Below are 72,089 nucleotides of genomic sequence, written 5' to 3' on the forward strand. Positions count from 1 at the left end.
ATCTGAACAGAAGACATTAAACGGTCATGCTGGTTCCACAAACATGTGATCGTAACATCCATTTTAAAAGTGACATTTTTTTAAGATACAGATGAATACTTCCTCAAAGATGGCTGTTTTAATAGCTCACAAACAAAATACAAGGAATTTCTAAATTAATCTCTTTATTAAAATGAGCAGCAAAGAAAAGCAGCAAAAGTAGATTTGTTAGAAAAGATCACGAGGCAAACGTTAGCTCTAAAACACCTCTCATCCATATATATAAAGCAAGAAAAAGAACGTCAAGTTATAATAAACTTCAGGTTCAGGCATATGGGTTCTGTAAAGTGTCTTAAGACAATTTGAATTGAAATTGGCGCTATATAAATACAATTGAATTGAACTGAATTGAATAACATTCAAAAGTTTGAGGTCATAAAGGCAATTTCATGTTTTCCATGAAAGTTCACACTTTCATTCATGTGCTAACATAATTGCACAAGGGTTTTCTAATCAGCAATTAGCTTTTCAACACCATTAGCTAACACAATGCAGCATTAGAACACAGGAGTGATGGTTGCTGGAAATGTTTCTCTGTACCTCTATGTAGATATTCCATTAAAAATCAGCTGTTTCTAGCTAGAATAAACATTTCACACATTAACAATGTCGAGACTGGATTTCTGATTAATTTAATGTTATCTTCATTCAACAAACATTTCTTTTTTTCAAAAATGAGAACGTTTCTTTTGCATTTACTTTGAACGGTAGTGTATGTTACAGGTGCATGTAAACCAGGACAAATTACATTTCTGCTGCAACGTATTTGAGAATGTGGAGACAGGGTTGACTTTTCACAAACACTCTTTATGGATGCTCTCATTCGTACTGTCTTGCTCTCAGAGTTTGTGGGTTGCTCCTTTTCATCACAAAGTAATAGTTTGCACAGAATGTTTCATAGACTTTTTATTGAGTGTTTATCTGCTTCGTGTTACCCTAAATATTTCGCAATTTTCTGCCAGTAAAGCACAGTGAACTAAACTGTGAAGATGACAGCAGAGAATGAAGTGTGGAGTGATCAATGGAGTCCCCCCCCTCCACCGCCCCCCCAACACACACACACACCTCTAACTATCCACCCCCTCCCCTCCACTCCAGCTCCCTATTCTCCCTTACTCTCTCTCTCTCTCTCTCTGGCAGCCTCTCAGCCCTCCCACTTGTTCTCCCTCCTTCCCTCTCTCCTCCCTCCTCCTCAGCGGACCAGCTCTGTCTCCCTCTACACTTGTCTCTTCAGTCAAGGAGAAACTAATTGGAGAAAAGAATAGAAGAAAAGAACTGTTGGAAAACTAAACGAACCAAAACTTTACATCTTTACAGCATGCCACAGAAAGGTAAGCTTGCTCTCTCTCTTTCTCTCTCTCTCTTCCTCTCTCTCTCTCCCTCACACACACACTCTCTCTCACTCTCCCTTTCTCTCTTTCTCTCTCCATTAGCATGGAGTTGAAAAGTTACCATTTGCTTAACAGATAAGGTCAAGATGAACAAGATGAAGAACACTTGATAATGTGAAACCTGGTTTAGAAAAGCTGAGACTAAACATGAAGGGGGGGGAGGGGGGAGAAGCTGAGAATAGGAATTGCTCTCTGACTGAAAATTAGACACAGTAAGTGATTAAACTTCTCAGGTGCCAAAAGTTGAGGAGGAAAGAATGAACAGATGACATGTTTGAAGAGCAGCCGCGAACAGAAGAAAGTAAATTTATGTGGCCTGTCTTTTGCTTCAGAAATCTTTTATTGAGGCAAGAAAGGGGAAAGAAAGTTTGGGCTTGTTTTGAATGACATCACTGTCCTTAACAACTGGAACACATCGTGTTAGGTGTAGGTTTTATTGAGCAACTCAGCCAGAATCTAAATATTCTATCAAAAGATCAAATCAATAGACGGCTAAAGGTAGGTTCAATGGCAGGGTCCGCTCTCGTTAATGTTAAAAACTCCGACTTTCATGTTACTCTGCGCATGTTTTTAAAAGCAGCTGCACTTCAGAAATATATAGCTTTGTTTTAATTGCAATTTAAGTGTAGCAAAGCCTTGCTTTCTGTGCTGGTACGGTTCTGGGTTAAGTCCCGTTAAATCTGTGGCTGGAACCTCCGAGCAAACCGTGAAGCAGCGCTTTAAAGATCCCGAACTAAACTCTGCTTAGAAAGCAGAGCCGCGGAGAGAAGCACCGAGATCTCCACTGTCAGGGAGAACGACCACCATGAGCTTGAACCCTGCTCAGTGAAGGGATCGTTGCTGAACCTCCAGCTTAGAAACAGCTGCTTTTATCTCATCAGTCACAGGAACAAAGCACAGGAAGAATAACTGTAACCAAAGAAATACGTGCAGCTTATAGAGCAATTAGTCCTGAAATACTCCGGCTGCATGTGCTCCATGTGACAGATACCTTTGCTTTATTATACAAAAACTAAACTTGACTTGCAGATGGGATTACTATGTGAAATAAATCTCTTTTTGCAGTTATCCCGTGGACTATAAAGTTTACATTATAGCTGAAAGTAAAGTCTTTAAATACCATTTCAGTTACAGTGTACTGACTGAACCCCTTTTTTGCATTTAAATAACTGTATTATTCTGTATGAGTTGCACTGATCCTTAAAAAAAACTGTGCTGGTTGTTATGTTGGAGGTAAAGCAAGAAAAATAATGCAGAGACTTATGGATAAATGCGCGACAGGAATTTTCTTATTGACGGTTTGACCAAAATAAAAGCATTTTGCTTATTTTATTTACCTTCTGTAAAACAGGTGTTGCGGATTTAAAAAAATTTTTTTTCAGCAGATGATTACTGCTTCTTGGTTGAGTCCAAAAATTGCGGAATTTTTGAACAATCTGTCAGCAAAATTATTGAACTGGAAGAGATTTAATTTCACCTCGTGTTTGCGATATGTGCTATTTATTAATATATTTCACTAATAATCTGTGCCATCTACCAGAAGATTGTTTCACGTCCTTATTAGTGCTTATTTATTACACATCTCCTTTGATAACAATTTCCCATTTTACGCTCATTCATTTGCTGAGCCTAGCAAATGATGTGAAACTAACAGTGAGCAGCATGTCATAAAAAGCTGGACTGAAAATATTCACACTCTTTCATTTTATTTATGATGCAAAAATGGGGCTGAAACGGCTGGATTTGACCCGAACATTAAATGATCAAACCACGGTTCACCAACTTACAGACATCATCAGTGTCAGTTAATACTATGTGCAGATATTGTTGCTTTAATCGCAAATAATCGAAAACAGTGAACGCATGTGGCTATAAATAAGGCCTTCCATCATAAACTGTCATTTAGACATAATAAATGAGTGCTTGAAGGGCTTGTAGGAGGGAGAAAAAAAGCCATTTAATCCTGTGTTTGTGTTGGAGTCGCATGTGAAAATCCTTCATCATATATAAATATATTACATATATTACATATACAAGGGGATAAAGTTGGTCCCAACTGATGATCTAATTAAGAGGCTGTTAATTGTTAATGGATGTCTTCATTAAATCGAAGCCAATTAAAGGCACAATTCATCAGGCCAGAACAAATGAATGCAACATGTGAATCTGGAACATTTCCGTGTTTAAATGTGAGAGGGATGTGAGCTGCGTCTAATGAAGACACGAGCAAAAGGCCGCTCAATTTACCGTCAGCTCGTTTGAGTGTGCACCTGATGATTTCAGCACATCAGTCTAAACCTACCGAAGACTGTATTATTTTTATTATTGTTTTTATTATTCAATCTGAATGATAGCTCTTCTTAGTGTGTATTTATTTCTAAGTGCCTTTAAAAGCTGACTGATCAATCGGCTTTAGTCTATTAAACGGACCGAACACCAGCTGCTTTGAGCCCGACGGATTTCGAAATGTTTTACTTCAGTAAAAATCATTTCTCCCGTGTTTTGCAGCTCTCTGTTTTTAAGCATGTCGCCGTTTCAGCTAAAGTTGGAAGGAGCTTTGGTGAGCACAGACAGCTCAGCATAAAAAAGACATCCAAACAAATGACTTCTAAAAATGCATAAAACTCATTTGATAGCCTTTATATATATACACCTACCGTTCGAAAGTTTGGAGTCATTTAGAAATGTCCTCATTTTGAAAGAAATGCAGTTTTTTCACCCCAATGAATATATCATTAAATGAATCAGAAATACAGTCTAGACATTGTAAATGTGCTAAATGACTATTGCAGCTGTGAATCTTTAATAGAATATCTCTATAGGGTACAGAGGAACGTTTCCAGCAACCATCACTCCTGTGTTCTAATGCTACATTGTGTTAGCTAATTGTGTTGAAAGGCTAATTGATGATTAGAAAACCCTTGTTTAATTATGTTAGCACATGAATAAAAGTGTGAGCTTTCATGGAAAACATGAAATTGTGTCCGCAAACTTTTGAACCATCGTGTACATTTGAATCACATCACAGTCAGCAACAGTATCTTTAATTATTAGTACTGCTTATTATAATTATTTTTGAATGTTGTTGTTGTTGTTGTTATGAGGTGGTTGTTAGAGTTGTGTGTGTTCGCCAGCAGCTCTGTCTCTCCCTCTCTCGGCTTTTTTTTTTTCTCATATCACCGCCCTGAATGCGGCTGAATGAAACTTTTATATTGTCATCAGTATGTTCAACAGAACTCTTTTATGTCACTTGTACTGGTCAAACTGGGCTCCCCGCCGCGGTTTTGTGTCGCGGGCTTTTTAACGAGCCACAGCTAACGAGGCGACGACACCAAAATCCCGCGGACACACAAAGGCCGAGCCGCGGCTCCGCTCCTCCGGCTCTTTGTCTGCTTTCACAGGGGCACCAGCGGCGGGCTGTGTGGGGAACAAGGTGCCATGGCCGGCCTGTGTCTGTGGAGCTGCTTCGTGCTTCTTTTTCTTCTTTTTTTTTTAAAATGCAGAGCCTCACAGAAAGAGCTGCTTTGAAGCCTTTCTTGGTTAGTTTTCTCCTAAGTTGTCGGAAAGGGGCTTTGGTTTTGAGAAGCGGCGTGAATGAATGCCATGTGCTTTCTACCCACCACATTATTAATCACAACAGATTGTTTAAGTGCTCATTTTCCCCCACAACAGTGGACTTGTTTGGTAAAGTGGTGCCGATAGAGACACTGAGCACGTTCCTCATTGAGCCAGGTAATTGGGAGTGCATTTAAGTTATGAAGAAGGTGCACGAAATAGAGCAATTCAAATCACTGGGACCACATATTACAAACTACATTTTGCAAACAATCTTATTATTTTTAATCAGGCGTTTCTAGGCCGAGCACTGTCGCCTTGCAGGTAGAAGATCCCCGGTTAGTTTCCAGGCCTTCCCCGGATCTTTTTGCATGGAGTTTGTATGTTTTCTGCTTCCTCCCACTGTCCAAAAGCATGCTCAGATTAATAAGTGATTCTAAATTATCTGTATGTGTGAATATGAGTGTGATTGTCTCTATATGTAGCCCTGTGATAGACTGGTGACCTGGGTGTCTCCTGTCTTCACCTAAATCAGCTGGGACAGACTCCAGCCCCCTGCCACCCTAGTGAGAATTAAGAAGTGTATAGATAATGGATGGATGAATTTTTGGGTAGTTCTTCCTTGTCTGACGTGTTAATTTTGTTTGGAAAACCAAACTCCACAAATCAAATTTCTGACTCTGCATTTGTTCAATTTAGTTTTACACTTTTATGGTATTTATTCATTGTTTCTTTTTAACTTATGTATGGAAGTTATTTGAGGAAATGTGTGGTGTTATGTCTGTCCTGAAACGGCCGTGGCACTGTAATTTCCTGTAAAGAATTATTAAAGTATCTATCTATCTATCTATCTATCTATCTATCTATCTATCTATCTATCTATCTATCTATCTATCTATCTATAATAATAACGTGAACAAATACTGGCAAAATATGTAAGATCACCATTTAACACTATACAAAAACATTTATTGCTCATTGTCATAAAGCAGTTCTTTCATCTTTATCCATTTACTTTATTTTATTGATCATTTTTACCTGGTTCCTGAAGTTTTTTTTTTATTTTGTTTTATTTCATTTAAAAGTGTCCATCGTTCACTTTTTCCATTGAGGGTACTGAGAAGCTGGGTACATTGTGGCCAAGTCGCACACCCACACTAATGATCAACTTAGAATCACTAATTGACCTGCCATCCTATAAAATGTGGATTTATCAATAAAGAACAACAGAGGAAATTTTGATTCTGTTCTGTGGTCACAAAGAATAGCTTCATAAATTTCGTTATTGTGAAAAGAGGCAGGATAAAACATCATTTCATAACAATCGACCATTTAGGTTTTATTATGTTAGCTATTTTCTTTCCATAGGGTATTTATGTTTAAATTTTTTCATCTTTTAAGACTTTTGGGCCTTCATAATTTTGGCCCTTTAAATTTACAGCATTGTCTCAGATTTTTTCCTCTTTGCAGCAATAAAGATAATTGTCAAAACACATTATTGGCTGCGTCTATCGTGATCTTTATCCATGGCTCCATTTATATCTGGGACAGAATCTGCCTGCAGCTGGATATGAAGGATTTAACAATGTCAGTCCAGTTTTGCTATGTTCTTCATTTTTAATGTGACAGCAGATAATATACGCTTGTTAATCTATGTCTCACTCATTACTTTTACCCTAACAACTTTTATAATGTAGCACATATTCCTTGGAATAAAACAGAAGCTTCCTGTATTTTATATAAACATAAAGGTAATGCATATATTTCTTCTAAATAACCCGACAGTGTCAGTTTTGACTGGACTTTCACTCACTGTCCAAGAGAAAGTAGAATAAATGGTATATAGTATTAAGATGAGAAAGGGAAATGTGATTCAACGCAGTGTAGAATTGCATTCTACTAACATTTGTGTTAGGAATGGATTCCAAGTTTGTTCTCATAACTTTATATGAACATACATAAGCATATGAACCATTCAAATAAAGGTCTGGCATTCAGCCACTCTGTCCACTGTCCAGACTGTGTCTTGGATTTTTTTTTCCAACTCAGCTCTTATAACTGTCACAGTTTCCTCCCTATAGACTAATTCATAAAGAAAGGGGCAAAAACAAACCTGTACAGATCAGGAAAGATATGTTTTCTTCCTTTACTCACCTTCTGTGTCCAGGAATGTCTGCGATGTATTGCTTCTCCATTTGATTTCTCTGAATTGATCTGATTTCTCTGTTTGTGCAGATTATAGAAGTCAAACAAGCTGGGAGACTGGTGTGGCCTCCATGATGCAAAACAGTGAGTTACACTGCACACGTGTGTGCTTTTCATTTTTAATGTTTCTGTATGTCTAGCTCTGTGACTTTCAAGCCTTTTCTGGCATGTTCCCCTTCAGAAAAATATTCACACCCATCCCATATTTTTTAATGACGAACTGGGAGGCCACTAATAAAAACAGGAATAACGGTCAACACAGTAGCATGGAAAAAAAAATCTTCACTTTCTACACCTAAATCCTATTTATATAATTAGTTTTATCTGGCATTTTTTTCCTGGTCTGGTAACATAAAGGAGACTTGTCTTGATTTTTGACACTTACATTATTGTCTAACAGTTTATCAGACAATAATGTAAAAGCAATGTGACAGTCTTAAGGGGTTTGCACAGCTCCTTGTGCCTATATTAGCCCATGTAATGATCTTCAGCTCATTGTTTATCTCCTCTGCTGCAGCAGGCAGCTGTTTTCAGCAACACAACTCTGAAAACCCGCTGTACAATACCTGCTCAGCGTCAAACGGCAGATGGACACAGAGCTATTACGCTAACCAAGTGTCCAGTAACATTTCCAAATGAATATTAATGTCACACCATATCAGTTGGATATGTACGAGGGTATTTCAAAAAGTTCTCGACCTCACCAGAAAACATCACAGGAGAAAGATTGTTCTTGCATTAGTTTTCAACATCACCTCCTTTAACTTCAAAGCATGAAGTCTACTAATGTTCAAGCTTTTATCCCTTCACAAAATAAGATCACATTTTCAGTTTGGGAAACAAATAGCAGATAGAAGTCAGAGGGTGAGTAAGGAGCATGAGGCCACATTAGGTTGATTCTGCCACTTCTGCTGCGTGGACGGACGCACTGTCCGAGAGCAGACAGCTCAAAGCTTTCCTCTCCTTTGCTCTGTGATTGCTTTAAACATTTGAGTTTTTGTGGACAGTAATAAGAGGATTTATAGTATACAGTTATGTTCCAAAATAGCAGTTATGTCCCTTGTTTCTGAGAGGAGAAGGAGGGAGAGAACTTTTTGAAGAGCCCTCATGAATACACTACTGTTCGAAAGTTTGGGGTCACTTAGAAATGTCCTGATTTTTGAAAGAAATGCATTTTTTCAATGAAGATGAACGTTACATGAATGAGAAATCCAGTCTAGACATTAATGTGGTGGAAAAAAGTTTTCAGCCACCTTTACAATTTTACACAATATCAAAAGTTGTCATGAAATGTTTGTGGAAAAATCATTTTTTTGTTTCAAAAAGGAAAACTAACAAAAGTAGATTCTTCGGAGTTTCAAAATGTCAGTTTTCGACACTGTGGGTATCCAAGTCAACAAATAACAGAAAATGTGTTCCAAACTGAACAAAAAATAAATAAACCATCACATCATCAAATTAATATGTAGTAATCCTGCCATTAGCATGCAATAGAGCTCTAATCCTGGCTGGCATGCTCCCCATGAGCCTTTGACACTGTTGAGGGATAATCTTGTCCCGTCTTCTTAACTTACTGCTTTTAATTCTTCTTAATTCTTTGGTTTATGCTTTGAAACACACCTTCTGATTATCCATCACATATTTTCAATGGAACTTATGTCTGGCGATTGAGCTGGCCACTCTCAGACCTGGACACTGTGCTCCTGCAGCCAGATTCTACTGGCCCTGGATGTGTAGCGAGGGGCATTATCTTGTTGAAACATCCAGTTTTGACCTTGACAGAACAGTGCACGTGCAGAAGGGAACATGTGAATTTGGACAATGGCACAATACTTGACAGAGTTCAATGTTCATCACAGACAGTGAGAAGATCAACACCAGCAGCACTCATGCATCCCCAAACCATGATACTGCCTCCGCCATGCTTGACAGTAGGTACTCTCCATTCTGGAGATAATGCTTCACCTGGTCTTCTGCGTACCCTCACATTAGCAGGAGGAAGATAAAGCCTGAAACTGGATTCATCTGACCACAGAATCTTCTTCCAATTCCTGACTGTCCAGTTCTTGTGTGCTTGGACTCAACAACGCTGGACTAACTTCTGTCTGTCATTGATCAGGGGCTTGTTCACAGCCTTGTAGGACCTGAATCCATGATCTGAAGGTCGGCCACGTGCAATGCAGGTGGAACACTGGACACCAGTTTGATTTGACCACTGCTGCTGAAGCTCCTGTGATGTCATTCGGCAGTTTTCCCTGCACATGAGGATCAGGTCATTTCTTGCTGAAGAAACCTTTGGACGCCCAGATCTTGGTTTGTCTTTCAATTCAATTCAATTCAATTCAATTCAATTCAATTCAATTCAATTCAATTCAATTCAATTCAATTCAATTCAATTCAGTTCAATTCAATTCAATTTCATTTATTTAGCACCAATTGCAGGTCAAATTGTCTCAAGACGCTTTACAGAACCCCTATGCCTGAATCCCAAGAGAAAGCAGTAAGGCAACAGTGGCAAGAAAAAACTCCCTTTTAAAGGGAAGAAACCTTGAGCTTCCAAGCTGTTGGTTCTTCTGTATTTCTGCAGAGTGTATCCAACTAGATCTGCACTTCTGGCTATTTGGCGGCAGCTGTACCCTTCCTAACTCAGAATCTGCATCTTCAGGTGTGTTTCCTGCATTGGGTTCCTTGCTTTAGCCATTTTTGTCTCTGAAGAACTTTCAAATGTGCTGGCTTTTTTTTATATAGACACAGAGCACAACAACAGAAATAGTGTCTTTTAATAAAAAGCATGAGTTTTATTTGTGGATCATTGGTAGCAAAATGACTCAATACTCAAAATTTCTGATGTATTTTTATGGAATCAATCAATTTTAAGTTTTTAATGGCTTTTCTTGGATTTGTTTGGCATTTTGGCTGTGACCGTACTGAAATAAATTGCACTTGAAGATTTAAGAGTAATTCTTAATGCAGTATTTCTCAAATGTATGGGGTGTCCGAAAACTTTTTTCCACTGCATATTTAAAGGACAAACTCTTCAGTCGTGTAATTGAATGCCTCTCAAATCTAGACCATAATCATATGTAAAAACAGAGCCTGTAAGTATCACTTGAAATTATGACTAATTGACTTCAAATGTTGGGCTATATAAAATCTTTTGGGTGGTACCGACAATGAACTTCACTTCATGTTTCTTTTTTACTGCGGGGACAAGAGGTTCATGCTGTCTGCAGTGAAGGTGTGTGAATTACCTTTCTCTATATGTCTTTGCTTGTTTTTGTCTTGCATCTCTCTCCTGACCAATATCCGTTCCGCACTGCACTGCCTCACCCCCATTCATCTCTTCTGGATGATACAGCTTGACATAATATTTTGCCACTTTTTTGTTGGACAGTAGCATTGGGATGAATGTTGGTTGCTATTATCGTCACCTCCACTTTAATCAGTTTTAATTCCATATAGTGAAAATGGAGCAAGTGGGGGTTGTTGAGGAGTAACTGAGGGTGAACACCAATATTCATTTGCTATGGTCATTAGTGAATGAAGCACATGCTACATTTGTCGGTGATTAGAATGAAAGTGGATTCAGTCAGTCTGCAGTGTACTCCATGAGCACTGACATTCCGCATACAGTGTTTGAATATTAGACACTGCTAACCCACAAAACGTAAAAGCTTTTAAATTATGATTTATTGAAAATTTATTGAAAATCTGCATCAAGTCCTGTGAAAAAGTAATTGCCCCCCTGAACCTAATAACAAGTTGGTCCCTTGGCAGCAACAACTTCACTGAAATGTTTGTTACACTTAAACACATCACCATGGAGGAATATTGACCCACTGTTCTCTGCAGAATAGTTTTATAGTGTGAGTCCGTGCTTGCCTGTGCTGTGTTCAGTGTTTCACATTTACTTTTGTTGCAGCATTACATGTGTACTTCTTTCCTTTTTGCAACACAGAACATTTTAGAACTGCTAACGTTAGAAAAGGAAAGCAAGCACAGCTCATCCAAAGATGTGGTTGTGACCACAGTGCTGAAAGGATCTAAGTCAGTAAAATGGAATTATGCAATGACACCAGTAATGAACTGTGTCAGACATCAACCGGCTAGTAAGACGAGACGTGAGGTCCTCATATAATGTCCTGATGTTTGGAGGAATACCAGTTTAAAACAACAGTATTCTCTGTATGACGCTTTCAATGTTATAGCAGCATAAATGTGCTTGTTTCTATTTGCTGCTGTAGATTTGAGGTTGAGATAGTTTTGGCTATTTTATATACTCTCGGTTTGTCAAATCTACTGCATGTGTCTTGAAGAAGCGCGAAACAGGAGTGAGGAATTTCAAACTGAATTCACGTTTTTAAACCCAAGTTTGAGTCAGCACACTAGAACTCTCTGAGAAGTCAGAAATTAATCAAGAGGAACATACAACCACTAAAACAACTGTTTCTGTTCAGGAATGAAGCAAACAACTACAATGTGGCATCACAATAAAAACAAAATTCTTAATGTGATTTACAGTTTTTTTCAGCTTTTCTGTAAAACAGTAAATTGGAAAATTGATGGATAACAACAATAATTGTATTTTAGCATTAAAGATCTAATTTTTAAGAGCTTACACAGTCTGGCAGATTAACCATTACAGAAACATGAAAAAACATTTGCTTGGTATTTTGGTAATCAGTGGTGGCATCCGCCTTACATCTGGTGGAGGTCTAATAAATTTGATAAGTACTGTAACTTGCTACATATTTGTTTCATTTGGAGGACTTTGATGATAACGGCAGTACACTCTTTCAGGGAAAGTGAACTGAATTGCGATTCAGTGTAAATGAACAGATTTAAAGTGAAAGCTGCTGAGGTGCTCCCAATGGCCCACCTGCTCAGTCTGTGTGTGGATGTCTGTCACAGAGGGAGGGAACCAAATTGACTCCATATGTCTGTCTATTAATTGTGTGTCAGGAGAGAAAGCCCGGGTGTGTTCCTCTGGGATGTGACACTGTGATTAACATTTCTGCGGTGAAATGATCACCCTAAAACACAAATTTGAACCTGATAGTCAGCGGCATTAGGAAGGGTTAGAAATAATATACTGTAACATTTAAAGGCAGCTTCCACAGAGGTCATGCTTCTTTATGTAATTTAATTAAGCAGAATACAAGTTTCGGTGCCACAGCAGTGTGAGTTGTACTGGAAGGTAAGCGCTCTTAGATCCAGATTGTCCATCAGGTTTACACTACAGTAGTTCTACTCTGGGGGAGGATCTACATTTGCTTCTGCCATCTGCCATCATATGAATCTAAATGAATGACTGAGCATTGTTTTTATTGAACAATTAAATATTTCATTAGTAGCTAATGAAATTATTAGCATGATTAGCAATTCTACGCACATGCAGGAATTAGACTGAGTTTTACCGCTCATTTTACTGCTGCTACATTAGTCCCTCCAGGATTATTTCGAGTGAGTTTTTCGAGATTGTTGCGGCCTAAAATGCCTGAATTCGCTGCAGCTTTTCGGGAAAAAAAATTGCCATGTAAGTTGCGATGTTTTAAGCTATTTGTTGAGATGAAATTGCGGGAGGCAGTTGCTATAAAGTTGCATTTTTTCAGCTTTTAGAACATATTTCAACATTTTTATTGACAACATATATTCTGAAGTCCATTCTTTAGCGCTTCAACCCATTTACACAAAAGCTTGCATGCCACGGTGGGAAATTAGCACCAGCAAGATACTGGTTTAACATGAGGTGGTTGGTAGATTTAAGGCACAAAATGATAATTTATTATTGAATGACTCACATTTGGACATATCTGTCAGTGGCATGTCCTGGCACACACGTGTTCACACACACACTCACAGCTTGTCATGTCAATTAACAAGAAAAGCACTCAGAGAGCGCAGAACTTTGCCAAGACTGTTCATTTCCTGACGTTACATGAACACAGGCATGTTTTGCATGTGTACATTATGTATGGATACCGAATCATGTGACCTAAATATGTAGTGGTCGGCGGGAATTGATGGGACTCAGAAACACCCTCACAATTGAACTGGTTGCTCCTTGTATCATTTCCGATAAGTCCACAGCGGTGGATTTGTAGTAGGATTGTAATGATGTGATCGTCAGAAGGCTGAGGTAGTGTTTACTTGTTGTCATGGTTACCGTAAAGCGGTCAGACGCAATGTCGCTATCTCAATGGGAAATCCTTCAGAAATCCATGGATTTCTATAAGCTGCATCACTGCCAAAATGTAATCACTTGGTCCTTGTGGCATTTCTGACCTTCCCTGAAAATTCCATCCAAATCTGTTACTGTGTTTTTGAGCAGGCCTAATGTTACCAACAGAGGAAGGATTCAGGTATGTCGATCATCACATAGCTCCGCAGCTTTCCTTGGCGAAGTAATTACTCTAACTTACCTTCTTTCCTTTAGTGCTCACTACAGATCTGGATGGAACAGCTTCCGTCATGGTGATTTGTCTGGTCTGTGGTCCGCTCATTTCAGCCGTTCTCCTAATATGTTTCATGGTAGAAAAGTGTTTGTCAATTGATGATTTATTTATTTGTTTTGTATTCCACGGCAATATTGCCTCCGCTTTGGTGAAGAACATCAGTGAATTGTTTTGTACGGTCTTCAGCATTAATCTTTGTTGTTATTGAGGGACATTAGAATCGATTTTCAAACCAAAAACAATTTGAATTTTGTGATGTACATTCATTAGGTTTATGCTGGGGACTGCTATGATTGATGGAACTCATGGGAGGCTGGCCAAAATTGCGGAAAAGTTTTGTGATTGGACAAAATTGCAAGGTCGCACAGAATTCGCGGAGATTGGTTGAACTTGCGTGAATTGGTGCGATTGCAACGTCACAAATTCATGGAGGGACTGTTACAGTTCCTAACGTTAACTGGTCTGTGTTTGGGAATGAGCATGTTCTGTCACTCTATGTCTTCTCTCCTGGATACACCTCTTCTGTGCATATCAGCCCCAGTTTGACAACACATGCAGCATTAAAAAAATAACTAAACTTGGCCAACTTAACCATTCATCTATAGTTATGCCCCACAACTTCGTGAAGCTGCACGATCATGCTAGTTTCAAAGAAAAACACAGGTCTATGTCTGTATTTGAACAACCACATGATGAAGTCTCATAGAAACAGAGGGTTCACATGGGCTAAAACTACAATTTACACACAGTGAACTTGTTTGGGGGTATTAAGCATAATGAACATACCCAAACTTTTGACTTTCACTTTTTGATAATGATGCTGGAAAGTGAATCAACAACATTTCTGACAGATTTTATTTTTTATTTGGAAAGATAGTATTTTGGAGATTTCTTTTCATGTTCATGAGTATATTTGTGTTGTGTTTCAAGCCTGTTCTGTGTTGTCGAACTGTTTTAGTTGGAACATGTATTTTTTGTGTCAGATGGCCAGATTTGTATAGTAGTATATAAAAGTGCTGTCTCTATCTTGTCATAAACAGAATAGTTTTGATGGGATGGTTATTTCTGTGTATGAACAAAATGAAACCTGTTTTAACTCACAGCAGTCCCACCTCAGTTTATACTGTCTGTGTGTGTGTGTGTGTGTGTGTGTGTGTGTGTGTGTGTGTGTGTGTGTGTGTGTGTGTGTGTGTGTGTGTGTGTGTTAGCTACTATGATTTATTAATGTCCCGTTGAGAGGTTTATAAGCCTACAATATGCTTCCTGCCACAGAGCCATTAACAGACAATAGACAATTGATTTTGTGCAAATCTCTACTTAACCTGCACATGCTGAGGACCGCTGCTGCTGAAACATGTCAGACATGCAAAACAAAACATTTTAAGCTTCACACAAACTTAAAGAAGCACCAGTCAGCAGCTTCATTGCTTACTTATAAAGAGGGTTTGCTCAAGTGTTTGAACTGAACAGATCTTTACATCAAGCATAATTTTTTGTCACACAGAGGGGCACTCCATTTATCAGTACAATGAATCAGTAAAACCCACCACTTTCCTTTATCCACAACTGGGTATGCTTTCAATTAAAAAAAAATAGAATAAGGATGAAGATCTAAAGCACACAACTGCTGAAAGAAAAGAAAATCCCTCAACAGAATCAGAGTCTAAATTTCCTGCCAGATCCATGACCTTAATTGCATCGAGCACCTATGGCTTAAACTGGCTGAAACATGGAGAATATTTTCACGCTTGCAGACTGATTCATGAACCGATGTTTAAGCAGTTCTGTTAGCAAAAGTTTGGGAAAATAAATGTAAAACATTACAACTTGCTTATTACAGAAATCCCTATTGGATTTCAAAATGCTTTTCTGTCTTCTTTACGAATATCTCTTCCTTTATTATTCCATACCCAACAAATCCCTTTTAGTGAAACATTGTTCAAATTTTTTGCAGCCACTACATGTAGGATTTATGATCCTTTGTCCTTAAGATCTTCCTAACTTCACCTCTCTTAGGATTGTCAGAGCATGTGATTAAATAATCTAAAAAAATGGTAAAAACACTACAATTAAAGCGTGAGTGAAAATTCATAAGAAGTGAGTTAAACTTTTGGTAAAAATGTTTAAGATTTTTTCTACACCCATCACGTTTGAATTGATGTTTAACAGAATTAAATGGTAAAGAAGTACAAGAAGGCATAAAAGCCACCCTTTAAAAATGATGATATGCACAATTTATTATTTGTATAACCTTGCAAAAAAAATGTGAGATGTAATTGTTACCCTCTACAGACAGTTTTTAAGAAAAAACATTACATTCACAAAATGACACAAAAATACAAGATAAACCTTTGGCAAAGAAGATTAAAGGAAGCCTGCCGAATATTGGCAAACCATGCTGTGGCCTGAAGAAACCAGGTGGAACTGGTCAGGAATACACCAGTGACTGCATAATGCCAACCCGAAACATGGAGGTGGGAAAGTGCTGACATGTTGCTCACTGAAATACTGATTGATAAGACGACATCCCATAGACACAGCAAATATCACACAAAGGTTTTTTGTTGTTGTTGATTTTAAACGTAAGCCCATCACCATGACCATTATGTCCCCTGACTGAAATCCAAAAAACCTTCAGTGTATTTTAAATTGGAGAGCAGAGCACTAAAACCAGCTGAGAGGGTTTAATTTACTCCGCTAAGGAACGTGGTAGAGTTAAGTGACGATTGCCATTGGTTTGTCTGTCTGTCTGTTTGCCCGTTAGCAACATTACTCAATAAGGGACTAATGGATTTGGATGAAATTTTCAGGGAAGGTCAGAAATGACACAAGAAGCAACTGATTAGATTTTGTCAGTGATGTGACTTCTAGTCTGGATCTATGGATTTGCTGAAGATTTCTGTATCATTGCAAGATAGCGGAATGGAGTCACTGTAACAATGTCCCCTTAAAGCTGCTGTCCGGAGTTTGAATCGCAGCGTCTCCCAAAACACTGTTGGTCCCACCCTCCCTCTGATTTCACCCCTTTATTTGTGCACGCACGCAGTACCTGACAGGAGTGCCCAGAGTGCTGCAGCATCTTGCCTGTTTTGCTGTTTTCCACTCCTCTACATTTAGTACATTTAGTAAATAATAAAGGAATTACATTAGAATGCTGTATTGAGTCTAACTTGTCCTAATACCAAAATAACATGAATCTGCTAGGACGAACTAGTAAAGTTTCAATATGTGATTACACTCGTGTATCCCTCTCAATGACATTGTTTATCAAACTTAGTGCATTTACGCGTGTATATGTGTTACATTGTTTATTTATTTCTATCTAGAGTTCAGAATTGCATGACACCTCTGACGAAGAGTATGTCCCAGACGCCCCAACATCTTCCTCCAGAGGTCGGGCATCTAAACGAAGCCGTCAGGCGGGCTATGGAGGCCGTGGTCGGGGAGCGACGTGAGCACCCCGAGCTAAAAAACGTCCTGCAGTCTCTTGGCCTGACAAGCCGTGGGATTGGTAACTTTTCTGGAAGTTGCTGATCCCTGATGCTCTCTCCTCCACAAGCAAAACAAATGTGCGCGCGGTTGCGTAGTGCGTAGCTCGCCCACCTCTTCATGGGCTTGCTTGCTGTGCGCGTAACCGTTGATTGACAGCATAACAAAGCGGAAGCTCGAACTTGATTGGTCGGCAGCGACCGGTGCTTTTTGGAATAACATGGGGGTCTATGAGAGGAAGGCGGAGTTGATGAATAAATTTTCATATCGCGTCATACTGACATTATATTATAGTATCGAACGAGACTAACACATTTAAGCTTTGTTAAACAATGATACATAAATTGAAAACAAATGGAAACTCCGGACACGAGCTTTAAATCAAGTTGTAGAGCTTGTAGGTCACCTCAGATTATCCTACTAGTGATCACCTTTGACCCTTGTTCCTATTTGCTTCTCCCAATCTGAGCCTGTAAGCATGTTTAGGTCCTCTTTGTTCCGACTATGGCTCTGGAAAAGGAGAGGCTGTTGGTTGTGATTAGATGTTGTCTTTAAGTTGTCTCCATATTGGGCCGTAATCTAAATTTGGCATTCCTCCCAATTTCTTAATTACCCAAGGTCGAAGAGAATCCTCAGAAGTGGTGTTGGCAACGCTCACATGAATGTGCTGCTTTGTTGTATCACTGCTCCTGATGTCGGTAAATCTTGTTCTCAACATAAGCCATCTGAGTCTCCAGAGTGTCTCTGAGTCTGCTTCCTCTCGAGATTGCAAAATTCCCCAACAACTACAAGTGAACACTACGTCAGCTGCTTGCTGATGATCACATGTGGTCATACTACAAATCAACAACTGCGGACCACGAATTGTTTCAAGATTTCATCTGTCGCAAATCACACAACGACTGAGCAGCCTTGGCAGAGTACTGCGCTCTCTGAGTGTTTTTCTTGTGTTTTTAATGTACTTTGTCCAGCCTGTCTGTTTTCATTGTACATTATTCGTTTCTATGAAGATGAAACCATTTAGAATTATTTAATAGTAATGACATTGTACAGAAGTGTACTGATCTAATGTACACTGCCGAATGTAGATCATATTGGTTTATCTCTGTTAAGGACAGAAAAAAGAAATCAAATAAAAATCCCCAAATTAATCAGTAGTATCTGCAAATTTGACAGTCAAATTGAAACTTTAGATAGATGTATGTGGCTCAGGTGGTCGAGCAGATTTTCCACTGGAGTGTCCATGGTTCAGACTTTGAACTCCAAGTTTCTCTCGATGACAGGCGAGCACCATGCATGGCAGCTCTGCCATCATTGATGTGTGAGTGTGTGTGTAAGCAGGTGAATGAACACATTTCATTTTTTTTTTGTTGCATTTTTTGTAGAATCTAAAGTTAAGAGATACTATATAAACTACTGTTCAAAAGTTTGGGGTCGTTGTGCAATTATGTTAGCACCTGAATAAAAGTGTGAATTTTCATGAAAAACATGATATTGCCTGAGTGACTCCAAATTTTTGAATGGTAGTGTAAGTGTGAATGTTGTACCATTCCCTAAAAACACAAAGAGATAATTTTGCTTTGACTTAAGAGAGGTGCCTTTTCCCCTTCATCTCCCCTTTGTTTCCTGCTGGATTCTCTCCACAAGCATGTCCCTGAGCACTGACTTCTCTTGTGGATTTTGTTGTTGTGGAGTAAAACATAGCTTAGGAAGAGTTGCATCTCCCCAAAAATATGTTCCTATAGAACTAAACTGCATTCTCAGTTACACTGAAGGAAACACAAGTTTTATATTTGACATTTCTTCATTGATTGTATAAAGAGATGGACAAATCTTCTGTGATGGCTCCAATAGATTTTCTGCAGAGCAGTTTTAAAGCTCAGTGTGGTAGTTCTACGACCATCCCCAGATAGCAAACTATGGGTGAATCAATGTTGAATCTATGTTGAGACCTAACGTAGAAATTATACAGAAAGCGCAAGGTTGATAAAATGTTGAGTCAACGTTTGCTTTTCAACCATAAATCACACTTTACCCAGATAGCAAAAGATGTTAAATCAGTGTTGAATTAGGGTTAAGAAGGTTGAATTGTGGTTACGGTTGAAGACTGATGGTTGGATCAACGTTGATTCAACAACATTTTGTCAACATTGAAGTTTGTGTTTAAAAGATGCCATTGAATCTACATTGTATTTTGGTTTAATTAAAATGTTTGACAGGTCAATGTTTAATTAATGTTGAATCTATGTTTGCAAACATGTAATCTATGTAAGCAAATGTTGACTCAACATTTTATCAACCTTGCGCTTTCTGTATAATTTTGACGTTAGGTCTCAACATAGATTCAACATTGATTCACCCATAGTTTGCTATCTGGGTCTTCTCAATACAAGACTTCCCTTAACTTATACCAAATGCAAAAGCAAGCAAAGACGTAAAGCATGAGTAAAAGTAAGGCAGGCCATGCTAATGTCTTTGTGCCATGGAACATGGGAAAATCAACCAAGACCAAAATCATTGTTAGTATCAAGCTGTAAACATGTTTATTTCTGCTGTAAAGTTGAACATTTTAACAGGACTGATTTTTGGAGACAGCCTGAAATAGCCACTAAATGAACTGCGATTTTTAGCACTTCCATGCTTGCCTCATTTTAAAGCAACAGGGGTGGCTGCTTGCGTATGGCAGATTTTCTAATCTAAATATCTTTGCTCTTTATCGTATTTTGTTTCAACTGTCACCACTTTGCAGCCAGCCAATCATATATTATATGTTGAGGGCGTCTTTTCCTGGTAACCCACAAAATGAAGGAGAAGCTTCAAACGAGTTGTGAAAGGGTGTATTTTAGCTGGAACCATGATATTTTTTGAAACATAACCGAGTAAATTGGGTAACGCATACATCAGTCTACTGAATCAAAGCCCTGTTCAGCCCATAAGCCACCACCAGCCCCGAGCATCCAAATGTGGGCTTTGTAGCTCTTTGAATAAGTAAACGCTTCATGCTACATTTTACTGCTACCTCGCGTAAGAACGTCTCTTCATTTGAAAACATAATTCAGAATGCAGTTTAGATGTATAAGGATGTAATTTTTGGGAGACAGTTACTCAGCAAATGAGTTACGTAAAGCCTTTCTCTCTCTATCTGTCTCTGTGTGTCTGTGTTTGTGTGTATGTGGGTGTAGGTCACAGTGGAGTAAACCAGCTGGGAGGTGTGTTTGTCAATGGGAGACCTTTACCTGATTCTACCAGGCAGAAGATAGTGGAGCTGGCACACAGTGGAGCTCGACCATGTGACATATCCAGAATACTGCAGGTATGGAACTGGGTACAGGTTCACATTAATATGGGTCAAAGGCCAGGCAGAGAAACACACAGTAGGAATGTAACCACGCACTGTGTCCTGCAGGTTTGGTGTTTGGTATCCATTTACATTGTATATGGCACAGTACATTAAGAGTGTCCTCTCAAGAAAAATGATGGCTCAAATGACTGCAACTGACTGATATTTGCATGAATGATGTTGTCTGTTTGGGGCAAAGGAAGAAGTATGACAACGACAGAGCTACTGTGCCTTGCAGTGAGGAGGTCAGGGTAGATGATTGGGTTGACAAAACATCTTTCCTTGGCACTAGAGACCACTGCTTGCTTCCTGATTTCTGTGTTCATGTAAAAGAGCACTCCACCGATTAAATGTTGCATTCCAGAATGCAACTAAACCTAGAACACCAATTGGGCAGAGTGGGACACTGCCCTGGGGCCCCAGGTTTCCTACATATCTTGTTTGTCTGCATGAAATTAATCAGTTCTAAGTAAATTAGAAATTTGTTGGTTGTGTTTTCCCCTGGTCCCTCAGAAGGATAATCCAACTATCAATGCAACACAACCACCACAACATCAGTTAACATCATTTAAGCCAGATTTTGTTCAGCTGCTTCTGGAGCCACATGAAGCTTTGTGCATCTTCTTTGTACATATAGTACACATAACACCTTTAAACATACAGTATTCATTGCTATAATTATTCCATCGACTGACCCAATAAGATGTGTGCTGTTTCTGTCTCCAGGTGTCTAACGGCTGTGTGAGTAAGATCTTGGGTCGGTATTACGAGACTGGTTCGATCCGTCCTCGGGCCATAGGAGGGAGTAAACCCAGAGTGGCCACTCCAGAGGTGGTGGGGAAGATCGCTCAGTATAAGAGAGAGTGTCCGTCCATTTTTGCCTGGGAGATAAGAGATCGTCTGCTGGCAGAAGGAGTCTGCACCAATGACAATATACCCAGTGTAAGATCCTTCTGTTTTTCAGCCAAGTAGTGTGTAATTTAAAAGCTTTGCTCAGGACAAGACAGAGCTAAAGTTTAAAAGCCAAATGGATCACACAGATACAGTTAAGAAAATAAATAGGATTTAAATCTCATTTAAATTGTTGCTGTATATGAAAATTTAAATCAAGTGAAGGGCATCAAAGTTGAGTGAAAAAAAAATGAAAATTTAGGGTTTGAGGATTTTGTAATTTTCTACTTTTACGTAGTCACGGTGCCTGTTTTATAGTTGATAATCAAACTTTCCATGTGTAAAACAAGCTAGTGTGTCAACAAGAGACACTCATCAAAAGATATGCAAAGAATGACAATTAATTCGTACCACAATACAATGTTTTTATTTGCTTCTTAGATGACCTTACAAATTAAATGTGACACTTTTGTTTTGATCAAGGATCAGGAAGGGAATGTGGCTAACTACAGTAGGAAAGCGCAGTAAAAAAAATTTGCTTTATGGGCAAGCTGGGTAAATGTTAGCAAAGGTAAAAAGTTACAATTATAGTGAGGTTTGGTGCTTAAAAATGTTTCAGACCAGTAAAAGTCCAGTTTGAAAAGCCAACTAAAGACGCACTGTACCTGATTCATTTGTGGGCAGTGATTGTATAGGTGGGTAGAAGACCCTACTGGTCAATAGGCTGATGTAAACTGATCTATGTGACTTAAAAATGAAAAGGTTGAGACACTAATATGGCAAGTCTAGCTTCCACACAAAAAAACAGCTACAACAACTGGCAATGTGGAAGTAACACATTTCATTACATCTTTGTAGTTTTTCTGTTAATGGACAAAGTAAATCTGGCTGATAGTTGACAGTGAGTCATGTATTTGGTATTTATCACCAGGTTTCATCAATAAATCGAGTACTCAGGAATTTGGCCAGTGACAAGCAGCAAATGGGCACAGTGGGAGCTGAAGGGATGTTTGACAAACTCAAGATGCTCAATGTACAAACTACCTGGGGAGGACGCTCAGGGTGGTATGCCGGGACTACACTCTCTACTACTGGTAAGGACTTACTTTATACTACTCATCACACTACTACAGTGCCGTGAAAAAGTACATGTCCCTATTTTGAATTCTATTTTTTTTTTCATTTCTCCGACTTAAATACTTAAGACCATCAAACAAATTTCAATATTAGACAAAGAAAACCAAAGTAAACACAAAATGCAGTTTTTAAAAGAAGATTTAGTGTTTTAAGGGAAAAAATCTATCCAAACCTACATGCCCTATGTGAAAAAGCAATTGCCCTCCTTGTGAAATCACAAATGAACTGTGGCTAATTACACTATTTTGGAAAGCAAGTTCAGTTTCACTGACCACACCCAATGCCTGATTATCTCCAGACCTGTTCAATCAAGAAATCACTTAAATAGAGTCTGTCTGAAAAAATGAAGTCAGTCTGAAGATCTCAAAAAGCTGCAACAAAATGCCCCGATCTAAAGAAATTCAAGAACAGATGAGAAATAAAGTCACTGACATCTATCAGTCTGGAAAAGGTTACAAAACCACGTCTAAACTTTAGGACTTCAGTGAACCCCGATGAGAGTCACCATATCCACAAATGAAGAAATCATGGAACAGTGGAGAATCTTACCAGGAGTGGCCGGCCAACCAAAATTATCCCAGGAACACAGCAATGACTCATCTAGGAGCTCACAAAGGAACCCAGCACAACATCTAAAAAACTGCAAGAATCCCTAGCTTCAGTTAAGCTCAGTGTTCATGACTCAACAATAAGCAAGAGACTGGGCAAAAATGGCATCCATGGCAGAGTTTCAAGACGAAAACCACTGCTGACCAAAAATAACTTAAAAGCTCATCTTACTTTGCAAACAAACATCTGAATGATCCCCATGATTTTTGGAAGAATGTTCTATGAACTGACGAGATGTAATGTTGAACTTTTTGGAAAGTGTATGTCTCATTACACCTGGTGTAAAAGTAACACAGCATTTCAGAATGAGAACATCATACTGTACCAACAGTCAAACATGGTGATGGTAGTTTGATCATCTGGGGAAATTTCAGTTGTTGCTGCTGAGGGTGGTCCAACCAGTTATTAGGTTTTGGGGACAGTTACTTTTTCACACAGGGCCAGGTAGCTTTGAAGTTTTTTTTTCCCCTTAATAAATAAAATCATCATTTAAAAACTGCATTTTGTGTTTACTTGGGTTATCTTTGTCTGAGATCTACATTTGTTTGATGATCTTAAACATTAAAGTGGGTAACATGCAAAAAAAAAAAGAATATGAGAAGGGAGCAAATACTTTATCACGGCACTATATTTCCACTCTTCTATTACTAATTCTACTAGAATACTGCAACAATACTCACTGCCACTGATGAGCCAATTTCTGTTTTTTTGAAACCAAATATAAATGCTAGCACAGTCTCCAAGCTATGCACATATACCTATAACTGGCTGAATTTAGAAAAATGGTATAGACCAGAGTGAGGGAGACTATAATATCTATAGAAAGAGAGAGACAAGAGAGACATAGTCAGCAGATGGAATCAGACAGAATAATGACCAAGCACATGTCCTCTTATCTGTCGTCAGAGCAGTATAAGTTTTAATTGGCTGTTGTTTTTCTTCTTTCTGGAATGTTATATTTTGATTTGGCAAAAAAAAACCTTAACTGATGGTAAGTAGTAGCTTTACCCTAGAGCTTTCAGCTGCGACCCTCTGTTAGTCTTTGTCAGCAAATGGAATTGAAAGTTAGATGTTAGCTCATTTACCAAACCGTCATACATCATTCTACGAACAGAAGTTTGACTAGATTTTATGACTTGATCATAAAATGACAACTAAGCCAACTCCATCAACTGATGAAGCTGAAAGCCCTTAAAAGTAATTGGACTTACAGTTGATGCAATGTTTGTGAATGCTTTTGTTGCTTTGTTACTTTCTAGACTATAATGTTGAAATAGATTTTTAAAAGATCATTTGCAGCATCCATTTGTAGCAATCATTCAGCTCATATCAGCTCTGCATCTTGGACCTGGGACATGTGACTATATGTTGAGATGGACAAATTATCCTAAACATCACCCATAGGTTTTCTACAGAGCACCTTTGAAGCTCAGTAGCCTGGTTCTGTGTATTGCCATTTTGGCAGTTCATCACTCCTCCTAACTCCCAGCTAATCCAATAATAAGCAGAGAGGTGAAGTATGACTGAAACTAAGATGGTGATGCGACTGTCTTTGGGCCAATGATGCTCAGATGATGACATAACTGTCTTCACCTATGTGTCCACCAAACATATTCTGTGTATATAGATGGACGTAGCATCTGGCTCCAGAATTGAAGCCAACCCGGAAGTGTCAAAAACTTGCAATATCACGCCGTCCGCTAGGGTTGGCTCCAAAAAGCTTTTTCTCCATAGACCCCAATTCATTTTTGGAAAAAATAAAATTTGATAGACTGATGTTCTACAGCTCAGGATTTTGTTCCCGTTAGTTTTCATGGTCAAAATGAGAGATCAGGTGGCCGATCTTAAAATAAATCAATACTGAATTTTAAATAAATCGTTAAAGTTGGCGGAGCCAGGGGGCGTGGCTATACTTGATAGACAGCAACAGAAGCCTCTGCGGTAAAATGTGGGCGGGATAAGAGAGTCCTCAGCCAATCCTGCCCCGAGTTGCTCTCCGGTTCAGTCTGTTTGATGACGCTTTTTACGTCACTGGCTCCAAAAAATCCAAAACGGCGACCAGGAAGCAGCAAAATCCGGGCTTCATTTTCTCGGCATTGAAACCAACGGGTGACATCACGGTTAGTTTACGCCTGCCACCAAAGCATATATAGAACATATGCTGTTTACCACTTTCGTTTACCAAATCCATCCATCCATCTAATATCTATAAATTACTTCCTCATTAGGGTTGTGGGGGGTTTGGAGTCTATCCCAGCTGACTTAGGGTGAAGGCAAGGGACACCTTGGACATGTCACCAATCTATCACAAACAGTCACACTCACATTCAAACCTGCAGACAGTTTAGTGATACCAGTTAACATGCACAGGGAGAACATGCAAACTACATGCAGAAAAATCCCGGGAAGGCCGGGATGTCAATCTGGGATCCTCTAGCTGCAAGGTGAAAGTACTAACCACCAAGCCACTGTGCAGCCTGCGTACCAAATCACATTCCACAAACTGAAGCAATACCTTCACTAATGTTTGATTACATCAGTATGGTGGTGCGGGGGTTAGTACTGTTCGGTTAGTTCACATCTTCTCCCTGTGCATACAAGGGTATCATCTCAGTGCTCTGGCTTCCTCTCACAGGCCAAAGACTTGCATCTATCCATCTCTATATATGAAAGATAATGCATGTTAAATGTAGCAGCTGTAGTAAATTGTCTCCTTGCAAAATGCACATTATTCTGGCTTTCCTCTTCCTTCTATGTGTGAGTTTGTGTGTGGCTGAGGGCCCCATTTGCTGTGTAGAGTAGGCTCATATGCTGCTCCTCCTCCCCCAGCCCTCTGGGAATACAACAGCGAAACAAAGTCATACTCTACTACGACTGCTGCTGCCTCTCTCGTCAACAGCACGTTTGTTCCTGTTTGTGTGTGTGTCTTAGGGAGGGAGAGTGGGCGCCTGCTCTAATTTGTGTCTCTTTCTGCCTGACTGACTATGACACTGAGCAATGGCTTCATTCTGTTTTGCAGTCTACGTCTGTTGGGGATAATGAATAATTAGGCTAGCACCACAAATAACACGAGTTCCGCAGGGAGCCGGAGTCAAGTCCGTGTCTGCTCAGAGACCACATGTAGAAGTGCTTTTTAATCAAGCATAAAATAATTCATGGATTTGAGCATTAGATATTAAATTGCCTATTATACTGACTAATAATACACCTGTTAGAATGCAGCTTAGTGATGCGAAAAAGAAAATACATTCCATAGAAATTGCTAGTATTTTGACATATTTTCATGCATATTTAAGCCTCGTTGATATAGTGTCTACAGCTAGAGGTGATGTACTTATACAACCCCAGTTTTAACCAGTGGAACCATGTTTCAACCGCAAACATATTGTACTTATTATCGCAGCTCCAAAAATATATTGAAAAAGATACCAGAATGATAACGAGCAAAGGCACTAAATTAGCTACACCAACAATAGTGTATTAGATAAACATACAATAGATTTACATCCATTTGAATGAGAAACTGTGTCCAAACCTTTGACTTGTAGTGTAAAATAACAATAATATGTGTATATGTGACCATTATTGAAACTGCTTACAAAACTACTTGAGCAGAGTTTTGAGCCACTGGTGTTTTTCTGACCATTTTAATGTTTTTATTTTATTTTTTATCCAAGCTCATACAGCTTTTTGAAAAATAGTTTAAAGTTTTCTGTAGTTAGAAAATGATTTCACAAATTATCACGTTTGATTTACATAATTTTCTTCATCACTACAAAATTCTCCGATCCATGTTGACTGCATACCTGAGCTTTAACCATGACTGGTGTTCCTTCCTTTTTAATGTTTCCTTTCCTTCTTTCTCCCTTCCCCGGTGTAGAATGTCCGCAGGCGGATGGAGGGGAGAACACTATATCAGTCAGTTCCAATGGTGAGGACTCGGAAGAGACTCAGATGAGGCTTCAGCTGAAGAGGAAGCTGCAGAGAAACAGAACATCTTTCACGCAAGATCAAATAGAAGCACTGGAGAAAGGTAACTGACAGGCATCAGAAGATTGGTACACATTGCAACATCATATACTGACATACAGGTGTGGACCGTTGTTTTACACCTCATCAAAATAATTCTCCATTCCCCATGAACAGTCTTGAAAAGCAAAGCTCTTTGTCATGTGTGCCATTGGTTTACCATAGAATATGTTTTTAAAACTATACTGCAATAAGCAGGAGAGTTATGCTATTTCTGTGTTAATTAAACAGACTATGAAGTGGTTGCAATGATGTACTATTAATCTGAGACCTGCTTGTAATGCAGTATATAAATTGCGACACTGTCATTGATTGCACATACAGTTTTGCTGCATCTGTACTCATTTGTTTTCTAAATGGTAGAACGAGGATTTACTTGCTTTTTTGACTGCATATTTTTAAAGCTTTTGCTGCTATCAACAGTTACACCCAGCTTTACTTTAACGCGACATGCTGGACATCATGCACCTTCATTTTCAGGAGGAAGGAGTTTTCCATCTCAATTTCAGGGAAAGGGAAACTGCTGTCTTTAAATTTTTTTTTTTTTTTTTTTTAAAAAGCAGTTTTGGATAAATGTGGTAAATCATACATTACTTAATAGTGATTTATAGGAGAATTATTTCAAAGTGAAAAGTTATTGTAGGCTGAAAAACATTAACTTAGTGCACTGTAGAAGCACAGTACACACACTTAAGTGTCGAAACATAGTACGAAAAATTGCCTTACAGTGAAAAAGGGGAAGGTTAATAACGTATAAGAACTGCTATTAGCAAAACCGCTATTATCATGTATTGATGCCATATATTTACATGACAAGTCTCCAAATTCTTTTGTTCTAGAATTTGAAAGGACTCACTATCCAGACGTGTTTGCCCGGGAACGCCTCGCTAACAAAATAGACCTTCCAGAGGCAAGAATACAGGTAGGCACAAGATCACTTGATTTAGGCCTGCAAAGCAAATACTCCATTTTTATTGAAACTGTGACGAAAAAAAAAATTACACTGTGCTTTCATTTGTATAATGTACATCATTAAACACAAATAACTTTATTAGTCACTTTGAACTACACAGGTTTGAAAGGCCCTGTGACCATCACTGTGACATTTTAGATCATTTTGGCTCTCCAAACATAAGTCTGTTCTGTGTTGCGTAAGGATGTTACTGCCCTTGATAAGACAGGGCTTAATGCAGTGGGGGTATTGGTTTCATTACACCACTTATGCTTGTGTTCCAGATATGCCATTACAACCATTCATATTTTATCGTGTACGTAATTTATTTATTTTTTTAGATTTGTCTGTAAAGAATGCAGCTAACTTCCCCAAATTGAACATTTTAAACTTTAAAAGTAGCATTTTGTATCTTTTATGCGTATTTTTAAGATGCTGCAGATTTGGTATGTATTCATGCAACAAGTCCTCAAATTCATACGACCGTATCGGTCGTATGCACCGTGTACCGGAATACGACCCGTGAGAGCGTATTTACGTTAGCCCCCCTACGGGGAAAAGGAACACATTACGGGATTTAATTCATGAAACGGCTTTTCCGTCGCAAAACGGCTTTTTCCTCACTTTCCCAACACGGGTTTAGGGTTATGGTTAGGGTTAGGGTTAAGGATAGGGACAGGGATAGTGTTAGATAAAACTTTGTTCATGCTGACGTTTCACCTGCGACTCCGGAGTGTCGATATTTACTCAACTGCTAGAGGTCGCATACGTCAAAATGTAACACTGGGTCGTAATACGGGCGTGTACAGACGACCTATGTGGTCGTTTTTTGTTTGAGGACAGGCTGATTCATGAGTGCTTGAAATAGGGAAAGACGGCCTACAAACAACATTTCAAATAGGTCCACCCAACAAAGTAGAAATGGCTCTGACTACACACCAACATTAATGAAGCCCCCAAATTCCTAAACTTAGAATGTTCACATCAGTTCAGTTTGGTTTTATTTATACAATGCCAATTCACTAAGGTTGTCATCTCAAGGCACTTCAAATCATAAGGTGAAGAACTTACCAAACAATTGTTAAAAAAACAACAAATTCAGTTTGATTTGAGCCTCTGCTTGGTGACAGTGAGTAGAAAAAAACTTATTTAACAGGAAGAAACCAAAGAGGATCAAATGCTTGCTTGTCCAAGTATGTCAAAAAAGTATTTTTTCTTGGGACGTTTTTATTTTTCACAAGCAGTGGGTTTATTTCACATCTTTTATTATTGTAAGTGTAAGTGTTTTATTTATTTCTATTCTGGAATATGTAGGTATGGTTTTCCAACAGACGAGCGAAGTGGAGAAGAGAGGAGAAGCTGAGAAATCAACGTCGTCAGGTGACCAACTCCTCCAACCATATTCCTATCAGCAGCAGCTTCAACTCTAGTGTTTACCAGCCTCTACCACAACCTACAACACCAGGTACTGACGGAGCCAAACACCAACAGAAACAACCACTGGTGTTACTAACAGCATGAATGTGATAAGCTCTGTTCTACTGTGTTAAATTAAACCCAGTAAAATGACCGTGGGACAGCAAACCGACCCTTTAAAGTGAATAAGATATAGTTGTAAACAAAAGTTTATATACTTTATAAAAGACCATGTATATCATGGCAGTCTAGAATTTTCAAGGACTATAAAAGTCTTAATTTTCTATGGAATCATTAAAACACTTGTCTCTGTCACAAAAAAAAAAGCTATTATGGATTTGGGTTCTTTCAAAAATCTATTATAGATCTTCTGGAAATATGACAAAATCTGCTGGGGCAAAAATATACAGACAGCAGTTCTAATATTTTATTAAATGTTCCTTGGCCATTTATACCTCAACTAAGTGCTTTGGTAGCTGTCTTTAAGCTTCTGGTTGTATCTCTGACCATTCCTGTTAGCTTTCTGACAATGGTTTGTATTTTCAGCACAGGGGTTTAAGTCAGGAAAGGCGAACCCAGTCTAAAAACCTAAATTTTAGACCAATTTAGTCTTTTCTTTACCATTTTTGATGTGTGTTTGGGGTCATTGTCCAGCTGCATCCAAGACCCAACCTTAAAAGGTTCCTGATTTTAGGTTTTCCAGAACAATGTGGAGGTAATCCTCCTTCTACATTATTCCATTTGCTTGTGTAAAGCACCACTTTCACCAGCACCAGAACAGTCCCAGAGCGTAATACTACCACCACCATGCCTGATGGTAGGTTTGGTGTTCTTGGGATTAAAGATCTCACCTTCTCTCTCCCAAAGATATTTACTTTTTTTTGTTCGATTTGACCAAAAGATTTTCCTCCAGAAGGCATTTTCTTTGTCCATGTGATCAGCAGCAAACTTAAATTGAGTCTTAAGGTTCCATTTAAAGAGGAAAGGCTTCTTGGTTGCACTGCAGCCTCCCAGACCATGGAGATGAAAAACAACCTTGACTGTAGACACTGACACCAGCAGATTTTGAGCTGCTTTTTGGTGATTCTTGGTTGACTCTTGACCATCCTTACCAATTGTCTTTCAGCAGCAGATGATAATTTTAGTTTTCTGATCATTGCAATGACACAACTGTGCCGAGCACTTTATACTTACAAACAATTGTTTGCACAGATGATTTTGGGAATTGGCTCCAAATTACTTTTCTGACTTGTTCTGCGACCGTTTATCAACATGGGTTCTTCTAAGAGAAAAAATGCAGAAAGTGGCTACAGTCCGTCATCAAAAGTTTTGACATATGCATACTTTTTGGTGTTCTCTGATCGGATGGTTCCTGATTTAAGGTGTGACTTTGGTAGCTTTACAATGTATTTTATTTAGACAAATAATTTTTGTTATGGATATACAGACAAACTTTGATTTCTTATGCTCTTAAAAAACAAAAAATGTTGGACTGAAACTCAGGCATCAGACTGAATAACTTAACATGCAATCCACTACATATTTCTCTCAATAATACTGTACACAACTTTTGTGTTATCATTCTCTCCTTTGGCTATCCCTGTCTCTTCAGTGTCCTTTTCATCAGGATCCATGTTGGGAAGGTCAGATCCAGTCGGCTCCAACAGCTATAGCCTACCAGCAATGCCCAGCTTCAGTATGGCTGCCAGCCTGCCTATGCAAGTAAGCTTTATTTTACACAAGAGCACAGTACACAACTACTCTGTGGTCTGTAGCAAAGCATTGTCACACCTAGGGCTCTGTTTTGTGAACCCAATGGCACAGCGCAGATCTTAATAAAGTGCTCCCAGCCCAGTACACCAATACTACCAAGCTCATTGTCATTGGTAGGCTCACCTGCAGCAACTTTGTTGTGCTTGGATACCTAGTGGACCTGAGACAATACATTTCACCAATCACATCATATGTCTCAAGATGCTTTACAGAACCCACATGCCTGAACCCCCAGAGCAAGCCTTAAGGGGACAGGGGCAAGAAAAAGCTCCTTTTTAAGAGGAAGAAACCTTGAGCAGAACCTGGCTCATACGGGGGGACCCATCTGCCACTGGCCGGGCAGGTTGAGAGAGACAGAAGAGGTAGAGGGGATGGGGGAGGAGGACAAGGAAACACAAAACACATGTTGGCATACATGCATGGTATGAGAATCATAGATGATACGTAGAAAGTGATGCATAATGAATACAGAGTGACTGGGGATATACAGAACAAGCCAACACTGAAACTGATTCATAGGTTTACTGTTATGGTTTCAGGCTCTGGTATTAAATATACTACATATGTAGCTTGTAGTGAGATGCAAACAGTGTGCAGATTAATAGCATAGTAAGTGCAATGCAGAGTAGATTGTTATACTCTGTTTGGACAGTCATGGCCAGTCACCCTCACAACTTTCATTCCATTTAGACACAAAACTCCTTCTTGTCATAACATATTTACAGGTCCAATATAGTGTGAAAAGGATACAACGGCTTTATATAAGTTGAAGTCACATTTTAAGATATATTGAAGATCCTACACTCAATATGATCTATGTTTGTAACAGTACAGAGTTTATCATCCCAATAAGCATTTGCACTGTAGTAATTTATCAAATTGACATGTTAGTGTGAACACAACCGAAGAGACTTCATTGATTATTTCACAACAGCTTCTTGCAATCACATAATAGAAGTGAAAAAGTGAGGGAAACATCAAATAAAGGGTTTGTGTATTGTTAGGGAGGGTGTGTACTGATCTGCTCAGACCAGCTCAGAGAGCAGGGAATCAAGGGGCAGCACAAAAGTCAGTCTTAATGTATAATGGAATGTTCTGGTGTGCTTCCTCACCTTTAACCAACACACTTATAACTAGAGGTAGAAATGACATCTTAATGTAAGGGAGTATTTGTCTTTGGCTGGAGCTGTATTCATGTTTTGATTACAGGCGCTTAAAAATGTATTTGGGAAAGTTTCCTATGGATGAACAGGGCTCAGTGTAAACCCCCAACCAAGCTTTTTTTTGTGTGTGTATGTGTCTGATAAACTGACATTTTTTGATCTGTACTACACATTTCAAACTGAACTTGGTGCACCGTATTTCATCTTTTCCACTGCATCTTTGGCTGCTGACCCATATCAGTCACCCCTTACATGTTTTAATGCAGGATTATATTTCAGTCTGGGTACCCATAGGATTTGATGTACAAAAATGCCAATTGATTTAGTGATTTTCAAAATGAATTTGAAGAAAGTTACCTTCTTATTAAAATGATGTAACAATATTGATGCCAAATTGCGCTCTGTGGGCTCTCTGCTGTTTTGATCAGTCATATGAATGTATTTTTCCAGGCATCCAACCAGACCTCTTATTCCTGCATGTTGCCCACCAGCCCCACTGTAAATGGAAGAAGCTACGAGACATATACTCCTCCCCATATGCAGCCACACATCAGCAGCCAGTCAATGACAACCTCTGCAACGTCATCAACCGGTAGGACGATACAAAGAGCCTTCTGGTAGATGCTCTACATACCTTCACTTCGGCCTGCACTGGTGAGATGCAAATTAATACACTCTGACAATGACCTGCCTGTCCTTCTTTCACCAGGTCTGATTTCCCCTGGTGTCTCGGTTCCAGTCCAAGTTCCAGGAAGTGAAACGGACATGTCACAGTACTGGCCACGCCTGCAGTGATGTCTCACCGCGGTTGGCAACGCTGGCAGTCATCATCACTAGTGACTACAGCAACAGGACTTTATAGGTCAAAGTATGACCTATCCTATCTTTACAGCTTGAATGTCAAAAAAGACCTTTTATTGGTTGAAATAAGCTGTACCACAGCAAGTAAATATTCTCATTTTTGCTTTTGAGGAAAAGTACAACCAAATATTCAAACTAAATAGGACACAAACAATTGGGATTGTCTTCATAACCGAAAGGATTTTAATAATACTGTAAACAGGTACAGATTCAGCTCTGAATGGATCGAAGGTCTTTGAGAGTTCTCTCAGCGGATCATATCCATCAGCTGCCATTCAAAATCTGGTGGCTTTGGACAGTTTGGCGCTAGTACAGAATGAAAAGCTCTAGCTTGAGCTTTACTCAGGGAGCACAGAAAGGTGGACCATCTATTGGTAACAAATAAGCTCCAGACAGAATTAAACTGCTCAGTGTCCATTTAGCCATTCTGTGGGAGGCATATTACTCACATTTTCCGTTGGTAACTTTAATAGAGCTGCTGTGATGTTGACTTAAATGTAAAGGGAAGAACTTCATGAAACTTGAAATGAACTGTGTGCTATGATTTTCTTGCAGCAGCAGTTTCCAAAAGCCCTTGCCTCGAATGTGTACAGAATTTCGGAACATGGAGTCTGGTGATTTGTGTTTGGTATTGTAAAAACCCTGACATGAATGTGATCTCTTAACTGGCATGTCTGTTTGCTCCATCGTCACAAAATTCATCAGTAAACCAATGACTGGACGTCTGTAAGCACAACAAACACTTTGTGAGGTTTTAAAAAGTGAACATAAGATTGTGTATGGGATGTAAATCTGTTTCTAATTTCAAAGTGTAAAGCATTTGTCTTAAGTGATTTGGGAGGGTTTCCACAATAAAGTTATTTCAAATGTACTTTGTTTAACAGATTACTAGAAAGTGCATCAAGAGATGTTTTAAGCCTGACAATTGAGAAAGTCCTTGCTGATGTGGCTGGTGCCTTTCCCACCTGAAACTGAGAAAGGAGATGTCCGCCCTGGACAGGATCACCGGTCCACTATATGGCTTACAGACCATCATGAGTGTTCAGCATGATATCTACTGCCAATTTTATGTCACCAAGTGACCAAAGTACATGTCTCTGACTATGGTAGGAAGCCAGGAGAAAACCCATGCAGGCTTGGGAGGAACATGCAACTCAACACAGAGAGGTCATAGATATAAATAGATATACTAGATGCCTCACCGGCCAATGAGTGATGTGTAAGTGCGCCGCCATCTTGGAACGGGAGCGAACGAGAGTAAACAAACCAGCAATAAGCGTGTTTATCACACACCGATTGACAACAAATCTCAAAATGCCACAGTCTTGTGCGACCTGGGGCTGTACAATACAACGCAACCCAAACACAAGGGCACAAGGAATCACATTCCACAAGTGAGTATGTCCTTTCCATTGACCTTATCACAGATTTCACCAGATATTGTAGCAGAAACCCATGGTATGATACCAAGACGTTGTCAGTCTGTCACTTCCACGATGCCATGATCATGTATAGTTGGCTTGCGTATGTTGCTTGTCAATGAGCTACAGCACCTGTCAAGTTTGAAATGAATTTATTTGTATGTTTGCACCAATATACAATTCCATAATTGTTATTCATGTGCTCTTCAAACAATAGTTTGTGTTTGTAGATGTAGCCCTGATGTGGCTATATCTTTGGAGAAGTACACACAGAGATGACAAATTGGGTTTCAGAAATAAACTCATACTGAACTTAGAAAAGGATATATTGTTTTTGATGAGCAGTTAATGAAATCAATATTATATCGAGCTTTTTTTCATGCACGCATGGAACACAAGTAAATTGAAGAATTTAGGCATGGTTCCAACTTTGTGCCAGCTTTGAAAATTCTTTAGTAGTAAAGCACTGAAAATGAGAAAAGAGAAAAACCCTCAAAATTTTTATTAACTTAATATGAAACTTCACCGTAATTTCAAGATAATTGTTCAAAGATGTTAATCCCATATGGAAATGCGGCACAAAAAAGGAATAATCAGTAGATTAAATAAATAAAACTTAGAAGCTGCTTATCATGGTGAGAAACCTGACATCACAACAGGTCAACACAGCAAACAGTTGCAGGAAAAGGGTCCCTAAAACTTGTTCTGCTGATTGACACCATCTCTTTGGGAGTGTAATCAAAAGACGACCTCGTAAGCTTTCAAATGAGCCATACCATGTCGAAATCTATGCATTACAAGGAAAGTTATGACCGGAATACTGTGTCTGTGTAATGGTCTGGCATGTACCAGACGTTGTTTACAACTTCATTCCCGTTCTAAGATGGCGGCCGGTGACGCATCGCCAGCCTATGCTGGACAGTGGCGTGAGGCTTCTATGATTTCTATGAGAGAGGTCAGCTGGTATGAACTGGAATGTTCATGCTGTGAGAGGACAACTTCACATTCAGGTTGTCATCAGTCAGATCAGTCAATAAACCAGGGACACTACAACTCAATCAGTGTGAGAGGGGCTGATGAATGGTCTATCTAATTATGTGCTTCAAAACGGTGCTCAAGATTAGGGGTTTTGCTTTAATTTAAATGGTCAGGCCCTTTTATACTGCATCGAAGCAGTCAAAAGTGAAAGAGACAAAGGTATAATTCAGGTAGCAGGTGTTAAATTTTGGGCCCTACATAGTTTCATAAATGTAGCCACTGCAAAAATGCTTCTTGACCTTTTCTCTTCGGGTGACAACCAAATTATAAACTTTGGGTCATATTTTTGGAATCAAACACGGTAAAGAAAAGGTGCTGTTTGCCCCAATGCTTTGATGGTCAATAATTGCAATATTACAATATAAAATATCAGAAACTGTTCAGGTTCAACAGTTAAAGATGATTTCAGAGACATGAAAAGGAAATCACAGTACCTGAGAACCTAGGCCTGGCTTCCTTCTGTTCATTAACCCTGAAAATATAGTGACTATAAAGAGTAGAACAATAATCAATATGATGTCTGAGTAGTGTTTTAGTTGGACCCAAAAGCAGACGCTAAGGCTGAGGTGTCACGGAGAGGTAGTAAGTGGAGACTGACCCAATATTGCATTCGTGGTCTAAATTATGGACCCATTCTGCCCTGCAGCAGCAGTCACATTTTGAGGGAAATGTCTTTGTGACTTCCTTCCAACCTCTAACAAAGGTAAATCTGTGTTTTGAACACAACTTCTGAATTGTCGCAACAAAGACCAAATCCATTGTTTTCAATACAGGATACAGAGTAGGGAGGAATCGGTGGAGAGAAGGGGAGGACTTTGTAGATCTGAACTTTCTAAAAGACGCAACAACGTAGAGTTACATCTAAGACATCTGAAGGCAGGAAATATTATTTTCATTTCAACTTCTAAATATGTAACTTTGATACACAGAGATGAGTTTTCAGAATGTCAACCATCAACTGCAAAGAAATGTCAACATTTTCTACAGATATGTTAAGGTACCAGCAGCACTTTCTTGGGGTTAAGAAAGATCTAATTCTGGTTTAACACTAAAACTGTAAACAGTGACTTCAGACACAAATATGTTAATCCAAATTTAACCGAACTGACATTCTCTGTGTTTGGTTGGGTTTTCAACATGTGGTTTTATTTCCAACTTCTGCAAAATCAACTGCTTGACCATCACATCTAAAAAAAAAATCTCATTGGTTGAAGTGCAATTCTTTTTGAGGGTGAATTCAAAGCTTTCCCATTTCCAGATACATTTAGCCTTACAAGTCCAGGAGCAGAAACCAGCAATGGAATGACATCACTTACTCACACACAAACCTTCTAAGTGCCACGCAAATGCCACACACTGCAAATCCAGTAGTGAGCCATTGTGGAGAAAAAAAAAGAAACATCTCCTACATCTCTTCTTTTGTTTCATTCATTCATTCATTCATTCATTCAAGTTGTCATTTCTTTCTGCCCTCCATTGGCCAGCAGGTGGCTGCAAAATGAGAATGAGGTCAACCTCTCCTCATTTACCTAACAAAGGACTGGAAAAAAGAGAAAGAGGAGCTGATGGCTGTCACAGAGAGAAAGAGAGAGGGGTTCTAAGACAGATTACCTGCAGCTCCATGCTCAAAAGTTTCACTGCATTTTGCATCACATCATGTCAGCACCTATCAATTACTGTCTGCAACAAGCAGCATTACAGGAACTGTAGTTATCAAGGAGTGTTTGGAGAGTGATCCGTTCTACCATCCATCATTAAAACAAGAGTGATAACAAGATATCAAGATTATTAAGTTATTCTGGTCCTAACTGGATCATTGTGTGTGTGTCACAAAGTCACAGATTAATAAATGCAATCAAACTTTCCTCCTCCTATCTGAACTTTTCTTTCAAACGTTTTGAGGAAACATATATGATCAATTAAAAAATGGAATTATTTTAATCATTATTGTGAAGGCCCTCAACCAACACTCTACAAGCAAACAAGTGCAAATTGTTGCTGATTAAAACTCCACCTGAACTTCAGTATCTTGATCATGCTGAAGATGAAAAGACTATCAAATCTGTTTTTAAAGTTTGTGGCCGCAACAGATCTGCACTTCTCTCCACAAATATCATGCCTTTTGGTAAACTCACGGCAGACTGTCATTTGCCGTTTAGTGACTGCTGCTCATTCTACCATAAAGACCTGATTGGTGGTTTCTCTTCAGGAAGGTTCTCCAAAACTCCACAAAGGTAACTGTGAGTACTTCATTCACAGTCACCACTGTTTACTGTGACTTCATTTTCCATGATGTAGAAAATCAACTGTGAGACGTGTTACTTTCCTGATCCTGTTTAATGAATTCAATTAGACGCAGGTGGGCTTGCAGAAGCGTGCCACACCTAGTCCACATAGGCAAGATCATTTCTTGGCAGTTAACTGTATTTTTCCTGATAAACAAATAAAACAAAGCCGACAAAGGCACATTGAGGTGGTGGAGAATCAATCCATCGTTATCTATACACCACTTACTCCTCATTAGGGTCGCGGGGGAGCTGGAGCCTATCCTAGCTGACTTGGGGCGAAGGCAGGGGACACCTCGGACAGGTCGCCATTCTGTCACGTTTTTGGACTGTGGGAGGAAGCCGGAGTACCTGGAGAAAACCCACGTATGTACAGGGACAACATGCAAACTCAATGCAGAAAGATCCTAGGAAGGCCGGGAGACAAACCAGGCATCTTCTAGCTGCAAGGCGAAAGTGGAAACCATCAAGCAGCACCACTGTGCAGCCCTGGTGGAGAATCATTCAATTCAGTTGAGTTCTCTCACAGTAAGGTTGCAAAGTTTCCTCTGGATTAGCAAGGTTAAAACCATCTGCCAACATAGAAAATGGCCTCAACAAATTAAACAAATGAGAGAACAGTGCGCGCTCACATGTACACAGGTAAAAAAAAAAAAAAGAAGAAACAATTCCTTTTTACCTGTATATATACATATTAATGCTGTAAACAAAGTTTAAGAATGTCTTCTCACTGGGACGTGTTTTCTCCAAGATACCTTTTTGCAATATTTTGTTGCTACTTCTTGTGGACATTTTAGTTTATTTTAGTTTATAAATATGTCACTTCTAAGAATCAGTAATGTCAGAAAATACCACTGATGATGCATTACTGTAGGCAAGATATTTCTTTTTTTTTAGTGCAACTAAATCAACCTCTGAACAAAAGATGGTTTTGTAAAATGTTTTGGTTTTAGTTCATTTGTCTGTCCATTACATTTTCATTTTGACTTGATTAGCAAACCAAAACTGCCGCACATGTCATCATAGTCTTGTTTTAGTTCAGCTGATTACATTTAGGCTCACCCCATCTCTAATTGGTTGAACCATGATGATCATGCAGTACAATCCCAACATTACTTTTAAGAACAGTCACAAGATGTAGGACTTCCTGTACGTAAACAGTTTTAGCTTAAAAAAACCAAATTGATCCTCAAATGCTGTAGAACTGCATCAATTGAGTGAAAAAATGTGCATGTGAATACGTGTCTGTGTGTGTAAGTCCTCAGGCATAAAGAACAGAAAGAGAAACAGGGAGACAAATGAATGAGGAGGGAAGAAGAGGATATTGTTGTTAGATGAATGAAAGGGCAGCCATCCATTCATTCAGTCAGTCAGTGACAGCAGCTCGCTGTCACAGTTCTCTCCCACAGCTGCTGATATCTTCATACAAATAATCATCATTTACATTCTAATTAAATATCATCATTATGTTGATCATTTACATCCTAATGAAATGCATTTGCATGGTAATCATAGCAGGATGGAATTACAGAAAAGCATTCTGTCTTTTCACAGACATAAAGAGATGGATGGACAGAGTGGACTGACAGAGATGAAAGCAAACTGGAATGAAACGACAAGGAGCAGATGGGAATCAGCTCAGTGTCGGATTCTCTTTGATATCTTTCTTTCAACCGGGGAAAGAGCACCTTAGTAAAGAAACTGTTACTGTGATGAGCTCTGGTGACGAGATAATTAGTGTCACCTGTCACTGGTTTTAATGCTGCGTCTGTAGAAGCTATGAAAGAGAGAATGGAGAGTGCTGGCAGGGCCCCAACCAACCTCAAATCCCTCCAGTTTGAGTTATTGTTGACGTTCTATTGAGCTCACTGATGACATTGATATGTCTGACAACTGAAAACAAGCACCCAATGAGAAGTGGATAAAATCAACATTTCTAAACTGGTCATAAATAGATGGATGTGCATTCTGATCGCTCCACAGCTCAAGCTGTAGTAAAGGATTTGAGAAACCGAGAATTTTAAATCCTCGTGTTTTTCAACAGTTTTCACCGTTGTTTATTGCAGCTTATTCATGGTCGATCCCATCGCAAATATACTTTACATTTTAATAGCTGAGGGTAGCTTGCTATCTTATCTTTATTTTATACCTTTGTTTTATTAATATAGCATATCAGCAGAAGGGAAAAACTTTTTTTGCACACTTCATCCTTGCTGTGAAATTTGTGTGATCGGATGCATCTTGTTTCCTTTATTAATTCTTGAAATGTGTCTAGAAAATGACTGCTGTCCACCTGTCACAAACTGAATTGATTCGACATAGCTTAGAAGAGGAGACACTTGTGTACATAAGATCCCACAATCCACGCTACATACAAGGACAAAACCGAGCCATTAGTCCGTTCTGTATACACTACCAGTAAAAAGCTAAAAGTTCTTTATTTTCAGGACTATTTACAGTGTAGATTCTCACTGAAGGTATCAAAGCTATGAATGAACACATATGGAATTCTGTAGTAAACAAAAAAGTGTGAAATAAGTCAAAACATGTTTTATATTTCAGATTCCTCAAAGTAGCCATCCTTTGCTTTGATTACTGCTTTACACTCTTGGCATTCTCTCGATGAGCTTCATGAGGTAGTCACCTGATTCTGAATTTTCCGTAGGTGTGAATGTGAGTGTGATTGTTTGTCTCTATGTGTAGCCCTGTGATAGACTGGCGACCTGTCCAGGGTGTGCCCTGCCTTCACCCTAAGTCATCTGGGATGGAGTCCAGAACCCTAATGAGGATTAAGCAGTGTATAGATAATGGCTGGATGGACAATGGCCGTGTACTAAATGCTTGGCAATGACAATTCAAATTCACTAGTAACATTAGTATCAATGTTTGAAGTAGTGTGAGGTTCTTTTATTGCGTTGAGATAGTAGGAGGAAGTCAAGTTGGAGCGAGTGAGACCATTTGAGATGTTATAGTTGCTAGGAGTAGATGTATCATATTTAAAAGAAACGACAAAACGTTGTCAGTGATGGTATATAAACCTTTCATTGTTACATTAATAAATAAAAGTAAAATGAAATAAAAATATCTTTCAAAATACGCTACGTCATTTGTATACAGTACTTGCGAAATAACATGATTCGCATATTAAAGAAATTAACACTGAGTGCTTGTCACTCTGGAATATCCGTACACCTGCTGGAAACAGTTACTGAGACAATTCTCTTTGGTAAATATGTGATTGTAAACTGTTGACAGTGAGGTGGAAAAAAATTCAAAGTCTGCTTCTTCACTTTCATGATGCCTTCATGTGGATCATATGTTGAAGTGAAATTTAGAGAAAGTGAAATATGCATGATCTACTGCAATAAAATGAACTCTGCTCATAAGAAAACACATTTAGAAGACTTTGTTAGTAGAAATTAGCCCAGGTACGTAAAATCAGTTGAAAACATGTCAGCGGGGAAGAGTACTTCTAACTTCAGTCTGTGTTAAAGTAATCTTTGGTAAAACACCTGTCACGGTTGCTGTGACTGAGTGGAGATTCACCCACACAAATTCCTCTGTGCACAGTGTGCTTAGCTAGGATCTACCTGCATCTGAGAAATTAAGGGTGCATCAGGAAATTGTAATGTCCCAAAAAACAGTTGTGCAGCAAGTCAGGAGTTTTTGGTACAACTTTATTCATATTTTGCCTTGAGGAAATATAAAGAATTCACATGATTATTTGAAGAAGTTTTTGTTTTCAAATACTTACACATTACCAGCAACATGGCACAACATGAAAAGAAGTGCTTTTCTTATTGAAATATGCAAAAGTATTTTTCTCTAAAATTGGTGAATAAAAATGAAAAATAATAATTTTCTCAATATTGATCACCAAACTCAATTCACCCGTATCTTCTATTGTCGGACAACAATTTTAGACATTAAAGTTGGTTAGAGGGAATCCAAATGATCTACATCAAATTAGACAGAAAACCCCTAATCAAATGCTACACTGCCTGTTGGAGTGATAACCGAGTGGCCAGTGTGTAGGCAGAGTTTTGGTGTGCCACGCTAACTTCTAAGTCGAGTCCTCTAAAGGCTTTTGCTCTCAGTATTAGAAGCTTTTCCTCAGGACAAAAGAAGGGTTAGGCTGCTCTGCACATCAAATGTAGAGGTCATACTGATCCACGTATCAAATAAAGAGGTTGGCCTGGGCCACACACTGGACACATTTAATCTGAACCCAGCTCTTCTATTGGGACAGATAGCTCAGACAGACAACACACAGCCAAACAGACTTGCATCACCTCTGGCAGCTTTGAGTGTTCCTTCTGTTGATGGCTTTTTCTCCTTTTCTTACTTTCTACTGTGCACAATCTCCTTATGCCACAATAGCGTGGAGGATCCCTTTAGACCACAATGCCATGCTGCAACACCAGAGACAATCCTGTCCAGCTAGAAAGCATGACATTCTCTGCTGCTCAGCTTCAATTAGCTGTGCTCTGATACATCTCAATACAGCTTCAATACAATTTAAATATGGCTCAAAACATCTCAATTCAACCTCAGTGCTTCTCAATGCAGCTTCAATACTCCATCCCAACATCTTAATACGGCTCAGTACATCTCAATGCAACTGCAGCAGATCTAAACACAGCCTCAGAGCGGGCCTATGAGGCCATTCAGCAGCTGAGATTCACTACCTGAAACCCGCAGTGTTTTGGGCTCAGTTTGTTGTTGCTGTGGATGAATGAATGGCAGAATGGAAGGAATTCCAGTTGGGATGCTCAGTCAAGAATTTAGCTCGACTCATGACGATGGGAGCTTAACGCTGACTTAACAAACTGAAAGGGTGTCAGTACTGCTAAATGAAGTATGTTGGCTGGCTCTGGCTGTCCTAAGAATGCCTGACACAACCCTATGTCAACATTTACCCCAAATAACGTGTGCCACTGTTTACTGTCCTCTCCTGAGCTTTGTCTTGAAAAATAAACACTTTGAAAAAGGTTGTTACTATGAGGTACAACACGTTTCAGGCTAAAGTGCTTGTTTGCCTTTTATCTATGCACTTAATATAGTCTGGCAAACCGACATGCCACACTTAAGTACTTGAATTGTCCCGAAACTCATCCTTCACTGACTGTTAGCTAAGTGAGATAAGTTAGGACATTTTTCAAAGTCGTGGAGCAACAGGAGAATCTAGCATTTTGTAAATAGATCACTGATTCCAAACGCTAACTCACAATGACGATGTAAAAACTGTATGTAAAAGAGAGAGAGAGAGAGAGAGAGAGAGAGAGAGAGCGAGAGTGAGGGAGAGAGAGAGAGAGCATGTAAATAGTATGAGACACTCTTTCAGACTGAACTTTCTCTAAGCTTCATTTTCACCTTAGCAGCCACTATCAGCTCAAAGCACACTCATATTTGTCTAAGCATTACACTATTATACATCTCTAAATATAGTAATATCACTGTAATGTCCATTACATTATATAGTTTTCTATGTGCAGATGTACATGAGGAATATAGAAGTCATAACAGTTGAGCACAACACAACAATTTCTCCTTGTTGATTTCTCTTATCCTCTGGTTTAGGCTCATTGTATGTTCAGAATAAACCAGAATATGAGAAATAATGCACTTATTTTAAAGTGTTATTTTTTTTAGCATTAGTATTAATTAGTATTTCAGGTGTGATTTAAACTGTTAGTCACACATTTTAGAAATTAGATTCATCTACAAGGGCTGCACAGTGAAGTAGTGGTTAGCACTTTTGCCTTGCAGCAAGAAGATCCCCGGTTCGATTCCCGGGGTGGGCCTGGGATCTTTCTGCATGGAGTGTGCATGTTCTCCCTGTGCATGCGTGGGTTTTCTCCAGGTACTCCGGCTTCCTCCCACAGTCTACAAAAATATGCTGAGGTTAATTGATTACTCTAAATTGCCCGTAGGTGTGAATGTGAGTGTGATTGTTTGTCTGTGTGTGTAGCCCTGCGACAGACTGGCAACCTGTCCAGGGTGTCCCCTGCCTTCGCCCGAGTCAGCTGGGATAGGCTAAAGCACCTCCCGCGACCCTAGTGAGGATAAAGCGGTGTATAGAGGATGGATGGATGGATTCCTCTACAAGAAGAGGCCAATAAATCGACCCGCTCTTTATCATATGTTTAACAGTGCTGTATCTCACAAACCAATATTCAAACCAAACAGGAATGGGGGCAACACAGATGGGAAATACTTCTGAAAGCAGGCAGATATATATAGACGGATTACTAATACATTACTAATATATACACTACCGTTCAAAAGTTTAAGGTCACAACACAGGCCCATTTCCAGCAACCATCACTCCTGTGTTCTAATGCTACATTGTGTTAGCTGATGGTGTTGAAAGGCTCATTGATGATTAGAAAACCCTTGTGCAATTATGTTAGCACATGAATAAAAGTGTGAGTTTTCATGGAAAACATGAAATTGTCTGAATGACTCCAAACTTTTGAACGGTAGTGTGCATAACTACAACAAGAACCACTTCAGTGTGTTCCTGGGTAGGATATCTCTTTACACGAAAAAGCAAGCAGTGACTTATTCACTTTAATTCTCATCTGGCTAGAAACACAAATCTGCCTCACGTTAAAACACACACACACAGGCACACACTGTCAAATCTGCCACAATTACACTTAAGGCTTCATTACTGTGATGGAGACTTTATTAACAAAATGGAGGGGATTTATGGAAGAGGAGAGGACACACAAGATTAAAAATCACTAAATCCTTAGAAATTTTAGAACTGCAGGAACTATATGTTGCACATGCAGAAAGAGCAGAACACAGGCAGAGAAAGATTAACAAAATATATACTGGTGTTACACAGAGGATGTTTAGTGAATTTGGTTCAAGCAGGTATGGACTTAAAAGTCGGCCAAGATTAATCAGGATATTATTCATTAATCTACATGATTTTTTGGCGTTTTTGATAAGAATTTACAAGAAAAGACTGCCATGTTGTTGAAAGCAAATTTCCACACAGTAATGCCCATTAAAGAAATATCTAAAATGTAAAATAAGTGATTTCCGAAGTTTTCACCTGTTTTGAAGTGATCAAAAGATGCCACCAAGACACCCATGACTGCTCAGACAAAGTTAGAAGTTTCAGTGGCTGAGATGTGAACTGTTGCCCAGATTTTTCACCAATCAAAGCTTTATGGGAGGGTGGAAAGCAAAAGCCATTGCTAAAAGTAACTCATATTAAATCACTACGTGAGATTATCAGAAGCTGGAAGAAAGTTATTTGGTTTGATCAGACGAAAACTGAGTTGTTTGGTCAAAGACGTTATGTTTGACAGGAACTATCATTACAAATTTACTATCTCCACAGTGAAGCACGGTGGTGGCAGCATCATGATGTGGGGATACTTGTCAGCTGCAGGCCCTGAAAGGCCTGTAAGGGTAGAGGGTGAAAGCAGTCCACTGAAGCACAGTAAAATCCTGGAGGACAACATGATACAGTCTTCAAGAGAACTGCAGATTTGCTTTCGAGCAAGAAAATGATCTCAAGCATACAGCCATGGCTTCACACAAATGGTTAATGGTCTGCACTTATTTAGCTCCTTTCCACCTTAGTGGTATGCAAAGCGCTTCACAGTGTTTCTCATTCATCCATTCACACGTCAATGGCAATAGAGCTTCGATGCAAGATGCCTGCCTGCCATTGGAAGCAACTTGAGCTTCAGTGTCTTACCTAAAGACATTTCAGCATGTGAAGGAGCCAGAGATTACACCATCAACCTTGTGATTAGTGGACAACCCACTCTACCCCCTAAACCACAGCCGAACATTCAACAAAGTGAATGTTCTGGAGCAGCTGAGTAAGAGTCGAAACCTCGATCCAGTTGAGATCTATGTGCAACCTGATAGAACTTGAGCAATTTGGAAAAGGCAAATGGGGTGAAATTGTAGTGTCCAGATGTGCAAGGCTGATTGGGACCTATCAACACAGGGTCATTGTTGTAATGACAAGCAAGGGGGCACCTACTACGCACTGACTTGAAGGAAGTGAATATTAGTGTTTGTTGAAATATTTCATTCATAACCACAAATGCCAAACCCATGATGGTAATAGAACAAATGTCACTGTTGTTCATCTTGTGGTGACCGTGAACAACTCTCTGATTTTGTGACAGTGTCCAGTAGATGACATTTTACAGGATAAGTGAAAACTTTTAACAGCTGGTGGTGCTGAAAAACCATTTGCTGTCAGCAAAGTGGCAATAAGTAGAGACATGGGTATCTGTTCTGAACTGAATGGTTATCGATAAAAAAAAAAGTTGTTAAGATTTCAGCAAAAGCCTAAATTGTCAATGTGTTAAAGGGAAATAAAGTAAAGTGCTGACTGCTGAAATCTGTTCCTCTCATACAGACACAGAGCGACACACACAATCAGTCTTCCAGACAGTGTTTGTGATCATTTAGCTGGTGAGTACAGTTGTTTTCCTTAGTGCCCCTAAGGACCAAATTGCCACACAAAGAAAACCTAAGGAGCTGAGGAGCTCTGTCATGTTTCAGCCTGCCAAACACACACACATGCACACACATGTGCACACACGCACACATACACACAGGAAAACAGCTCTGTGTACATACCTCAGGGAACAGGCATGATTCCTGACAGATGCCCCCACCCTGGAGTTTCTATAGCAACAGGCATGTCATAACAGCTCCCTCCTATGGCATCACCAAGCCACACAGACACACAGACACACACACACACACACACACACACACACACACACACACACACACACACACACACACACACACACACACACGATCATTAACATTATTTTGTCAATGATAATGACTTGACTATATCGTAGTAAAGAAAATAATTGCCAGTTTCCTAGACTTTGTTACAGAGAAACATGGAGGCAGACCCTGATGAAGTGGTGGCCAAGTGGCCTGTTCCAGAGTTCTACAGGGGATCCCCAATTTAGGAGTTGGAACAGTCATCTCCCAACAATTCCCAGGAGACTGTAAGCTGCACCCCTGGGCCTTCTTGTCTTGTTAGTTATCCCTGGCAGAGAGAATTACAGCATCAGAGACCGAGAGCTACTGGCTGTAGTTTTAGTTTTGGCACTATCTGGAGGGCTGCACTCACTCTTTGTGTTTTGGATCAGCATCAAACACCTATCCTACCTGCATTCTGCTCTCAGGCTGAACTCTTACCAGGCTCAGCGGGGTTTGTTCCTGAGAACACTGAAATGCACCATGAGCTATCGCCCTGGTTCTTACAACATCGAGCCTGACACCCTCCTCCACAAATTTGCGCCACCTGTAGAGGATTTGTCTGTGGAAACCGTTGCCTCCCTTTCCCACGTGGTCAGAGCAGCCCAGTGGGAAATTGAACAGTTGGGCCAGGAGGCATAGCAGAGCCTCTGTCCTCCACCAGACTGCCTTCTCAAGTTTGTTCCTGAATCTGTCAGATCCTCTGCACTCCAGTTGGGACTTCCCTAAGATCGCCTGCCACTCCAGGTTTCATAGAACCCTTTCACTCCTGTGAAAATGGATGGTTCACCATCTTTGCTGACACAGAAGAGTTTGCTTCTGCCTGTTCCATCTGTGCCCGCTGCAAGGCTTCACACCATGTTCCCTCCAGCCTTCTTCAACCTCTCCCCATTCCAGATGGCCTCTGGTCTCACATTGCAGTAGCTAGGGTTACCTTCCTCCAATGGCAACACTAATATACACAATTGTAGACCATTTTTATGAAGCAGTACACTTTGTTCCCCTGTCCAAACTCCCCTCTGCCCGAGAAACAGCCAAAATACTAGTGTAACATTTATTCGGGTTACATGGTATATCGAAGGATATTGTTTCAGATTGTGAGATCAACTGGAGATCTTTTAGCTCTTTGCATGCTGTGAACTAGAAAAACGACATCTTTTGCTCCTGCAGGTTATGAGATGTGCAATATACTACCTCACAACTCAAAGGCTTGAAGATGACAGGCTTAAGAACACAAACACACGACTTCCTGCACTTTTGACCGGTAACAATATTCTGTTTCCACTTTAACAAAGGATGGTGCAACTTAGATGCATGAAAATAACGATGTGATCTTGGTCTTCCATGCAGTCAGCATTTAGATTTGTATTGTAACTATCACTTGTGTGTGATTTAGCTAGCCAATCACGGTGAGAGAGAGAGAGAGATACTGTATGTGTGGAGGGGCAGAACAGGAGTAAAGACATCTGACTGTCGTGATTTTAGAAAATTCCCACATTTAAACAAGCTGTTACCAAACTTAGGCAGGCTTAGTCTCACCCATTGCTATCTTCTTCTGTCTTGTCTGCTGGCCTCTGAAGAAACACATCCTCCCTAGTCAATCCAGAGAGTGTTTGTCTGAGACCTAAAAATGAGGTTGGCTTCAACAGAGGGAGGCAGTCTTGAATGATGTGATCTTTCTCACAAAGGCAGCACAGAGAAGACGTGGGAACAGGAGGACTTGGATAAGAACTACAGGAAAAACAAAAGAGCTGCCTTGATGTTGGGGAGGAATGAGTGGATCAAGATCAAGTGAGCTTGATTGCAGCACAGGTAAGGAGGGAGCCAGCCAGAGGGAATGAAGTACCCACAACAGAGACAGAGAGGGAGGGGAGAGACTCAAAAACAGTCATAAAAATCTCAACAAATACAGGCATCGCAGCAGCAGCTGTGATCATTCGCAGTAAAGCAGTGCTTGAAGTTGGGTAAAATGGGATTAATACTCGGTCAGCTTTAATTATTACTTCAGGATGAAAAATTTATGATAGAAAAATAATAGTAAATCATTTGCATTATAACGGTTTGAGTTGTAAAATAATTCTTGCTCCTGCTCGGTGTTTTATACAAAGGCTCTTCTTCATCAATTCATCAGTTTATTTAAATATATTAATATTATCTGTTTGTTTAAAAAGGGACCAATATTAAACATAAATGTTTCCATTTGATGCATTGTACCAGAGTTAGCTTTAAGCTAATTTTCTTCTGCAGGTCACAGCAGGTCACAATAAAAACATCACAACATTGCAATGTTATAAAAAAGTACATGACACAGTGAAACAAAATACCCCCCCCCCCACACACACACACACACACACAGACACTCACACAAAAATGCCAATTAAAAGAACATTGCTAGACTAAAATACATGACAGTGAATCAAAACATTATACACACACACACTCTTAAAAGCCCACATGTGCACACAGTCACACATAAATGCCAATTAAAAAGACATTAATGGTTGCAGTTCTGAGTGCTCTTAAGCAGGTTTTTCAGTTTGTTTTTAAAACTGCTGATAGAACTACAGGTCTTAATGTCATCAGGCAGGGCATTCCACGGAGCCGTAACTTTTACAGAAAAAGCTGACTGTCCAAAGGTGGCGCATGGAAAAGGTATTGCACAGTCAGTGGTGGAGGATATCCTTGTGGATTTAATAGATTTGCCGAGCGATACTGAACAAACTGTTGCAGCGGAGGAGGGACCAAACCATTTAAAATTTTAAAGACAAGACACATATTTGAAAATAACTTAAAATTTTCAAAACTCAGAAGACGATGCTTATGTAAAATCCCGCAATGGTGGTATTGCATTGATTTTTTTGTCCAGGATTTTCAAAGTCTGTTTGTAAAGAGACTCCAGTGGTTTGATGGCCACCTGCCCAGCTTGTCCCCAACATGTGATACAATACGGCATGTGGGACAGAATCATAGCGTTCATGAAGGTCTTTGCAGCATCCATAAATAGACAGTCTCTAATGGGCCGAAAGTTTAACAGATTATATTTTATAGTTTTTGCAAGGTTATTGATATGTGACTTAAAATTTAGATTTGAATCCAGCATTATGCCTAGATATTTAACCATATGCAGTCAAAAGTTTCTCATTCAATGGTTTTTCTTTAATTATTCAGATTAATACTGAAGACATCAAAACTATAAATGAATACATATGGAATTCTGTTGTAAACAAAAAAGTGTTCATCTTCAGTGTTAATCTACAATGTACAAGCAAATAAAAAGCATTGAATGAGAATGTATGTCCAAACTTTTGACTGGTAGTGTAAATACATATAAGAATAATTTCATGATGACACATTTCATCTCAGATATTTTACTTATTAGCTTTGTAATTGTGTGATGGTGTATCAAAGAGTTCATCATGTTAGGATCTTGCTCTGGCCCCTGCCCTTCTTCCCCCTTTCTTCCTCTTTTTCCTCCTTTCTTGTTTCCTGATCTGTTTCGGTTTTATCTTGCCTTTTTGGTTCCCTGTCTTTCACCTCTCCCTCATGTCTCTCTCTCTCCCTGCCACTCGCCCTCCTGCTCTACCTGCTGATTACCCCAATAACTGTCAACTGCAGTAATCACTGAACTCAGCTCACCTGTCCACAAGCTCTCCTCACTATTTAAACCTCACTCAGGGGCCATTTACACGAGGACGCTTGCAGGTAAAAACGTCAAAATGTTTCAACAAAATGCCCTATCGTTTATACGAGGACGGTGTTTTGGGGGCTTGAAAACGCAAAAATTTGTAACCGGCCTCCAGAGTGGAAAAGTAGAAAACGCTCCGCCGTTACGTTTCCGTCTAAACAGCAAAACGCAAAACTTTGCCGAGATGTGACCACGTCGCGTACGCGATTACGTCACATACGGTACAAGGACGTAAACAAAGATGTGTGATTATTTCCATCCTTCGTACCTTCAAGCAACTCTGGCAGCTCTATGTACACTACAGGAGTCGTACCAACAAACGTACAGAATCTGTACAGATTCCATTCATGAACATTTACCGCTGCGGAGATCTGAAAAGGGAGATAGTACGCATGCGTGTAGACATGGCGGAATTTTATCACAGCGCCACCCAGCTGCCTGGCATGCATATCCAATCGAATTCCACACACTATAGAGTCACCGTATATACGCAGATTTCCTTCAAAACCGCTCGTCTAAACGTGAAATGACAGGACGCCACTTTTACGTTTTCTGTTGGGATGGTCCTCGTGTAAACGGCCCCCCAGTCTCCGCCAGATCATTGATTCACACTCCCTTCAGAAATTCTGCTCACTTTTTGGACTTCATTTCCCACTGCCTCCTGGGTTTCCCCTTTTAGGACTCTGCTCCTCTCCACCTGGATTCCCTGAGCTTGCCCCCCTGTCTCTTCCGTCTAGTTTTCCTCTGGTTGTGAGTACTTGTCCTTAGCTTAGTTCTACCATTCAGTTTAGTTTTGTGATCTTCCGTTTGAGTCCATAGTGTTTGTCAGTAGTAGCTTGGTTTAGTTGACTTTCCCCAGTTCAGTTCTCCCTTTATGTATTTTTTTAGTTTTCTGCTTAAATTAAACCCCTTTCCTGATTTCACCAGTTTGCCTGTCTCTGCCCCCCCCCCCCCCCAACACATTGAATATATACAATGTAAAAAGGGCATTTCAATCACCATCAGTAATTACAAAGCAGAGTCTTAATGAGCAACACACAAGAAGGCATATAACAAATGAAGTTGAAGAAAAAATGATGGAAAATGTATAACAATATCTGCTGTTTGACATATTTGATTGCTCTGTTCATTTCCTCTCTGGTCCTGCAGAGAAAAAAAGAAGAATGGCTGACAGATCCGCTTTCGTCTGCGCTTTACTTCATTATGACAGCACATGCAGAAGAAAAGCAGGTAATGACAGAATATTTGCACTTTATCATCGGGTCACATCTGAAAAGCTGCTCCTGTCAAAGCTTTCATACTGCTTGAATGTCAGAGGGCGATTCTCTCTGCCGTGACTGAAGTGAGGCATCCAGCAGTCCGCAGAGCTACTCGGTATGCAATGATGTACTCATCTCCTCTTTGTCTTCTTACTTTTCTTTTGACAGTGTGAAAGGCTTCTACTCAAATCTCACGGAGAACACTTGTGACCAAAGCCAGGAGTGGTAAGTGATTATGATCACATAAAACCTGCAACACCACTGTTGCCACCAGGGGCTGGCTCCAAACGCTCTGGTTTCATTCGACACCACTTCTAAATCCCACTGCCGAATTGAATGGCCTCAATATGTAGCGTGCGGCAGGAATTGATGGGATTTGGAAACACCCCGACAATTTAATTAATTGTTCCTTGTACCATTTCCGACAGATAAGTCCTGATAAGTCTGCAGTGGTCGATTTGTAGTAGGATCGCAATCATGTGATCGTCCGCAAACAGCTGACGTAGTGTTGTTGCCATAGTTGGAGTGACACCGTGCCAGTGTCTTGCAGTGATACAGAAGTCTTTAACAAATAGGTGGATCCAGAGTATATGCCGCATCACTGCCAAAATCTTATCAATTAGCCCTTGTGTTATTTTTGACTTTTGCTGAAAATTCCATCCAAATCTGTTAATTCATTTGTGATCAGTGTTGCTAACAGACAGACAGATAAATGTCGGCTGATTGTGACGTAACTCTACCATTTCTTGGCAAAGTAAATATGCAAGTGTACACACATGACCATGAATGCACTGATTGTAGTTCAATGAAGTGTGATGTTTGTCATATTATTGAATCTTATGGAAATATGTGTTTCCTAGATGAACCAGAGAACACTGCCTCAGACAGTAAAGTTTTTTTTCCCCCATTCTAATGTATCACAATGTGAGCTTTAGACAAAAAGGAAAAGACAGCACTCTGCTAACTTGAGTTCCCCACAGTAACTTGACAATACATTGTTGTAGGGAAAAGGTCTGCTGTGCTCTTCAAAGCTGCTAAAAACAATCTGACATTGATACTGAAAAAGATCAATAATATGGACTCACTGAACTGTTCTTTATTCACTGAACTGAGAGAACACATTCAACAGTTAACAGCGTTCTGCGTAACTTGGCTTAATGAGCAAATATATATCTGCTGACCATGAACAAACTGCATGTTGAGATGTCAGCAGTAGAAGCAATGTATTAACGCTATAGCTTTATTATGATTGATCAACAGTGATCTACAGGAAACTTGATTTTACATCAGTGTCAACACAAAGTCTGGAAATGCAATCAGAGATTTACAGAACAACTTAAACATTTTGTTAGAACACGTTTTACCATGGGGGTTGCACAGTGGATTGATGGTTAGCATTTTCTGCCTGTAGCCAGGAGATCCCCAGTTTGGGTGCCCACCATCCTGGAATCTTTCAGCTTGGAGTTTGCATGTGTTGGTTTTCTCCATGTACTCCGGCTTCCCCCCCACAGTTCAAAAACATACTCAGGTTAATTCTAAATTGTCCATAGGTGTGAACGTGAGTGTGATTGTCTGCATGTGTAGCCCCACGGTAGACTGATGACCTGTCGATGCACTTGGTTGGTCCTTGAAGTGTCCAGCCCAACCTCGTTTTCACTGCTGCTAGCCTCCTGCTGATCCCAGACGCCTGCCGCCTTTTGTGTAATGTGGTGTGGATAATCTGAGCAGATCAGCAGCAGGGGGGGCACGGCACTAAGTGCCTGGAGAAGGAGGCATCTTAGGCATTTATACTTCTTCTGCGGTGCCTTATAGTGCATGTATGCACAGCTGCATCCACTTGATGAGTAGTAAATGTTCGGTGAAACTTAAGACTTATTTGACTGCTCAGCTCGTGATACAGACATTGTGATACCATGCAAAAACTTGAGGTTCTGCCTGAATACTTAGATCTCCTGGCTTACCAGTGAGCTGCAACCGATTATCTCGTTGGGCATATGCCTCTAATGTGTGCTGACTATTGTGCAGCAGCACCTTACACACTTCAAGTAGACTTGGGACTACTTGGAACTCAACTCAAGAAAAAAAATGCACAGCAAGAGACATTTCCCTGCAGCTGCAACAAAATCAACTGTCTTTTTTTATTTTATTTTTAATTTTTTTGTGGTGGACTATCCATTTTACTCACAGTGCTCATCTCCCTCCATGCAAATGTTTCACCAATTCAATTCAAGCTGTTATTATTTAGAAGCAATGCTAAAGCATCGCTTACTTAACCCAGCCCGAAACAAGCAAACAAGTCTGAGCAAATTTCCCCCTATTCCAGAATGATCATGAGTTGCAGCAAGACCATAACATACTACAGAATACTCAGGCAAAGCCAGACTACTTTCTTCCAAAACTTCCACAAACTTTGCATAAAAGTCCTCTCCTGCCAAGCACTGCATCATAGCAGTTCCTGTTTGGCTAATAAGCCAGCATCTGGTCATCCTTGGTCACACAGGCTTTGATATACATTACCGTTCAAACGTTTGGGGTCACCCAGACAATTTCATGCTTTCCATGAAAACTCACACTTTAATTCTTGCGCTAACATAACTGTACAAGGGTTTTCTAACCATCAATTAGCCTTTCAACACCATTAGCTTAACACAATGTAGCATTAGAACACAGGATTGATGGTTGCTGGAAATGCTCCTCTGTACCCCATGTAGATATTCCATTAAAAATCAGCTGTTTCCAGCTAGAATAGTCATTTATCACATTACCAATGTCGAGACTGGATTTCTGATTCATTTGTTATCGTCATTGGAAAAGATTTTCGTTCATAAAGGAGGACTCCAAACTTTTGAACAGCAGTGTGCACACAATAAATACAGAAACCAGATGTGGTCTGCAAAATGGATAGGATAACGGGAAAAAATATAAATTAACAAGAATAGCACTCAGAGTACAGTACTCTGCCAAGGCTATTCAGTCATTGCATCATTTCCAATGGATAAGTCCTGATAAGCCCACAGTGGCCAATTTGTAGTAGGATCGTGATCATCTAGTAGGCAGCTGATGTAGTGTTCACTTCTTGATCTTAGTTACAGTGATGTCATGCTGCTATATCGGAATAATACAGAATTCCTAAAGATATCCGTTGATCCAGACTATAAGCCACATCACTGCCAAAATCTAATCAGTTGGTCCTTGTCATTTCTGGCCTTCCCTGAAAAATCAATCCAAATCTGTTTGTTTTTGAGTAAGGTTGTGAACAGACAGACAAAAGCATTCCGATTGTCACATACTTCTGCCGCGTTCCTTGGCGGAGGAATAAAATAAATTAATTTTTTGCTCAGTTAGGACAGAACTGCTGCTGAACTACTGCTTAAAGGATGTTTGACACTTGGTCCACATTAGGATGTTTTTCTATTGAAACCTGTAATAACCTTTCTTTACAATTTTCTAACTGATGGAATAAAGGCAAAATATAAAAAAACACCAGAAATACTAGTTGATTCCATCTATATAAATTCTGATGCTGGCCCATTTTTTTTCTTGCCCTCTGCTGCAGTTAATTTTATAGAATAAACTACTGAAAGGTGGAGTCAGATGAACTGCTATTCTCACTCCTACTGCCTCCTTTGCCCATCTACCTTCCTGTACCACTTCCTTTACCCTTTGTCTGTCCATGAACTTGCAAGAGCAAGTCCAGTGCATATGCACAGGACATCATGGAATAATGCTGTGTTGATCATATGATCCACTTTATTTTCTTCTCATTTGCATTCATCTTTTTTCACCACACAGAGAACTAGTGGAGTAGATATTGACAGAAGTTGGCAAAAACTGTCAGATTAGCATAGCTTACTGTACCTTTAAGCTTGTACTCGGTCACAATGATGTCACAAAAAAACAAGGATTTGTTTAATTGCCCTGGAACTACCAGTTTTTCTTTTAGGTTTATGGGTAGTGTCTGGTGTCAGGATCATCACTGTTTTGTGGTTGTTGACAAGTAGAAAGTTAGGTACAGCTTGCAAAATGTTAAATGTGAAATAGACACCTTCTTAAGCTATGCAAGCTTGGAACAATGATTCTCAGAAACTATCAGGGGAAAATCTGTTCTAAATGTGATAGCCAATCTTTTGGACGTATGCTGCTAGCTCTGTTCACCAAATCAGTATCCATATTTTAAATGTTTTCCTAATTCATGATGGGGAATAGTTAATTTAAAAATCCTATTTTTACCGAGTGATTAATTTGTGAATATCTTAAATGAGAGTTAGGTTTTACTATGCTGTTCAGAAAGTGGAGCAAGTGCCTTAACGAACAAATCACCAAATAACTGTTTTTGATGTAGTTGTCATTTTCCAGTTGTTTCAGTAATCAAATACAGCACATACAGAGCTTTATCTAATAAGAAAATTATCTTTTGATAAAGTGCAATTTAGGAATCTAAAATGCACTCTGAGCCTGTTGGGATCATCTGTGCTGCCCCTGGGGGTATCACTGATAATAGAGACAATAGTGTGGTGGGAGGTGAAGACAGGGCAAGGGGCAGAGCAGATTAAGCAAAGTGGACAGGGAAGGGAGTGGGAGCCCAAGGCCTATTGGGGGCCTGTGAGCCAACACAGATTACTCACGCTTAACCTGGACTGAAGCAGATTAACACCATCCAAGGCACACTGCTCTCTATTCTGCTCTGGTCCATTCACTGGACAGCCCTCCCACTGGACATCTCTCAATCCAAAACATCAGGGGTTTTTGCTTTTTTATTTGCCTTTACAGCATTGCAGAACCTAAGTATCACACTGTCAATTTGTACCTTGCTAAGTCTTTGTATTCATTTCTTTGGTCCATGAAGATGTATTTTGAAACATATATGCATCCATGATATATGTGCTTCAGTGGAAATGGATGCTATTAGCCTGACCCTATGTCCTCTACTGGAACACAACACTCGGTACAATTTTACTTTTTTATTGCCCATTAACAAATGCATGCAACAGAAGTGCGAACAGCATTGTGCAATACTACTTAAATCTCAAGCAATTCAAAATGCATCATCTTAAAGGAATTATATTACTGTGGGGATCAGTAGGGTTTTTGCTATTATGTCAAATTAAAAACCATAAGTTAAATTTACTATTTTAAAAACACAGACCTTACAGCGAGACCTCAAAGCAACAAACTGCAGTACACTTATCATCGCATGATTCAAATCTTTTATGCTTTCAATACTTTGTATGTCCACTTTTATTTTTGACAAGACTAGATCCTTTTCAGCGTAGAGGATGCCACGATCAAAAACTTTGTGGAGAAATGTTCTGCAATTCTTCAGAGACAAGACTTTACTGATGCTCTTTGCTGGAGAGGTCATGTTGCTCTACCTTGCTCTTTTAAATGCTCCAAAAGTGTTGTTAGATTCAAGTCTTGGTCAGGTCATAATTTGGGTTCGAACACTGAATGGTGCGACGACCCCTTAACCTGACTGCAAATTATTTTCCTGTTTTTTGAAACTCAGATTTGGCAGCCTGTAAATACTCTAAACATGTACAACTCTGCATACACATGACTCTGTTGTCCCCAAACCAGGCACCCTCCTCACCCCAGCTATGCCGTGAGTACCCAGATGTACTCTCATCCACGAACATCACAAATAGGATCAGAGACAAGGAGCCTCCCTGGCAGAGACCAGTACACTGGAAACATGTTTGACTTTGTGTGGAGAGTGTGAACACTGCTCTCAGTTTGGGTGTGGAAAGACTGGTTGGCACATGGCACCATTGGCACCCTGTAGTCCCACAATGGTACAGGGTGCTAATTAAGCTAACTGAAGTGAATGGAAGTTACAGTGCAGCTTAGCTCAAAAGGAACTCTCACTTAAATAACGATGGTGTAAAAAAATGGTAAAAATGAAAGAAATGTCCATTCTTACTTTTGGACCCATCCAGCTTATTGCAAGTCAGAAGATCACAGATCTAAGATCCTAGCTTGGTCAGAAATCAGGGACTCTGGTGCTGAAATTGAATGTTGGGAAGAGCCCTTTTCATCCATGGAGCAGTGGTCCTCAGGTGTCACACAGCAGTCTCTGCCACCTCGTAAAGTGTTTAGTTAGGGAAGGCATGTAGTCTAGGAGAATTACCATTAGGTTGTTTATTTTGTTCTGCTAAATCGCAGAGAACGAGCAGAGAACGATCACAATCTGGGATACTGTGCCTAGGAATCTCAGTCTTTTTGGTTCCACAGTGGTAGAATTATTTATCTGTTCTGTAAGGAAGGCATCAATTATTTGTGCATCAATGAGAGAGTTTGAGATCATGTCTCATGTAGCTGTTTTTCTCATTCAACTCCAGAGGGTGTGGAGCAAAGTGCCCTGTACAAGCCTTTTGTCATAGCTAAAACCTGCATACTGGTTGAGCGTAATGCTTCTAAAAAAACTGCTGTGCACTCTCTTTGCCTTGCTGCTTTGCATTCCCTGCCGCTTGACAAAGCTCAGTACTGTTTTTGTTTCTAATAAGAGAGGGAAGAAACCTTTCTAGTCCATCACTGGTAGAGTCGTCTGTTCGTTAACATTTCTTTGATAATTCAAGGTTTCATTGTGAAACTTTACTGCAAACTCTCATCTATTTGTTTGCATAGGCTATTGTGCAACTTATCACAACCAAAGTCTCAGATTTGTACACCTAAATTCTCTGCATGTTAACATAGCTGCAACATCAAATAAATCCTTTTACCTGGTTTCCCATACTAGAGGGGAACTCACCCTGCCCAGGGGAGTGTCACTAGCACTTAGTGCAGGTGACCAAGGTGATTTGGAAACAGTGCAGTTCTTAGGATGCCAGAGTCTCTGTTTATGAATGAGGACGATAAGTAAATGACTGTTCTGTTCATGTGCAAGTCACCCTGCACATTTCTGTCTAGTGGGGATGGTGATGGAGTGGAGACGTCTTTGTTAGTGTGTGTGGTTGATGTATAGGAATGCCTGTAGTTGGTGAAACTGGGTGGATGGCCCAATGGAAATGGTCAGAATGGGACGGAGTGTTGGATCTCTGCTGATGAGTCAGTGCATCTCCTGTCTCTAGTGGTATAGCTGGCCATCCCAAACTGTTTCATTGTCTGATGATTGCAGGTCATTCAGCATGTTGTCAAAGTGCAGCAGTTTGGCATTTATCTTCCAATGCTATCAATTTTTTCATTTCTGATGTAGCCATTAATAAAATCACACATTTGTGCTTCACTCAGGCCATCACGCTTGTGAGTTGCATTGTCATCATCATCTGAGGAAGCAACTGACTGCAGCTGACTTGCATTTAAATCTGAAAGTCTCTTCTGGAGCTTGCATACCAGTGCTCTCTATGGAGTCACAGTGGCCATTCGGACATTGCACAGGTGACCTGTGCTTTTTAGATGACGCACTGTCATCTCTGCGTTACTTGGCGGTAGCACCAGACCAATCCTGGACAAGCCCCCAGTTGTTACTAGTGTGAGACATGGGGGAAATCTGGAATGGTTGCAAGTTAGTGGCACTCAGGCTAGTGAGCACTGTGTAATTAGAAAAAAAATTGTATCACAGTTCCCAACATGTCATCATAGTTCTTCATAAACTTGATGTGATATTCAGCCACCTTTGAGCCCAAGAATGAATATAAGGGCCCAAGGCAAAAAACAAAATTGGTACGTTTTTGTTTCTTTTTCATTAAATAAATGTGCTTAATGTAGACAATTACAAACCTGACAAACCTGTCTGATTGTCTAACCACTTGTGTCTCTTAACATGCTGGCAGCCTTGACAGGTGCTACAAACCAAATAATTGTGCAAAAACTCCAGAAGTATCATATTTCAAAGTAAGCTATTCAAAGTCAAAAAAGTTTGTTTTTAACTTATCTGGGTAAGTGAATACGTAAAGCTCTACGCTACACGGTTAACACCCAGGTTAACAAGTTGACAGCATCAAGTGCAGAGTACAGACCAGGCGCAATGCAGGCTACAAGACACTATATATCCTTGTCAGTTAGCAAATTCAATTGAAATCAAACTAAACTTGAGGTTATCCATGCCAAAAGACGGTTTGGGAAAACTTTGGAAAATAGAATATAAAGGAGATTTTGAGTGACATTGGCTGTTGCATGATGTGTCAGCAAATCTGGAACTGGATCATTAATGAAGGCTCCATGGTCAGTTTTCTACAATGCTTTACTAACATGGTTGGAGTACAACGGAGAATAAAACTGCATGGTTTTAAACTCTTTAGCATTTCATTGTCAGTTATTGTACAAATCCAATTATTTATATGTATCTGGCAACACTGCCTGTCAGACCTGGTTTTAACATGTTCCCATATGTTAGCATTATCGGCACCAGACCTACGGGAATCTGGACCTGCAGCTAGTGGCATACTGTGTCCCATGTAGCTACAAAAAAAAAAAAAAAAAAACTGTGTAAACCATTACATGATTTAAGTTAACATCTGGCTCAGACCGGCATCTGTTTATTTGTGAGCTATGAATGTAGCTGAAGTACTTCTGGCGGATCCAAAACAAGAGCACCACCTACCTACTTATATCTGTATTATCTCAACTTACAACCAGGTTAGAGTAGTTCATGTGTTTAAACAAACAAACAAACAAACAAAACTAGGGGGTGTCTCTTCCTGTAAAATGGCTTTTATCTTTTATTCAACCCACTTCATCAACAGTTAACTTATATTATTATTACTGACAGAAATAAAGGCTGAATCTAAAAAAGCTAATATTGTAATACTCCAGAGCTATCCTTTGAGTATTTACAATGAGTTCCTGATAAAAGATAACCTGATCTAATGAAATCAATTAAGACTTTGTCCTGTGTGATCAGGGTAGGGGTACGGTTCTTTGGGGGGTAGGGTGGGCTACTGTGCAGGAGGTTCATAGAAGTGATCTAAAGCGTTTTAATTGTAAGTGGTGTGTTTCTGAAAGTGATTTTGTGTCCCAGTACATCCCAGCATGTCTCTATGTCTGTCACATCAATATTCCACAAACCCCTCAATTATACATCAGCTGTCAACCCCCTAGAACAACCCAAGACACACACATAGACAGACACACACCACCTCCACCCATATCCCTCTCTGTGTGTCAGTAGAAAATCTCCTGCATTACTAGTCACTATCGCTGTTTCTAACAGTCTAAATAGAAAAAAAATGAGGAAAATTCAAACAATATATGTCAAACCATCTCTCCTTCTGTTCTCTCACCCACCCTTCTTCTTCACCTCGTCTCCAGGAAGAGGGTAGATGCATGGACAGATGGATTAGTGGGATTTTAGATGAGAGATGATCATCACTCAGAGCTTCTGTCAGCTGTGACCTTTGCAGGCTGAGTGACCAAAGAGGCACAGTCATTACCAGCCTTTATCCTTTTGTGTTTCTGTCGCGGCCCTGCTGAGAGAAGAATAGCTCTGTCATTTAGGGCACTGGTTCTCAGCTTGTGGATTAGGGCTCCTGCGCAATCACGTGATAATTTTCGTGGGTCATAACATATTGTTACTATACAACAGTTTTCATTTTTTGTGATTTTCCTCTATTGTTGCTTGTTTGTTTCTTGTTGCTTCTACTCCACCTTCTGAAACAATCACATGAAACGCACTGAAAAGGTCATCTATTTTTATTTTATTTTTTCAGTTTAACTGTTCACCACTGTGGACAATATTTTAAATCATTGCTTTGGCCATGTACAAAATGATTAAGATTAATTTGTTGCTTGCCAGATGCAAATATATACAAATGACAGTTATGAGAGAAGCTCATTTTATGTGATACAAGGTAACAGAATCAGTTATAATATTCTTCATATTATTTGGTGGGTGTGAATGTTAGATTTAGGTCTTTAAGTGATTTGTTTTTTGTTTTTTTTTAGTTAAGACATCTGTTGCTTTGATGGCAAGCAAGCACCAAAGATTGTTTCAGCTGGTGCTATCAGTAAGGAGAAAACAAAAACGTACGTGTTCACCCGTAAGGAAACTGTGGCCCACAGGTGGTAAGACTTTGGAGAGTGAGGAAATTGGTAGTGGGGTGGTGAAGAAAGTCTTATTTTAATATTCAACTGTCACAGGTTAAGTTTCACACATCAAACAAATAATCATTATTCACAACACAATTAAAGCACAGAAATGTGCATCCATCCGTCCATAATCTATACACCACTTTATCCTCTGTAGGGTCACAGAAGGAGCTGCAGTTTATCCCAGCTGATCTAGGGTGAAGGTAGGGTATCGCCAGTCTATCACATCGCTACACGAAGAGACGGACAACCTGGCATACCCACATTCACACTTTTTAACAATTTAGAATCACCAACCTTAGCGCGTTTTTGGACTGTGGGAGGAAGACGGAGAACATGTGAACTCCACACAGAAAGGGATCTTCTACCTGTGCGACAACAGTGCTAACCACTCATGCCAATTAAAAAGGCATGTAGAGCAGGCAGTGCAACAAAGACATAAGGAATTGGGTAGAAATGAGCTGAGGAGATGGACAGCCCTGGGTACAAAGGTAGCCCTTCTCCTCTGTGTCCTGCATGCATGGCAGCAAAGCCAGCAACCAGAAGGGAGCCACTCAAATACTGAGAAGAGAGCTGCAAAAGCTCAAAATCTTACCAAGTCTATTCGTCTTATTTTTAGTTAAAATGTCTCATCCCACTAGATTTACTTTACAAGTGACATTTCAGCAAGATGGAGGGACTTGTTTTAAGACAAAACACTTTAAATATCTCGTTAAGTCCAAAAATCTTGAAATTATCTTGTTTTGAATTGTATTTTACAAGAAAATTCAAAATAAGTTTAACACATCTCAAATTAGGAGGTTGCATGAAAGCAAAAATCTATTTTTGAGTGAAAAATGGCAATTTTTCTTTAGCACGTCTGGCTTATTTTAAGACATCTAAGCTTGACAGTCCTGGTAAAATGTAGCTTAAAATAAGTTTTCCCAGCTATTTTTAAGATATCAATATTCTAAATGTCATATCTTATTTCAAGAAGTCTTACCAAGCCATTTTCATTTGTTTTATTGGCAGATTTTTTTCACTTATTTCAAAGTAAAAATTTCCTTGAAATAATTTTTTTTTTAAATGTTTTAAAAGGGGCAATTTTTACAGTGAGGGGTCATGGATGATCCAGTTTGCCAGCCGACATGTTAAATATTCACATACTGAGAAGTAGTCCTATAATATCAGAGCACACAGTAACAGGCCTCTGCAGGTGGTTTCTGTTCTGGAGGTTGATGCCAGCAGGTGATGGAAAAGGTGGTGGTGCTGAAGGAGAAATAGAATGTCTGGAGAATCTTCTTACTTAGTCCGAAAGAGTTGAGCTTCCTTAGGAGATACTGCCTCTGGTGACATTTTTTTTTGAAAATCTCCCCAGTGTTAGATGAAAATTTCAGCTGATTGTCAAAGAAAGTGACCAGATATTTGTACTCCTCCACAAGCTCAACACACACTCCTTGGATTGTGGTGGTGATGGCTGTAGCCAGCACCATGTGATGAGAACATGATTACACCAGGATACAGATCTTATTTGTTACAAGTATGAACAAAAGTGAACAGATTCCTGTGCAATATCACTTGCATGTCAAATGTTTCAAAATGGAAACACCTCTCTACAATGGGAATATTTCAAAGGAGACAAACGTTTCTTAATCCTTTATTTTCTTATTTTTCTAATGAACAGTTAAAAATGGAGTGAAAATACTTTTTTATATACACAGATGCGTCCTCACTTCAAGTCACAGAGAAACTATTTTAAAGGCATATAATAATAAACAACAATGTGACCTACAATCTGAAATTAAGAAGCATGAATGTTGCTGTTGATCATTCTTTTTGTCGATACAATGCCACAACCAGTCACGAAGCCCAGGAGGACTTCATTTCATCAAATCATAGTCTGAAATAGACTGCTTAACACAGCTTTACAGACAATCATTTACAGAGCTAGTTTTTGTATTGAATTGTACTGTTACTGTAGCATTCTATCATCTTATCGGGCATTCAAATATTGAAGAATGGAGGATGATGATTAAGCCCCCGACCAAAATACGACTTGAGGCCAGTTTATACCTGTTGACACATACAGATTAAGCATGTTAAACTCTTGTTAAGTTATTTAGTTTTTTTGTTTGTCTTTTCTTTTACAAAGAGGTATGCTCAGCTTGCAAATCATGATGAAAGAACATGACTAGAATGGTCCTAAGCTAATTACAATGAGAAAAGCTCAAATCAAGGGAAAAACTGACTCAAAAAACCAAGAAAAAATTAAGCAAAACATTATGAAAGAACATCCACATTGGCTGGTGTTGCTTTCAATTGTTTCTGTATAACAGATTTAAGTATCTCTTTGTATTGTGTTTGATTTGTGCTTAAACTAAGATTGACTCGATCTGTGTATAAGAGGCCAAACACCCGGCCAAAGTATACTATAGCTTTGCCCAATTTATACCCTGGGGGAGGGGGTGATAAAGCCCAGAAAATACCCTTCCAGACAAAAATAAATCCCATGTAATACAAGATTACATCAATCCAATGAATTTAATCTTAATTTAAGTACATATCAAAGATTTTAGGCAAAATAGGGCTGCACAGTAGTCAGTGGTTAGCGCTGTTGCCTTGCAGCTAGAGGATCCCAGGTTCGCCTCCCATTCTGGGCCTGGGATCTTTCTGCATGGAGTTTGCATGCTCTTCCTGTGCATGTGTGGGTTTCCTCTGGGTTTTCTCCCACACTCCAAAACATGCTGAGGTTAACTGATAATTCTAAGTTGTCACAGTGTAGGTGTGAAAGTGAGTGTGCTTGTTTGTCTGTATTTGTAGCCCTGTGATAGACTGGTGACCTGTCCCGGATGTCCTCTGTCCTCACCCTAAATCAGCTGGGATAGACTCCAGCCCCCCGCCAACCTGATGAGGATTAGGCGGTGTATAGATGATGGATGGATGAAATTAGCAAAGTTTGACCATTTATGTTATCTATGGACCTACATCTGTATTAACTATTCACTCAACTGATTTCTGTTCTGTATCTATGTGTGATGAGCACTGGGTATGTTAAGCAGCATCATGCCAGCTAACAGGCAGGTTCAGACATGCAGGAAAGACATCAGTGTGTAGTGTACAAATTTAACTCTCTGTGCCTCAGGAAAACCAAACAGACAGACTCCTCAGGGGACAGACCGTCATCTTCTATATGTTTTGTATCACATTACCTCAGAACAATTCCATGATGGCATGAATGGTCCTGATAAAAACCTTTTATGTACAACACTGTAAAAAGCAGTGTTATTGCTAAGAACTGGAAAACAAACACAAGGCATAAAGAATCATCTATGCAAGGTTGGTGCTCATAGAGAAAAAAGACAAATATTTTGTGCATATTTACAGAGTTCATTAGTTACACCTGTTAAACTACCCATTAACATAAATATTTACTCAGACAATTATGTGGCAATAACTCAGTGCATTTAAGCATGTAGACGTGGTGAAGATGAACTGCTGACGTTCAAACTGAGGCTCAGAATGGGGAAGAAAGGGGATTTAAATGACTTTGAACATGGCATGGTTGTAGCTCTGATCATTGGCAGCTCCATAGTCAGAAACGTGAAGCTAGCGACACCAGCGACCATAGTTAAATGCCTCCCAGGGGCCAGAGCGGGCGACATAGAAGCAAATTTGAAACTGCTGGCTAAAGATAATCGTAAATATAGTAAGATTGTTATTCACGTCGGCGGTAACGACACCCGGTTACGCCAATCGGAGGTCACCAAAATTAGCGTGGCATCGGTGTGTACTTTCGCCAAAACCATGTCGGACTCTGTAGTTTTCTCTGGACCCTTGCCTGATCTGACCAGCGATGACATGTTTAGCCGCATGTCGTCGTTTCGCCGCTGGTTGTCTATGTGGTGTCCATCAAACGACGTGGGCTTTATTGATAATTGGAGCTCTTTTTGGGGAAAACCTGGTCTGATTAGGAGAGACGGCATCCATCCCACTTTGGCTGGTGCAGCTCTCATTTCTAGGAATATGGCTGATTTTATTAGTACTCCTAAAGCATGACAACCCAGAGTTAAGACCAGGATGCAGAGCTGTAGTCTTACACACCTCTCTGCAGTTTCCTCACAGCTGTCACCCTCCAGTAATTCAGTTAACTTTATTGAGACTGTGTCTGTCCCCCGACCACCAAAATTCAATAAATTACACAAATCAAAAATATACAAAAGAAATAGTAACCACAAAAATTTAATAAAAATTAATACCTCTATTTCAACAGAGCACAGAGACAGGAAAATTAAATGTGGTCTGTTAAATATTAGATCTCTCTCGTCTAAATCTCTGCTAGTAAATGAGTTGATAACTGATCACCAGATTGATTTGTTCTGTTTGACTGAAACCTGGTTGCAGCAGGAAGAATTTGTTAGCCTAAACGAATCAACTCCCCCTAGTCATATTAACTGTCATATTCCTCGAATCACAGGCCGAGGAGGAGGAGTAGCAGCAATCTACCATTCTAGTTTAAAATTGAACCAGAGGCCTAAACCTGATTACAGCTCATTTGAAAATCTCACTCTTAGTCTCTCTCATCCAAATTTGAAAGCTCAGAAACCAGTTTTATTTGTTGTTATATATCGTCCTCCTGCTCCTTATTCTGAGTTTTTATCTCAATTCTCAGACTTTTTATCTGAATTAGTGCTCAGTTCAGACAAAGTTATTATTGTGGGTGACTTTAACATTCATGTTGACATAGCCAGCGACAGCCTTACAACAGCTTTTAATTCATTATTAGACTCAATTGGGTTTTCTCAACATGTAAATAAACCAACTCATAGTTTTAATCACACTCTTGACCTTGTCCTGACTTATGGCATAGAAATTGAAGAGTTAACAGTATTTTCCCAGAACCCTCTTCTTTCTGACCATTTTATGATAACGTTTCAATTTAAAGTAAAGGATTGTTTAGCAGCTGAGAACAAATATCATTACAGTAGGTGTTTGTCTGACAATTCAGTATCTAAATTTAAGGAAATAATACCCTCACTGTTTACTTCAGCAACATTTACTGATAAATCAGAAGGCAATTATTATTATTTTACCCCCACAGAAGTGGATTATTATGTTAATAATGCTTCAGCCTCTCTGCGTACAACTCTTGATAGTGTTGCACCTGTAAAAAAGAAAGTTATATCTCAGAGAAGACTTGCTCCTTGGTATAATTCCCAGCTGCGGACTTTAAAGCAGGCATCCCGAAAGCTGGAAAGAAAGTGGTATTCCACTAATTCAGAGGAAGTGTATGTGGCTTGGAAAAATAGTCTAGTAATCTATAAAAAAGCTCTTCGTAATGCCAGGACAACTTATTATTCATCTTTAATAGATGAGAACAAGAACAACCCTAGGTTTCTCTTTAGCACTGTAGCCAGGCTGACAAAGAGTCAGAGCTCTGTTGAACCTTGTATTCCTTTAGCTTTAACCAGTAACGACTTCATGAGCTTCTTTACACATAAAATAGTTCTGATTAGAGATACAATTAATCTGGCCCTTCCTACAAATGTCACAGATGCTTTTGAATTGGCTGTTAGACCTGATGAATCTTTAGAATTCTTCACTCCTATATGTCTCTCTGAACTAATTTCAACAGTTTCTACATCCAAACCATCAACATGTCTTTTAGATCCTATCCCAACTAGACTCTTCAAGGAGATTTTACCTTTAATTAATTCTTCAATGTTAGATCTGATTAATCTCTCTCTAGTAACAGGCTATGTACCACAGGCTTTTAAGGTTGCTGTCATCAAACCTTTGCTTAAAAAGCCCACTTTAGATCCAGATGTGTTAGCTAACTATAGACCGATATCCAACCTACCATTTCTCTCTAAAATTCTGGAAAGAACAGTTGCAAATCAATTATGTGAACACTTACAAAGGAATAATTTGTTTGAAATGTTTCAGTCAGGCTTCAGAGTGCATCATAGCACAGAAACAGCTCTAGTGAAAGTTACTAATGACCTTCTCATAGCATCAGATAATGGACTAGTCTCTATACTTGTTTTGTTAGATCTTAGTGCAGCGTTTGACACAATCGACCACAACATTTTAATTACAGCGTCTAGAACATTCAATTGGCATTAAAGGGACAGCACTGGACTGGTTTAAATCCTACTTATCAGATAGGTTCCAGTTTGTGCATGTCAACAATAACTCTTCTGAGCATACTAAAGTTAATCATGGAGTTCCACAGGGTTCTGTCTTAGGACCGATACTTTTCACATTATACATGCTTCCTTTAGGCAATATTATTAGGAAGCATTGTATTAACTTCCATTGTTATGCAGATGACACACAATTGTATTTATCTATGAAGCCAGATGAAACTGATCAGTTAGCTAGACTGCAAGATTGTCTTAAGGACATTAAAACCTGGATGACTTTTAACTTCCTACTGCTAAATTCAGACAAAACTGAAGTCATTGTATTTGGCCCCAAACATCTTAGAAACTCGCTTTCAAAGCAAATAGTTACTCTGGATGGCATCACATTGGCCTCCAGTACTACTGTGAGGAATCTTGGAGTTATTTTTGACCAGGACATGTCCTTTAACTCACACATAAAGCAAGTCTGTAGGACTTCCTTTTTTCACCTGCGTAATATTGTAAAAATCAGGAACATTCTGTCTCAGAGTGATGCAGAAAAATTAGTTCATGCTTTTGTTACTTCCAGGCTTGACTATTGCAATTCCTTATTATCGGGTTGTCCAAATAGCTCTCTCAAACATCTACAGTTGATCCAAAACGCTGCTGCGAGAGTACTGACAGGAGTTAGCAAAAGAGATCATATTTCCCCTATACTTGCTTCTCTTCACTGGCTTCCTGTTAAATCCAGAATAGATTTTAAAATCCTTCTTCTGACATATAAAGCTCTTAATAACCAATCTCCATCATATCTTAAAGATCTGATAGTACCTTATTATCCTAGTAGAACTCTTCGCTCTCAAGCTGCAGGCTTACTTGTTGTTCCTAGAATTTTTAAAAGTAGAATGGGAGGCAGAGCCTTCAGTTATCAGGCGCCTCTCCTGTGGAACCTGCTCCCAGTTTGGGTTCGGGAGGCAGACACCCTCTCTATTTTTAAGACCAGGCTTAAAACGTTCCTTTTTGACAAATCTTATAGTTGGGGCTGACTGGGTGACCCACAGGGGTTCGGCTTGTGTCTTCATTTGCACAGCTGACTCCCTCTTGGACGTCCCTTCGTTCTGCCTCTAGTCATGCTGCTATAGGCCTAGGCTGCTGGGGGACTTTTCTTGACGCACTGAGCCCTTCTCTATCTACCTTTACATTTAATATGTATACCGTTATTGCAGTACATTCACTCTGTTTCCCCCTGTGCTATTTCTCCGAGTGTCCCTGGTCCCAGAGCTGGATGCTTCAGATCTGCGGTTGATGTTCCACCAGCTGGTCCAGTCTCCACCATGTCCACTGTGGGATGCTGCTGCTGACCTTCCTCCAGCCCTCTGCTTCCAGCTCCCTTTTTCCACCAGTCAACTCTGCATTGCCCTCACTATACTGTTATGCTAACTTACATACTGTTTGAATTTTACTGCTAGCTATATATGGAGTATGTTTAATGTCAGAGCCGTACATCATAAGAGTAAATTATGAGTCAGTTTTCAATGTTAGCTTATACTTTGTCTGTGCCACATATCCTGTCATGCATGTATCCAAATGTGTGTTGTGTTTTCCTTGCTTTCCCACCCCTCCCTCTTCTCCCATCCCTCCCCCTTGCCCTCTTCTGTCCTTCTCAACCCGCCCGGCCAGCAGGCAGATGGGTCCCCCCTATATAGAGCCGGGTTCTGCTCGAGGTTTCTTCCCTGTTAAAAGGGTGTTTTTCCTTGCCACTGTCGCCTTTGGGCTTGCTCTGGGGGTCAGGCATATGGGTTCTGTAAAGCGTCTTGAGACGAGTTGACTGTAATTGACGCTATATAAATAAAATTGAAAATTGAATAGGTGCCAGATGGATAATGCCTCATGTCACAAAGCTCAAACTGGTTTCTGGAACATGACCGTGAGTTCTCTGTACGCCACAGTCACCACATCTCAATCCAATAGAACCTCTGGGATATGGTAGAATAGAAGATTGGCATAATGGATGCGTAGCGAACAAATCAGCAGCAACTGCACGATGCTATTGTGTCAATACAGACCAAAATTTCTGAGGAATTTTTCCAGCACCTTGTTGAATCTATGCAAGCTACTAGCGGGGTCCTAAGTTAGTGTACATATCTATTTTTTTTTTAAATTTAACTAAAAATAAATAATTCCTATTTGCCCATGTGAGCATTTACCACCGGAGTGCTGCAGTCACCACTGGTACTACTGTTGCCTTCACTTTCCAATACCGCCTTCTTGTGTTGCTAATTAACCACCACCTGTTTATTAGTCTGGATTTGAAACTCCCACAGGATCTTGGATTGGTTGTTCCCTAACACCTTTGGAGGTGTCTGCCTCTTTGGTCCTTGGACTTTATGTAATTTACTGTCTCAGGTACATCTTTGCACAACCTGCACCTGAGTCCTGTGTAATGTGGTAGACCCTGGTCTTTATTGATCTTGTGCTCAGCACTTGTTCTACTGCTGCCATGATTAGTGCCTCTGTGCTGTCTTTCAGACCACCTTTCTCCGTTTTTTTTTTTTCGATGTTTACCATTTCTTTCGTCAGTCTTCCTCTTCCTGTCCATCATTATTGGGTTTCTGCTGCCCTTGGTATTCACATACCATCATGGATCTCTGCTGTTTATTCTAGATAATGCTCATAACACTCATTAGTCTTGACCTCCCTCCTTTATCTTTGCGTACAGCCTGAGGGCGCTGGACTTTACATGAAACCTGCCATATATTGTGAGGAGCTTACTTGTCTTGGTGTTAGTGACCTGCATCTCTTCTTTTGGCCAGATTACTGTACCAAAAGGGTATCTAAACACTGGCAGGGCCTATGCGTTGATGGCTCATACATTGTTCCGTCCATTCATTTGACTTTTCAGGACCTGCCTTACTCTTGGTAGGTGTTTGGCTGTTGCTGATTTCATAAATGTCGTGAACATCTTTTAAATTACCTTGTAGTATTTCAACCCCTTGTGGTGATCATCTTGCCCCTCTTCAATATCATCTGATCACACTTGTCCAATTACTACAATAGACATTACTTTCTGATGCCGTTGCTGTAGATCCGGGTGATACGGAACAGGGAGTCAACATCTTGCCTCATTTCTGGGATTGCTTAATGTCATCCATGTAGAGGATGTGGCTGATGGTCGTTCCACTCTGTAACTGATATCTGAAGCTGCTCTTTGTGATGAACCTGGCTGAAGGGGTTCAGGCTTATGCAGAACAGCAGGGGGCAGACAAAGCACCTCCCTGGTGCCACATTTGATGCAAACCTGTCCAACTGGCTTTAAGTTGGGTACTAGTGTGGTTTTCTAGTTTGAGTTCCTGATGATGAATATACAGTATATGGGCATATACATAGAAATGAAAACATTTTTCTAAGTGTATTTCAGGGAAATGCACAAAATTATTAGGTAATCAGTGTTGATGATCCCAGTGTTGATCAGTGGATTAGATTTACTGAGGTGAACATAGGTCTGTTGTTTTGTTTTGTTTTTCAAGTTATTTTTTCGCCTTTTTCATCTTCATTTGATAGAAGCAGTGGAGACAGACAGGAAAGGAGGGAGAAGAGTAGGGGGAAGACTTGCAGCAAAGGGCTATGAGCGTCAGGGACCAGCCCTTACACATGGGTCCCCCGCTTAACAAATTGAGCTATCCAGGCACCCAGATCTGTTGTTTTTATATGGAGCGTTTATAATAGCAAGTCCTCCAGCCCAACTCTACAAAAGCAAAGCTTATATCCAGTAAACACTGTTCAAGGTTAACTCTATTTTTATTTTCAGATATGAACCACTATACTAGAAAAACCTACATAACAATTTTACATATTACACTTAGTTTGGATGCATTATGAACAAAGGTCTCCATTGTTATATAAATACTGAACTGAATATACTTCACTTAGACTAATGTGTCGTTAATTTCAACCTCTGACTTTAAATGAGTGCACTATTGTTCAAAAGTTTGGGGTCATCCAGACAGTTTCCTGTTTTCCACGAAAACTCGCACTTCTATTCCTGTGCTAACATAACTGCACAAGGGTTTTCTAATCATCAATTAGCCTTTCAAAATGATTAGCTAACACAATGCAGCATTGGAACACAGGAGTGACGTTTGCTGGAAATGTCCCTCTGTAACCTTATGTAGATATTCCAATAAAAATCAGTTCTTTCCAGCTGGA

At 39.7% G+C, this 72,089-nt stretch overlaps 1 protein-coding gene across 2 annotated transcripts; it reads left to right on the top strand.

Annotated features, from left to right (window-relative positions):
• Nucleotides 1–1,221: 1,221 nt before the first annotated feature.
• Nucleotides 1,222–34,156, top strand: LOC110968839 (paired box protein Pax-6-like). 2 transcript variants are annotated; one of them, XM_051951702.1, is made up of 12 exons: nt 1,222–1,370; nt 7,221–7,274; nt 10,405–10,428; nt 20,317–20,447; nt 21,201–21,416; nt 22,297–22,459; nt 26,992–27,144; nt 27,980–28,062; nt 29,407–29,557; nt 31,121–31,230; nt 32,895–33,036; nt 33,154–34,156. In XM_051951702.1, the coding sequence occupies exons 1-12, from the start codon at nt 1,358–1,360 to the stop codon at nt 33,237–33,239; spliced, it is 1,326 nt and encodes a 441-aa protein (XP_051807662.1). In that variant the 5' UTR covers nt 1,222–1,357; the 3' UTR covers nt 33,240–34,156. The 2 variants fall into 2 exon arrangements, with proteins under 2 accessions (XP_051807662.1, XP_022074535.1); XM_022218843.2 differs by lacking the exon at nt 10,405–10,428.
• The last annotated feature ends 37,933 nt before the right edge of the window (nt 34,157–72,089 follow it).

Source organism: Acanthochromis polyacanthus, chromosome 8 (genome assembly GCF_021347895.1).
Source record: "Acanthochromis polyacanthus isolate Apoly-LR-REF ecotype Palm Island chromosome 8, KAUST_Apoly_ChrSc, whole genome shotgun sequence".
Lineage (NCBI taxonomy): Eukaryota > Metazoa > Chordata > Actinopteri > Pomacentridae > Acanthochromis > Acanthochromis polyacanthus.

Bases quoted from the DNA above. Each gene is read 5' to 3' on its own strand.
- LOC110968839 (XM_051951702.1), top strand. The intron at 10,429-20,316 runs GTGTGTGAATTA...ATGTGGGTGTAG, and splicing joins TCATGCTGTCTGCAGTGAAG to GTCACAGTGGAGTAAACCAG. The intron at 31,231-32,894 runs GTAAGCTTTATT...GTATTTTTCCAG, and splicing joins CTGCCAGCCTGCCTATGCAA to GCATCCAACCAGACCTCTTA.